General features: G+C 38.2%; 1 protein-coding gene across 1 annotated transcript; it reads right to left on the bottom strand.

Annotated features, from left to right (window-relative positions):
* Positions 1–24,590: 24,590 nt before the first annotated feature.
* Positions 24,591–55,041, bottom strand: LOC113178312 (cytochrome P450 2C55-like). Its single transcript, XM_077798487.1, has 9 exons — positions 54,859–55,041; positions 53,590–53,752; positions 53,294–53,443; positions 43,360–43,520; positions 40,298–40,474; positions 34,270–34,411; positions 29,237–29,424; positions 27,122–27,263; positions 24,591–25,091 (listed from the first exon to the last, which is right to left on the bottom strand). Exons 1-9 carry the CDS (start codon positions 55,024–55,026, stop codon positions 24,910–24,912), a joined length of 1,473 nt encoding a protein of 490 aa, XP_077654613.1. The 5' UTR covers positions 55,027–55,041; the 3' UTR covers positions 24,591–24,909.
* Between the last annotated feature and the right edge of the window lie 1,467 nt (positions 55,042–56,508).

Raw genomic sequence — 56,508 nt, 5'->3', positions numbered from 1 at the left:
AAATCAGCATATGAAGAGATGTTTATCACATGCCCATGTTTATTATGGGACTATCTGCAAAAACTAGAAAGAAATCAATTTAGATGCCCACTGACAGACGAATAGATAAGGAAAATGTGGCATAGATACACATTCTTTTTTATTAATTTTTTATTTTTATATGACAGCTGAATGCATTACAATTCTTATTAAACATATAGAGCATAATTTTTCATATTCTGGTTGTATACAAAGTATATTCACACCAATTCATGTCTTTATACATGTCCTTTGGATAATAATGTCCATGACATTCCACCATCATTTGTAACCCCACACCCTCTCCTTTCCCCTCCTACCACTATGCCCTATCTAGAGTTCATCTATTACTCCCACACCTCCTCTCCCTACCCCACTATGAATCTGTCTCCTTATATCAGAGAAAACATTCGGCATTTAGCTTTTTGGGATTGGCTAACATCACTTGGCATTATGTTCTCCAACTCCATCCATTTACCTGCAAATGCTATGATTTTAGTCTCTTTTATTGCTGAGTAATAATCCATTATGTATATATCCCACAGTTTTTTTATCCATTCATCTACTGAAGGGCATCTAGGTTGGTTCCACAGTTCAGCTATTGTGAATTATGCTGCTATAAACATTGATGTTGCTGTGTCCCTGTAGTTATCCTTTGGGGATAGAGCAAGGAGAGGGATATCTGAGTCAACCAGTGGTTCCATTCCCAATTTTCCAAGAAGTCTCCATACTGCTTTCCATATTGGCTGCACCAATTTGCAGTCCCACCAGCAGTCTATGAGTGTACCTTTGTCCCCCACATCCTCGCCAACATTTATTAATGTTTGTATTCATAATATTTGCCATTCTGACTGGAGTGAAATGAAATCTTAGATTAGTTTTGATATGCATTTCTCTAATTGCTAGCGATAATGAACATTTTTTCATATATTTGCTGACTGATTGTACATCATCTTCTGAGAAGTGTCTGTTCAGGTCCTTGGCCCTTTTATTGATTGGGTTATTTGGGTTTTTTTGGTGCTTAGTTTTTTGAGTTCTTTATATACCCTAGAGATTAGTGTTCTATCTGTGAGGAGTAAAGATTTTGGAGAAAAATTGAAAGCATTCCCTCTAAACACTGGAACAAGACAGGGATGCCCTCTTTCACCACTTCAATTTAACATAATTCTTGAAACACTGACCAGAGTAATTAGACAGATGAAAGAAATTAAAGGGATCCCCTACAGCGGACACTCCACCGAGGCAGTCAGCGGCCACCATCCAGGAAAGCTGAAGGATACACCGCCACTCTCCGACAGATTGCAACATCAAAACAGCCAGCAGCAGGACCCCAGAGATCCAGGCAGACTGATTCGCGCGGCCTGCCCCGCAGCTACAGAAGGCGTGGCACCGTAGAGAAGCCATTGATTAGCAAGCAGGGAGATTAGGGACTGCCATTAGGTGGAATCCCGCCAGCCAAGCCCACACTGATCCTTGGGCCGAGTACAGGATTTCAGAAGGGGAAGGAAGCGATACAGTCCCATCCCCCACAGCGGACACTCCACCGAGGCAGTCAGCAGCCACCATCCAGGAAAGCTGAAGGATACACCGCCACTCTCCGACAGATTGCAACATCAAAACAGGTTTGTGTCAATCAGCTCACCCCCCAGACATCAGGGAATTCGAATAAAATCTCTCCTAGGCTTTCCGGGGAAGGGAGTATCAAAGTGAGCCTGCATAAAGACTAGGGGAAAACTAGAGACACCTGACCTCCAACACCTCCTCCCAGTAGCAGCCAAAACGAAACCTGGCTAGCCAGCGCTGGGGGAGGGGCAAGCAGAAAAAATCAAAGTGATAGAGTGACGGGGATCCCAACAGCCAGCAGCAGGACCCCGGAGATCCAGGCAGACTGATTTGCGCGGCCTGCCCTCCGGCTACAGAAGGCGTGGCACCGCAGAGAAACCATTAATTAGCAAGCAGGGAGATTAGGGACTGCCATTAGGTGGAATCCCGCCAGCCAAGCCCACACTGATCCTTGGGCCGAGTACGGGATTTCAGAAGGGGAAGGAAGCGATACAGTCCCATCCCCCACAGCGGACACTCCACCCAGGCAGTCAGCAGCCACCATCCGGGAAAGCTGAAGGATACACCACCACTCTCTGAAAGATTGCAACATCAAAACAGCCAGCAGCAGGACCCCGGAGATCCAGGCAGACTGATTTGCGCGGCCTGTCCTGCGGCTACAGAAGGCGTGGCACCGCAGAGAAGCCATTGATTAGCAAGCAGGGAGATTAGGGACTGCCATTAGGTGGAATCCTGCCAGCCAAGCCCACACTGATCCTTGGGCCAAGTACGGGATTTCAGAAGGGGAAGGAAGCGGTACAGTCCCATCCCCCACAGCGGACACTCCACCGAGGCAGTCAGGGGCCACCATCTGGGAAAGCTGAAGTATACACCACCAATCTCCGACAGATTGCAACATCAAAACAGACTACAACATCAAAACAGCGGACACTCCACTGAGGCAATCAGCGGCCACCATCTTGGAAAGCTGAAGTATCCACCACCACTCTCCGACAGATTGCAACAACAAAACAGGAGAAACCAAGACTAACAGGAGAAACCAGGAGACTAGAGGCAAGACCCTGGCAAGTGGGCGGCTGGAAACCGCAGGCCCGCCGGCGACAGTTCACCCACTGCCTGCGTAACTGGGCGGTAGGAGAACGCCGCCCGCAGATGACCTATCACCTGCCAGCGACCTGTGATACTGGGCGGCTGGAGACTGCCTGCCTGCCGTGACTGGGAACTGAAACCAAACAGAGATAGTCCAGTCACACCCCCCATTAGGGCACCCCGGCAAGGAGCCTGGGGCCCGCCATAGCAGAGCAGTGTTGTCACTGGAGCTCGGACATCAGAATTTCTTCCCAGTGGAATCCACGTTAGCAGGCATATTTTAACAACACAAAGGAGAGACATCAGAGTAATACAGAACCAAAACAAAGCTATAGAAGAGAGCAGAAACACGACAATCAAATAGAGCTGGGAAGTAACGTGGACAACATGAGAAAACAAGGGAAAAAAGGAGTACAAACAACGCAGGACAACTTAATTCTACAGGAGGACATAGAAACATCAGAAGCAGGGATAGGGAAAGAACTCAAGGCATACCTAACTCAAATGGAAAGGAATATTAGAGAAGATGTGAGACAGCAAGTCCAAGAAATAAAAGTATATTTTGAAAATGAATTAAACAAACAAATTCAAATGGCAAAGAACGAGCTCTACCAGGAGATAGAGATCTTAAAAAAAAGTCAAACAATAATCCTAGAATTGCAGGAAACTATAAACCAAATTAAAAATTCAAATGAGAATATTACACATAGACTTGATCAAGTAGAAGTCAGAACATCAGATAATGAAGACAAGCTTTATCAACTTGAAAAGAGTATAGTCAACACAGAAAAGATGCTTAAAACCCACGAGCAATCTATTCAAGAGATATGGGACGTCATAAAAAAACCAAATTTGAGAGTCATCGGGATAGAAGAAGGCACAGAGATTCAAACCAAAGGAATGGACAGCATATTAAACGAAATAATTGTAGAAAACTTCCCAGAGATGAAAGATAGAATGGATTGCCAAATCCTGGAAGCCTACAGGACCCCAAACATTCAAAACCATAATAGACCAACTCCAAGACACATAATTATGAAGTTAGTCAACATACAGTACAAGGAGAGAATATTAAAAGCTACGAGAGAAAAGAGGCAGATTACATTCAGGGGTAAACCAATTAGGTTAACGACTGACTTCTCATCACAGACTTTGAAAGCGAGAAGATCCTGGAACAATATATTTCAAACACTGAAAAACAATGGATTCCAACCAAGAATACTGTATCCAGCAAAATTGAGCTTCAGATTTGACAATGAAATTAAAGTCTTTCATGATAAACAAAAGCTAAAAGAATTCGCAGCAAGAAAACCAGCACTGCAAAGTATTTTGAGCAAAATACTACAAGAAGAGGAATTGAAAAATAGTGCACAAAACCAATAGCAGGAAGTAGCTCAGTAAAGGGGGAGGAAAATAACCAAAAAGTAAAATTAGCCAAACTAAAATAAATAAATAAAGAAGCATGACTGGAAGTACAAATCATATCTCAATTGTAACCTTAAATGTTAATGGCCTAAACTCACCAATCAAGAGACATAGGCTAGTAACCTGGATCAAAAAAATAAATCCAACAATATGCTGCCTTCAGGAGACTCATATGATTGGAAAAGACATACACAGGCTAAAGGTAAAAGGTTGGGATAAATCATACCACTCACATGGCCCTCGGAAGCAAGCAGGAGTGGTGATACTCATATCGAATAAAATCAACTTCAAACCTAAGTTAATCAAGAAAGATAAAGAAGGGCACTATATACTGTTAAAAGGAACCATCCACCAACAAGACATAACAATTATCAATGTGTATGCACCAAACAATGGAGCTCCAACGTTCATAAAACAAACCCTCCTCAAGTTCAAGAGTCAAATAGACCACAACACAATAATTATGGGTGACTTCAACACACCGCTCTCACCATTAGACAGATCCTCTAGACAAAAATTGAATAAAGAAACTATAGAACTCAACAGCACAATCAACAACCTAGACTTAACCAACATATATAGAATATATCAACCATCATCAAGTGGATACACGTTCTTCTCAGCAGCACATGGATCCTACTCAAAGATAGACCATATATTATGCCATAAGGCAACTCTTAGTAAATACAAAGGTGTGCCATATCTGACCATAATGGAATGAAATTGGAAATCAATGATAAAAGAAGGAAGGAAAAACCCTACACCACATGGAAAATGAACAATATGTTATTGAATGATCAATGGGTTACAGAAGACATAAAGGAGGAGATGAAAAAATTCTTAGAGTCAAATGATAATACAGACACAACATACCGGAATCTATGGGACACAATGAAAGCAGTTTTAAGAGGGAAATTCATTTCATGGAGTTCTTTCCTCAAAAAAAGAAAAAACCAACAAATAAATGAACTCACACTACGCCTCAAAAATCTAGAAAACGAAGAGCAAAACAACAGCAAATGTAGTAGAAGACAAGAAATAATTAAAATTAGAGCAGAAATCAACGAAATTGAAACAAAAACAACCATTGAAAAAATAGATAAAACTAAAAGTTGGTTCTTTGAAAAAATAAATAAGATAGACAAGCCCTTAGCCATACTAACGAAAAGAAGAAGAGAGAGAACTCAAATTACTAACATACGGGATGAAAAAGGCAATATCACAACAGACACTACAGAAATACAGAAGATAATTAGAAAGTATTTTGAAACCCTATATTCCAATAAAATAGAAGATAAATTTCGATAAATTTCTTAAGCCATATGATTTGCCCAGATTGAGACAGGAAGACACACTAAATTTAAACAGACCAATAACAAAGGAAGAAATTGAAGAAGCCATCAAAAGACTACCAACCAAGAAAAGCCCTGGACCGGATGGGTATACAGCGGAGTTCTACAAAACCTTCAAAGAAGAATTAATACCAATACTTTTCAAGCTATTTCAAGAAATAGAAAAAGAAGGAGCTCTTCCAAATTCATTCTATGAGGCCAACATCACTCTGATCCCAAACCAGACAAAGATACTTCAAAGAAAGAAAACTACAGACCAATATCTCTAATGAACTTGGATGCAAAAATTCTCAATAAAATTCTGGCGAATAGAATACAAAAACATATCAGAAAACTTGTGCACCATGACCAAGTAGGATTCATCCCTGGGATGCAAGGATGGTTCAATATACGGAAATAAATAAATGCTATTCACCACATCAATAGACTTAAAGACAAGAACCATATGATCATCTCAATAGATGCAGAAAAAGCATTTGACAAAGTACAGCATCCCTTTATGTTCAAAACACTAGAAAAACTAGGGATAACAGGAACTTACCTCAACATTGTAAAAGCTATATATGCTAAACCTCAGGCTAGCATCATCCTAAATGGAGAAAAATTGAAGGCATTCCCTCTGAAATCTGGAACAAGACAGGGGTGCCCTCTATCACCACTTCTATTCAATTTAGTTCTCGAAGTACTAGCCAGAGCAATTAGACAGACAAAAGAAATTAAAGGCATAAAAATAGGAAAAGAAGAAGTTAAATTATCGCTATTTGCGGATGACATGATAATATACTTAACAGACCCAAAAGGGTCTACAAAGAAGCTGCTAGAGTTAATAAATGAATTCAGCAAAGTGGCAGGTTATAAAATCAGCACGCATAAATCAAAGGCATTCCTGTATATCAGCAACAAAACCTCTGAAATGGAAATAAGGAAAACCACTCCATTCACAATATCCCCAAAGAAAATAAGATACTTGGGAATCAACCAAACAAAAGAGGTGAAAGATTTATACAATGAAAACTACAGAACCCTAAAGAGAGAGATAGAAGAAGATCTCAGAAGACGGAAAAATGTACCCTGCTCATGGATAGGCAGAACTAACATCATCAAAACATCAACATACAATCAATCAACAAGTACATGAAAAAATGCTCACCATCATTAGCAATCAGAGAAATGCAAATCAAAACCACCCTAAGATACCATCTCACTCCAGTAAGATTGGCAGCCATTATGAAGTCAAACAACAATAAGTGTTGGCGAGGATGTGGGGAAAAGGGTACACTTGTACATTGTTGGTGGGACTGCAAAATGGTGAGGCCAATTTGGAAAGCAGTATGGAGATTCCTGGGAAAGCTGGGAATGGATCCACCATTTGACCCAGCTATCGCCCTTCTCGGACTATTTCCTGAGGACCTTAAAGGAGCGCACTATAGGGATACGGCCTCATCAATGATTATAGTGGCACAATTCACAATAGCTAGACTGTGGAACCAACCTAGATGCCCTTCAATAGATGAATGGATAAAAAAAATGTGGTATCTATATACAATGGAGTATTATGCAGCACTAAGAAATGACAAAATCATAGAATTTGCAGGGAAATGGATGGCATTAGAGCAGATTATGCTAAGTGAAGCTAGCCAAGCCCTAAAAAACAAATGCCAAATGTCTCCTTTGATATAAAGAGAGCAACTAAGAACAAAACAGGAAGGAAGAGCATGAGGAAAAGACTAACAGTAAACAAAGACGAATAGGGGGAGAGAAAGGGAGAGAGAAGGGAAAGGATATGCAATTGGTGGGAGACCTTCAATGATACACAAAAGTATAAGAGGTTATGATGGGCAAGGGGGAGGGGGAAAAAAGGGAGAGAATTGAACAACAGCAGAGGAGGCAGAGAGGGAAGGTGGGAAGGGAGGGGAGGGGGGATAGTAGGGGTTAGGAAAGGTAGCAGATTAAACAGTCACTAATATGCCATTAGGTAAAAATGTGAATATGTAACAGATGTGATTCTGCTATCTGTATTTGGGGTAGAAATGGGAGTTCAAAACCCAATGGAGTCAAATGTATGAAAGATGATTTATCAAGAGCTCTGTAATGTTTGGAACAATCAATAAAAAAAAGAAAAAAAGAAAGAAATTAAAGGGATACATATAGGAAAAGAAGAACTCAAATTGGCACTATTTTCTGATGAGATGATTCTACACCTAGAAGACTCAAAAAGTTCCACCAGAAAACTTTTAGAACTAGTAAATGAATTCAGCAAAGTAGCAGGTTATAATATTAACACCCATAAATCAAATGCATTTCTGTATATCAATGACAAATCCTCAGAAAGGGTAATAAGGAAAACTACCCCATTTACAATAGTGTCAAAAAAAATGAAGTACTTGGAAATCAATGAGAGAGGTAAAAGATCTATATAAGGAAAATTACAGAACCCTAAAGAAAGAAATCAATGAAGATCTTAGAAGATGGATAGATCTATCTTGCTCTTGGATAGTCAGAATTAATATTATCAAAATTACCATACCACCAAAAGCACTATACAGATTTAATGCAATTCCAATTAAAATCCCAATGACATTACTCATAGAAATAGAAAAGGCAATCATGAAATTCATCTGGAAAAATAAGAGATCTAGAATAGCTAAAACAATCCTTAGCAGGAAGAGTGAAGCAGGTGGCATTGCTATATCAGACCTTAAACTATACTATAGAGCAATAGTAACAAAAACAGCATGGTATTAGAACCAAAACAGACTGGTAGACCACTGGTACAGAATAGAGGACACAAGAGACTAACCCACAAAATTATAATTATCTTATATTAGACAAAGGCACCAAAAATATTCATTGAAGAAAAGATAGCCTCTTCAACAAATGGTGCTGGGAAAACTGGAAATCCATATGCAACAAAATGAAATTAAACCCCTATCTCTCACCATGCACAAAACTCAACTCAAAATGGATCAAGGACCTAGGAATTAAACCAGAAACCCTGAATCTAATAGAAGGAAAAGTAGGCCCTAATCTCCATCAGGTGGGATTAGGCCCCAATTTCCTTAATAAGATTCCTTTGGCAGAAGAATTAAAATCAAGAATCAATAAATGGGATGGACTCAAACTAAAAAGTTTCTTCTCAGCAAAAGAAATAATCTGTGAAGTGAATAGAGAGCCTATATAAATACACATTCTAATATTATCCAGACATAAAACAGAATGAAATAGTGTCCTTTGCAGCACAATAGACGGAAGGAGGGAAGACATTTTATTCAGTGAAATAACTGAACACAGAAAGATAAGGACTGCATGTTTTCTCATGTGTGGAAGCTAAAGAAAATTGACTGGAAAGTAGGATCATAGTTAATAGAGGCTGCCAAATGAATGGGAGAAGGGTTGATAAGAACAAACTGCATTTAATCAACACACCCTGGATGTGTGCATGGAAATATCACAATGAAACCCATTAAGATGGACCACCAATATGTTAATCAAAGAGCAAAAAGAAAAAAGACATTCACTTCTACTGTGTTCACCAACATTTCCTAATTGTGCAACAAGGTTCAGTATTTCATGATTCATCATAATCACTGACTTTCAAAGTAAACATGAATTTTGTTAATAATTATACAAATGATTGACTAAATAGGGATGAAAACAGTTCGGTTTTATAACCTGCAGAACATGGCATAATCCCATGTCACGGCAGGGCATGACTACCTGCAAGGCAAAACAAGTAGTAGTCTGTTGCTTGACTCGAAGAGCTCTGAACTCTAAAAAGAATCTGATTGACTTATTTTGGGTAAAAATCACCTCAGTTGCTTTTGCCACAGAAATCACTTTATTCCTAAGAGATGTGTATCCCTCTTCCACTCCTTCTTCCTCCTGTTGTCCTGACAATACTGTCTGGCCCTTTCTTTTGATAGATGAAAGAATACAAAACAATTTAAAGATACAAGAGTTCTCTGAAATCAAGTGTGTGAAGTTTACGTTTTTTTCTTTTTATTGATAAAAAATAAATGACAGCAGAATGCATTACAATTCTTATTACACATATTCAGCACAATTTTTCATATCGCTGGTTGTATATAAAGTGTGTTGACACCAATTCGTGTCTTCATACATGTACTTTGGATAATGATTTCCATCACATTCTACCATCTTTGCTAATCCCCTGCCCCCTCCCTTCCCCTCCCACCCCTCTGCCCTATCTAGAGTTCATCTATTCCTCCATGCTCTCCCTCCCTACCCCACTATGAGTTAGCCTCCTTATATTAGAGAAAACATTCAGCATTTGATTTTTGGGGATTGGCTAACTTCACTTAGCATTATTTTCTCCAACACCATCCATTTACCTGCAAATGCCATGATTTTATTCTCTTTTATTGCTGAGTAAAATTCCATTGTGTATAAATGCCACATTTTTTAATCCACTCATCCACTGAGGTGCAGTTCTAGCTCACATGTGAACATTACTTTTAAGGAATGAGGAACAATCAGTGACCAAGTGAGATGAAGTGGCACTAATGCAGCAGTGCAAAACCTTCTCTTAGAATCCTGTTTTTGCAGCTCCCCAGTCAGTGATTTCCTACTTCCCATGGCACAGAATTCTCATCCCAGTCCAAATACTCAGGGGGGTATCAGCAGGAAGCCCTCAAGATTCACAGTATAAAAACCTCAGCTTTGTCAGAATTGTCATTCTTTTTTTTCTAATTCTTTTTTCTTATCGGTTGTTCAAAACCTTACAAAGCTCTTGACATATCATATTTCAAACATTAGTTTCAAGTGAGTTATGAACTCCCATTTTTACCCCAAATACAGATTGCAGAATCACATCAGTTACACATTCACCTTTTTACATAATGCCATACTAGTAACTGTTGTATTCTGCTTCCTTTCCTATCCTCTACTATCCCCCTCCCCCACCCCATCTTCTCTTTCTATCCCATCTACTGTAATTCATTTCTCTCCTTGTTTTTCCTTCCAGTTCCCCTCACAACCTCTTTTATGTAGTTTTTTTTATAACAATGAGGGTCTCTTTCCATTTCCATGCAATTCCCCTTTTCTCTCTCTTTCCCTCCCATCTCGTGTCTCTGTTTAATATCAATCTTTTCTTCCTGCACTTCCTCCCTGCTCTATTCTTAGTTGCTCTCATTATATCAAAGAAGACATTTGGTATTTGTTTTTTAGGGACTGGCTGGCTTCACTAAGCATAATCTGCTCTAGTGCCATCCATTTCCCTGCAAATTCCATGATTTTGTCATTTTTTAGTGCTGCGTAATACTCCATGGTGTATAACTGCCACATTTTTTTAATCCATTCATCCATTGAAGGACATCTGGTTTGGTTCCACAGTCTAGCTATTGTGAATTGTGCTGCTGTGAACATCGATGTGGCAGTATCCTTGTAGTACGCTCTCTTAAGGTCTTCAGGGAATAGACCAAGAAGGGCAATAACTGGGTCAAATGGTGGTTCCATTCCCAGCTTTCCCAGGAATCTCCATACTGCTTTCCAAATTGGCTGAACCAATTTGCAGTCCCACCAGCAATGTACAAGAGTACCCTTTTCCCCACATCCTCTCCAGCACTTGTTATTGTTTGACTTCATAATGGCTGCCAATCTTACTGGAGTGAGATGGTATCTTAGGGTAGTTTTGATTTGCATTTCTCTGACTGCTAGAGATGGTGAGCATTTTTTCATGTATTTGTTGATTGATTGTATGTCCTCCTCTGAGAAGTGTCTGTTCAGGTCCTTGGCCCATTTGTTGATTGGGTTATTTGTTGTCTTATTGTCTAATTTTTTGAGTTCTTTGTATACTCTGGATATTAAGGCTCTGTCTGAAGTGTGAGGAGTAAAAATTTGTTCCCATGATGTAGGCTCCCGATTTACTTCTCTTATTGTTTCTCTTGCTGTGAAAAAACTTTTTAGTTTAAGTAAGTCCCATTTGTTGATTCTTGCTGTTAACTCTTGTGCATTCTTTTTAATTAACAAAATTTAACTTCTAAAGAAGTTTTTCTTAACAGCAAACCTAAATGTAAAGTTCCTACAAACACCTTGCCCACATCCACCCACAGCTCCTCCCATAATCAGCAAGCTTCAGGAGGGTGGTTCATTAGATAGAGTCAAACCAACGTGGACACTCACAGATCATAGACTACATAGGGTTGACTCTTTGTCTTGCACATTCTGTACGCTTTGACTAATGTACACTAACATGTAACCGCTAGTGTACTGTCATGCAGATTACATTCACTGTCCTAAAAATCCTCTGTGCTCTGCCTATTCATCCTTACCTAGCCTACAAGCTCTTAGCAACAAATGGTCATTTCAGTCTTACCATAATGTTGCATTTTCCAAAGTGTTACATATTGGGAATTGTACAATATGCAGCCTTTTTTTTATTCTTTCACTTATTATTCTTCAAAGAATCCTTCATGGTTTTTTCATGCTTTCATAATTCATTTCACTTTAACACCAAATAAGATTGTATTGTAGATTTACCAACATTTCTTTGTACATTAATCTATTGAAAGACTTCTTGCTGACTTCTGGTTTTTGTCAGTGATGAATCAAAATGCTATATATACACATTTGCAGATTGTTGTGAGAACCCAAGTCTTCAATTTATTTGGATAATTATCAGGGAGCACAAGTGCTGGATCACATGGTAGATGTGACTACTAAAATGTCTTTCAAAGTCTCATCACCATTATATCCTCCCATCATGTCATGGTTTGGTTAGGAGGTGTCCCACAAAATCTCCAGTTAATGCAGGGATATTCAGAGGTGGAATGATTAGACACTGACAGGTAGAACCTAATTAGTCCGTCCAGGTTTGAATGGACTGACTGGGTAATAACTGTAGGTAGGTGGAGCCTAGCTGGAGGAGGAGGGTCACTGGTGATGTGCCCTGGAAGCATGCATCTTCCCTGAGGCTCCTTCTCTCTCCCCCCACTCTCTGCTTCCTGACTCCTTCATGAGCTGAGCAGCTTTCATCCACTGGACTCTTCCTACATCATGTGCTGCCTCAGCCTGGGTTCAAAGTAATGGAGCTGGCCATCTATGGACTAAGACTTCTGAAACTGTGAGCCCCAAATAAACTTTCCCTCTTCTAATTTGTTCTTGTCAGGTGTTTTGGTCACAGTGACATAAAAGTTAACTAAAACACACCAACAGTGATTAACAGTCCCCATTAAACCATGTCCTCATCAGTGGTTTGGTTTTAGCCATTCTATGTGGAATCTCAGAGTTCATAGTTTTGTACATTACGTATAGATCTATATCTATGTTGAATCATCCTTCCTGATGGGTGTAAGATCTCCATGTAGATTCACCCTTATGCATGTGAATGTCCAGTTGTTCCAGCTACTCTTCTTCATTGATTTGTCTTTGTTTTCTTCTGTCAAAACTTGGTTGAATATAGTTATATAATACATATTCAGCCCTCTATTCTGTACATAAATTTGTCTAGTCTTATACCAATATCATACTGTCTGGGTTTCTGTGGAATCTGCACCCATCTTTCTTTCCTTTTCCCTCCCTTGCTTCCACATATGAGAGAAAACATACACCCCTTAACCTTTTGAGTTTGACTCATTCTGCTTCACATAATGGTCTCTAGTTCCATCCATTTTTCCTCAAATGACATAATTCCAGTGTACTTTATGACTGAATAAAATTCCATTTTCTTTAGCCATTCATCCATTCTGATGGACACCTAGGCTCGTTCCATAGTTTGACTATTATGGATTGTGCTGCTATAAATATGCATATATCACTATAGTATGATGACCTTTATTCTTCAGGATAAATACTGAGGTATAGCTGGGTCATATGGTGATTCCATGCCTACCCTTTTGAGGAACCTCTATAGGGATTTCCATACTGGTTGTACTAATTCACAATCTGTTGGGCTATTACAAATAGTATATGCTATTAGAATATGCTATTTGTAATAGCCCAACAGATTGTGAATTAGTACAACCACTATAGAAATGTGTGTGTGTGTGTGTGTGTGTGTATACACACTCCTATTCATGTCTTTTTGCAAGGGATTGCATTTCTGTTCAGTATACATCTATGAGAAAATGCTAACTAGATACATGTTTCCTTTCAATAAATTATGCCTATGAAATATAAATATGTTTGAATCTACTTAAAATTTTTTTTCTAACAGTGCCAGTTGCTTCACCTACTGATCAACATTTTGTGAGTTTTTTTTAAATTTTAATCACGCTGGTAGATGACAATTATTATATCTTAATGAAGTTTAATTTGTATTTCCACAAAGCCTAATGATGCTGAGCACTTTTTCAAATGCCCTTTGGCAATATCAACTCTTTTTTATTTATAAATATCCACAATTGGCTTCCTTTTTTAACCACAAGTTTATGGAAAATTTTCTGTATGCACAGAATTGTTTTACTTTGAAACATTTGAAAGTAAATTGTTTACTTACTTCCAAAGATCTGAAATAATTTTAGTATGTATTTCATTAAAAAAAGACAATTTTCTTATGTAATTATAATCAAGCCATCAGAATCATAAAATTAATACTGATGAACTGAGACCTCCTAAGCCTTATTCTCAATAAATCACAAGTATATTCTTTATGTCCACTGAAAGTTCATTTCAGAATCCAGAATCACATGGCACAATTGTGTACAGTCAACTTCAGTCTAGAACAATTCTTCAGTCTTTCCTTGACTCCCATGACCTTGATAATTTAAGAACATAGACCCAAGGTTTATAAAATGCCCCTTTGTTTGAGCTTGTCTGATGTTGCCTAATCATTCAATTCAGCTTATGCATCTCTGGCACAAAGCTTCACAGGATGACACTTTTTCTTTCCCTCCATGGGTGACAATTTTGATTAGTTTTATTACAAATGATGTTCCTTTAATTATTAAGAACAGAGAGTTTCTTGCAGTCTTCTCCACTCTAAAGTTATTCTTATTAATTATGTAATTTAGAAGAATTTTATGGGTAGATTCTTTGAAATTTCATAACAGTCTCTCACCAAATTTTCAACTTGTTCCTTTATTTATAACAACAAGGAAACATAGATTTAATGGTTCCAGTAGATTATAATCAATTCATGCCATTATATATTTCACGGTTCAAATGTAATATATGAGACTAGATTTTGCCTCTCTTTCCATGACACAACCAATTCTTGGTCACTTTCCTATTTTCTTTGTTTTTGTTTTGTTTTGTTTTGTTTTTTGACACTATAACATATTCTAGGTTCATCTTACATTTCCTCTGCTTCAACTTTTCAATCAGCCACTTTCCAAACACTACTGGATCCTTTTATTCAAAAATTTGAAATTAGAGTCAATGATTGTACTGAGTATGTTTACTGCTGTGAAGATGTCACAAGACCTAGAGCTTCTTAGGGAGCAGAGTTAGGGAATACATGCTTAAGGATACAGTAAATATCCTGTGCAGAGAGAAAACAACATGGTGGGATTTTATTCGGAGAAGAAATAGACATTGGTTATTACCAGTCAAGGAAAATTATGGCTCACAGCAAGAGGTTAAAAGTTTAAAGAGAAATGACCCCATGAGCTTAAAAAAATGAAGAGTTGGCCACTGCGAACGGGGAACGCTGAAGTGCTGAGTGTGGGGCTCTGAGCAGCGGCTTTAATCGAGATTTCATGCAGCTTGTTAGAGCACCTTTCACCATTAATCGGTAGCGGACCACCTTGCCAAGCAGCAGAAAAAACAAAGAATTTGAAAGAGAGATGTTTTTCTGCGCAGAGCCTCGGGCGCTTTGCGCCCATCTGCTGCCTCTTTCACTTCGCTCCCGGCAGAGAAGCGGAATACGTAATCAGCAGCAGATTGTAAGTACCTGAGACAAGGAAAGCTCAGTACACTCCCTCCTTTTTTTTTTTTTTTTTTTGAATATTTTCTATACAGGGAGAGTTAGTGGAGTGGGATTGTTGGCTGGGCTGTGGTTTCGGGGCCGAAAATCCGCTCCGCGGGAGCCGCCATTTGCTTTCTGCATGCTGTGAAATGGCTCTGTCTACATGGTCCAGCTGCCGCACCTAGAGACTGGAACTGGGCTGCGTGCCGAGTCCTATCCTCCGAAGGCGGGACCACCACCTCGAGCGCCGCAGCCACGGTCGCTTGTTCCCTGCTGGCCCTTTGGGCAGAGCCTGTTCTGGGGTCGTTCGGCATTCCCCTGCGAGGGGACCCGTGCTCTGGAGGTGGGGGCCGGAGAGCCCCGGCGGCAGTCGCTTGGACCCCGGGAGCCAGGCACCTAGCCGAGGTGCGACAGAGGTCCCGGCGGCACTGCTAAGGCCACGGTCAATCGCGGCGCCCGAGTGAGGCCCAGAGGTGGAGGTAATGGCAGCAGGGTTTCAGTTCTAGAAAACTGGACTGGAAACAGAAGCAGCAGTTTGTATAATCCCAAGATCTTGCTTATGCCAGGAAACTGTAAGGGTAACATGAATATCATTGAGGTGGTCTAACAAGGTGACAGGCACGGAGAGATCAAGTCTCTGACCTCTTCAATGGTGCAGACATAGGGAGCTGTAAATTCTCTAAAGCCTGCTTGCTCAGGATCACTAGGCAAAGTGGAGCTGACGTGGAGCTAGGGCGCACAGCCTGGGCCCCTCTGAAAACACACACTGAGCACGAATCAGCTGCATTCAATCTCTGGTTTGCTTGCTTCTCGTGTCTCAGCACTAATGATCCCACTGAAATAACTAGTCGGCCCACCTGAACTCACAGAGGTAAAAGCCAACTGAGCACCATAGCCGGACCCTGAGAATCATGAGGGACGTGGGACCTGCAGCGCAGAACTCCCAGCTGTTGCTTTCACCAGTGCTGACAACAGAGGTCCCTTGCACCAGCTACCAGGGGAGTTGCTACCTGAGGGCAAACAAGTTCGCTGGGGGCCCTCAGCCCCAAGCCATACAAACTTAGGGTCGGAGGGATGCAAACAGAAGGGGTGTGGCCAGACATCCATGAAAACAGAGCTCCCAGGATCAGCAGACCCAGCGTGTAGCCAGTATTGTGGTAAGCGTCACAGGTGAGCGGGGCCTGGATTGAGGAACCACAAGAGAAGGCCCTAGGCACTCAGGATTGGAGACCCACACAGTCTGGGAAGAAGAGCTGAGACACAGTGATTGGTTCCCACCTATCAAGAAGAGAAGCCTGGCCCAGTGGGCATAGCTCCACCTACTGGAAGAGAAGTTAATCGAGCTCTATGACTGCATTTATTATTATTATTATTATTTTAACGATTATTATTAGTACTTTTTTATTTTACTTTTACTTTTTGTTGTTGATGTAGTTGTTGTTCTTTAACTTGCTTATTAATGGTTTCAATTTTTTAATTCTTTTTATTCTATTATGGATACTATTATGTTTTAAACTTTAATTTCCATTTTTTATTATCACTATAATTTTTTCTTTGTTTTAAATTTTTATTTTTTATTTTTTCGTTTTTTCTTTCTTTCTTTTCACTTTTTTTCTTCGGTCTCTTCAGTTCTTTTCAATTCTCTTACTTCCCCTTTCCTGAATTCTACCTGCTTACTCTCATTCTCTTTAGTGACTTCTTCCCTTCCCTTCAAATATCTCTCCTCCCAAGCATCAAATAAATCTATAAGAGTAAACAGTAACTCAGCAGTCAAACAGAACAAGAAGTAATATGAGCATAAAAAAGCAAGGAAGAAAAGGAGTACAAACAATGAAGGAAGCCTAAATATTCAGGAGGACCTAGAGTCATCAGAAAAATGGCCATATAAAGAACTCAAGGAACACCTTAGACAGATGGAAAAGAACCTTAAAGATCACATTGAAAAGGAATTACATAAACAGATAAAAGAAGTTAAGCATCTTTATCAGGAGATAGAGATTATTTAAAAAATCAATCAATAATTCTAGAAATGAAGGAATCGATAAACCAAATTAAAAACTCAATCTAGAGTATCACCAAAAGAGTGGAGCAAGTAGAAGCCAGAACGTCAGATAATGAAGACAAAATATATCATCTTGAAAGGAGTATAGCCAACTCAGATAGGCTGATAAAAAACCACGAGAAAAACATCCAAGAGATTTGGGATAATATAAAAAAACCAAACTTACGAGTCATTGGGATAAAAGAAGGCACAGAGATTAATACCAAGGGAATGAGTAACCTGCTGAATGAAATAATTACAGAAAACTTTCCAGAAATAAAAAAGGAAACAGATATACAAATTGTAGATGCATATAGGACACCGAGCACACAAAATCACAGTAGACCAACGCCAAGACACATTGTTATGAAGATATCCAACATACAGAACAAAGAGAAAATATTAAAAGCTACAAGAGAAAAGAGGCAGGTTACATTTAGGGGTAAACCAATAAGGTTAACAACGGATTTTTCATCACAGACGCTGAAAGCGAGAAGATCCTGGAACAATGTATTTCAAACACTGAAAGACAATGGATGCCAACCAAGAATTCTGTATCCAGCAAAACTAAGCTTCAGGTATGACAATGAAATAAAAATCTTTCAGGATAAACAAAAGCTAAAAGAATTTGTAGCCAGAAAACCAGCATTGCAAAGCATCTTGAGCAAAACATTACATGAGGAAGAAATGAAAAACAATAACCAAAACCATCAGTGGGAAGTGCCTCTATAAAGTCAGAGGGCGGGGGAAGCTAATCTTGGAGAAACAAACTAAAAGAAGATAAATAATCAAATATGGCTGGAAGTATAAACCATACATCAATAGTAACTCTAAACGTTAATGGCTTAAACTCTCCAATAAAGCGACATAGGCTGGTAACATGGATTAAAAAAACAAATCCAACAATATGCTGCCTCCAGGAGACACATCTGATTGGAAAAGACATACAAAGGCTGAAGGTGAAAGGTTGGGAAAAAATATACCACGCACACGGTCCTCGTAAGCAGGCAGGATTGGCCATCCTCATATCGAATAAAATCGACTTCAAGACTAAATTAATCAAAAGGGATAAGGAAGGTCATTATATACTGTTAAAAGGAACCATTCACCAACAAGACTTAACAATTATCAATATTTATGCACCAAATAATGGTGCTGTGACGTTCATGAAAGAAATTCTCCTCAAGTTCAAGAATCAAATAGACCACAATACAATAATTATGGGTGACTTCAACACACCTCTCTCACCATTGGACAGATCTTCCAAACAAAAGTTGAATAAAGAAACTATAGAACTCAATATCACAATCAACAACCTAGACTTAACTGACATATATAGAATATATCATCCAACATCAAGTGGCTATACTTTTTTCTCAACAGCACATGGATCCTTCTCAAAAATAGACCATATATTAAGCCATAGGGCATCCCTCAGTAAATATACAGGGGTGGAGATAATACCATGCATTTTATCTGATCATAATGCAATGAAAATGGAAATCAATGATAAAAGAAGGAAGGAAAAATCCTACATCACATGGAAAATGAACAATATGTTACTGAATGAGCAATGGGTTACAGAAGACATAAAGGAGGAAATCAAAAAATTCTTAGAGATAAATGAAAATACAGACACAACATATCGGAATCTATGGGACACAATGAAAGCAGTTTTAAGAGGGAAATTCATCACCTGGAGGTCATACCTCAAAAAAAGGAAAAACCAACAAATAAATTAGCTCACACTCCATCTCAAAGACTTAGAAAAGGAAGAGCAAAACAACAGCAATTGTAGCAGAAGGCAAGAAATAATTAAAATCAGAGTGGAAATCAACCAAATTGAAACAAAAGAAACTATTGAAAAAATTAACAAAACTAAAAGTTGGTTCTTTGAAAAAATAAATAAGATTGACAGACCCCTAGCCATGCTAACGAAGAGAAGAAGAGAGAGAACTCAAATTACTAACATACGGGATGAAAAAGGCAATATTACAACAGACACAACAGAAATACAGAAGACAATTAGAAATTATTTTGAAAAACTATATTCCAATAAAATAGAGGATAGTGAAGACATCGATAAATTCCTTAAGTCATATGATTTGCCCAGACTGAGTCAGGAGGATACCCACAACTTAAACAGACCAATATCAATAGATGAAATAGAAGAAGCAATCAAAAGACTACCAACCAAGAAAAGCCCAGGACCGGATGGGTATACAGCGGAGTTTTACAAAACCTTTAAAGAAGAATTAGTACCAATACTTTTCAAGTTATTTCAGGAAACAGAAAAAGAGGGAGAACTTCCAAATTCATTCTATGAGGCCAACATCACCCTGATTCCGAAACCAGACAAAGACACTCAAAGAAAGAAAACTACAGACCAATATCTCTGATGAACATAGATGCAAAAATCCTCAATAAAATTCTGGCGAATCGGATACAAAGGCACGTCAAAAAAATTGTACACCATGATCAAGTAGGATTCATCCCTGGGATGCAAGGATGGTTCAATATACGGAAATCAATAAATGTTATTCACCACATCAATAGACTTAAAGATAAGAACCAAATGATCATCTCAAGAGATGCAGAAAAAGCATTAAACAAAGTACAGCATCCCTTTATGTTCAAAACACTAGAAAAACTAGGGATAACAGGAACTTACTTCAACATTGTAAAAGCTATTTATGCCAAGCCTCAGGCTAGCATCATTCTCAATGGAGAAAAATTGAAGGCATTCCCCCTAAAATCTGGAACAAGACAGGGATGCCCTCTATCACCACTTCTATTCAATATAGTTCTCGAAACACTGGCCAGAGCAATTAGACAGACAAAAGAAATTAAAGGCATAAAAATAGGAAAAGAAGAACTTAAATTATCACTATTTGCGGATGACATGATTCTATACCTAGAAGAACCAAAAGGGTCTACAAAAAAACTATTAGAACTAATAAATGAATTCAGCAAAGTGGCAGGATATAAAATCAACACGCATAAATCAAAGGCATTCCTGTATATCAGCGACAAAACTTCTGAAATGGAAATGAGGAAAAACACTCCATTCACAATATCCTCAAAAAAAATAAAATACTTGGGAATCAACCTAACAAAAGAGGTGAAAGATCTGTACAATTAAAACGACAAAACCCTAAAGAGAGAAGTAGAAGAAGATCTTAGAAGATGGAAAAATATACCCTGTTCATGGATAGGCAGAACTAACATCATCAAAATGGCGATATTACCAAAAGTTCTCTATAGGTTTAATGCAATCCCAATCAAAATCCCAACGGCATTTCTTGTAGAAATAGATAAAGCAATCATGAAATTCATATGGAAAAATAAAAGACCAAGAATAGCAAAAGCAATTCTAAGCAGGAAGCATGAATCAAGCGGTATAGCGATACCAGATCTCAAACTATATTACAGAGCAATAGTAACAAAAACAGCATGGTACTGGTACCAAAACAGGCGGGTGGACCAATGGTACAGAATAGAGGACACAGAGACTAATCCACAAAGCTACAACTATCTTATATTTGATAAAGGAGCTAAAAGCATGCAATGGAGGAAGAATAGCATCTTCAACAAATGGTGTTGGGAAAACTGGAAATCCATATGCAACAAAATGAAACTGAATCCCTTTCTCTCGCCATGCACAAAAGTTAACTCAAAGTGGATCAAGGAGCTAGATATCAAATCAGAGACACTGCGTCTGATAGAAGATAAAGTTGGCTCCGATCTACATATTGTGGGGTCGGGTTCCAAATTCCTTAACAGGACACCCATAGCACAAGAGTTAATAACAAGAATCAATAAATGGGACTTACTTAAACTGAAAAGTTTTTTCTCAGCAAGAGAAACAATAAGAGAGGTAAATAGGGAGCCTACATCATGGGAACAAATTTTTACTCCTCACACCTCAGATAGAGCCCTAATATCCAGAGTATACAAAGAACTCAAAAAAGTAAACAATAAAAAAACAAATAACCCAATCAACAAATGAGCAAAAGACCTGAACAGACACTTCTCAGAGGAGGACATACAATCAATCAACAAATACATGAAAAAATGCTCACCATCTCTAGCAGTCAGAGAAATGCAAATCAAAACCACCCTAAGATACCATCTCACTCCAGTAAGATTGGCAGCCATTATGAAGTCAAACAACAACAAGTGCTGGCGAGGATGTGGGGAAAAGGGTACTCTTGTACATTGCTGGTGGGACTGCAAACTAGTGCGGCCAATTTGGAAAGCAGTATGGAGATTCCTGGGAAAGCTGGGAATGGATCCACCATTTGACCCAGCTATTGCCCTTCTCGGACTATTCCCTTAAAAGAGCTTACTACAGGGATACTGCCACATCGATGTTATAGCAGCACAATTCACAATTGCTAGACTGTGGAACCAACCCAGAGGCCCTTCAATAGATGAATGGATAAAAAAAATGTGGCATTTATACACCATGGAATATTACGCAGCACTAAAAAATGACAAAATCATGGATTTTGCAGGAAAATGGATGGCACTAGAGCAGATTATGCTTAGTGAAGCTAGCCAATCCCTAAAAAACAAATACCAAATGTCTTCTTTGATATAATGAGAACAACCAAGAACAGAACAGGGAGGAAGAGCAGGAAGAAAAGATCAACATTAAACAGATACACTAGGTGGGAGGGAAAGGGAGAGAAAAGGGAAATTGCATGGTAATGGAGGGAGACCCTCATTGTTATATAAAATCACGCATAAGAGGTTGTGAGGGGAACGGGCAAATAAACAAGGAGAGAAATGAATTACAGTAGATGGGGTAGAGAGAGAAGATGGGAGGGGAGGGGAGGGAGGAGAGTAGAAGATAGGAAAGGTGGCAGAATACAACAGTTACTAATAGGGCATTATGTAAAAATGTGGATGTGTAACAGATGTGATTCTGCAATCTGTATTTGGGGTAAAAATGGGAGTTCATAAGCAACTTGAGTCTAATGTATGAAACATATGTCAAGAGCTTTGTAATGTTTTGAACAACCAATTAAAAAAAAAGAATTTATACAGTTTGAAGTCAGTTCTATATGAGATCTGAATGCTATAAAAAATTAAGTTTAAAACAAAATGTAAACCTATGATCACAATTAATATAATTAAAGATAATAGTCATTCTTTTAATTATAATGTAGTAATTGAGCCATAAACTAAGGGTACATTTTGAATAAGAATGCATATGCTTTGGATAATTGCCTACAATGTGGGGAGGAGGTAAATTCCAGTTCTTCATAAAATCTGCCTGTCTCCTGTTTTGGAAATAAAGTCTTATTGGAATGGAAAAAAAAATGAAGAGTTAAAGATCTACAGAAAAGGAGTCAAATTCTAGAAGAATTGCTCATAAGAAACATTTTCTCTTCTCTGAGGCAGATTTTGTTACTAAACTAAAACCTCATGATTATTGGTTGAGAGATTGAGATGCAGAAAGAATCTGAGGACAGCATGTGTCAGACACAAGACAAAAAAAAATCACCCAACTATGATTAAGCAAGAGCTTCCCTGTATGAGTCCTTGGACATTTGATGATCCCAATGAACCAGCAGATTCAGGGAGCATCTGTTACTGATTTCTGGGTATAGGACACTCCTCCTAAGATACAAGGGCATTTCATCCCTCTCTTGAGACCTCCCTTTGGCTGCCAATATGCCCCTCAAATTAATTCCCCAATCTATTGCCTAGGGTACAAAAGGATTGTCTTTAATTTGAATCTGCATTCCTACTATCTTAGAACCAATTGATGCAACCCAAGTCAGATCCTGAGGATAAAGGACTTTTTAAGGAACCTTACCTCTACATGTGGTCCCTCTGGACTCCTCACTCTTCACTGTAAAAGGACTTGTAGAAGCACTGAGCCAGAGGCTTGAAATCAGGATAAAAGCTGTGGGACTGGAGAAGTGTTCTCTTGCATCTTGATTATATTATAACTTTCAGGACAGTTTTATTAAATAAACATCATTAAAATATTTTCATACTACTTTACAGTCTAAATGTGTTAGTCATCTTTCTGTTACTGTGACAAATTTTCTGACCTAAGAAAACAAACTTATAAAGAGAGAAGGTTTAGTTTGACTCATAGTTTCAGAGATTTCATTCCATGAACAGTTACTTTCATTGCTTTCAGCACTGTGGTATAGCAGTACATCATGTTGGCGAGGCTTGACAGAGTAAAATCATTCATCTCCTACCCAAGGCAGGAAAGAGAAAGTTCACGTGGGTTCCCCCAATCCCCTTCCAGTGCACACTCCCAGTGACCTAAGACCTCCCACTAGGCTTCACTTCTTAAAGGTTCCTACCACCTCCCAATAAAATCACATACTTAGGAGCACATGGACCTTATGAGGGATGTTCCAGACTCAAACTATACCACTAGATTATGTAATTAGTAATTTTTTGGAATAGGAGTAGGATTTTTGAATTGTGTTAAAGTATGCATAATAAAAAATTTACCACTTTAAGACGTTAGCACACAATTTTTCAATTTGCAAAACTAAGTTTGTATAAAGAAATAATAAACTGCTGTTTTTAGCCTTCTTTTGTCCTTGATGACCACCCACATAATAACCCATAGACACTTAATATTCTATGAATTTTCCCATTCTAGATAGCTCATATTAGTAGAATAATACAGTATTTATACTTTTGTGACTGGCTTATCTAATATTGCATAATGTCTTCAAGTTTCATCTATGTCATGGGATGTATCAAATTACCTTTCTATTCATGGTGTGGAAAATATCTATTGTATGCAAAAAAAACACATTTTGCTTAGCACTCCTTCATCAGTGAACACCAGGAATGCTTCCACCCTTGGCATATGGTGAATAATGCTACTTTGAACACAGGGGTACAATAGTTTTGATACACTGCTATTCTTTCTCATGGGGATGTACCTAGAAATGCAATTATTAGGTTACATGATCATTCCATTTTAATTTGTTTAGGAACCACTCACTGTACTCTGTTTCACAGTGGCTGCATCATTTTTCATTCTCCACATATGTGCAGGCCTTCCAATCTCTATATATTCTCACCAACACTCCTGTTTCCTTGTTCTCATTCTCTCTCTCTCTCTTGTAACAACCATCCTAATGTGTGCAAGGTGATATCTCACTGTGGTTTTTTTCCAACTTTTTTTCTTTCTGCATTTTGCACAACAACAAATTTCTGAGAATGGACCCAGCAACGACAGTACTTTTTATTCAAAACATGCAGAGAATTCATGGCTCTGAATTGTCACAGACTAGTTATTGTGCTGTTTTACCATGATAACATGTTAGTAACTGAATATTAGCATCTGTTGCGGTTGATGCAAGAGTTACAGAGTACAGGAAATAGCAGATATATTTATGCAGTGACCCAGGAAACTCTCCTTAATGAAGGCTGCATGTTCCCTGGATCAGGAGGGGATGGAGATGTGAGGGAGAGCTGAGAGGAGGTATCCCTGAGAGAATGGGGGGATGATGCCTCCAAGGAAGAGAAGTGGCAGGTGTGGCACAGCAGCAGCCAGTAGCCCTTCTTCAGACAGGAATGAAGCAGAGCTGGTACAAAGGTGGCACACGGCCAAACGCATTGGCAATGGGGGTGGTGTCGATGTCCTTGGGGTCAATCACAGGTTTCAGCTTAAAATTCTGTAAAATGGTGGTCAGGAACAAAAACAGCTCCATGCGGGCTAGGCCTTCTCCCACACACATACGTTTTCCTAAAGATGACAAACACAGAGTTTTCCCTCCTTAAACATTAGGTATGGCAATGCTGTAAAAAGAATGCAACCCTGTCTCAAAATTTAAAATGGGCTGGGGATGTGGTTCAGTGGGTAAGCACCACTGGGTTCCATCCTGGTTCTTAAAAAAAAAAAAAAGTATGCCATGACTATTCGATGAATGATTACTTACATGCCTGCATCAGACACAGGACACTTGGAATGAAGGTTGGTAAGACAGATGCACAGAAAAGTGGAGACATTGGCTAGTCGCTCTACATCTCATCTTATCAGACACTCTTCATTCTCCAAATAGTACATATTACCACAATCACAGCTCTAATAACCATTCACACAATTTAACTGCACTTTTGACATTTCAAGTTTACATGAATCTTTTTCTGAAAACATACATTTCCCACCCAGACAACTGAAGGGAAGAGGACAAGAAGAATGTTCGCTTTGTACCTCTGGCACAATTCTCAGCCACAGATCCTTGTTCCCTAGCATCATTTCATGATCACCCATCTTCACCTCTCACTCCCTCATTTTAGAGGTTCCAAAGGTTCCTTGTCTGTCGTGAGACAAGGAAGGAATAGCCTGACCTGGTCCTCACATTCTTTTCCCTCTCTGATGTTCAGTCTCAACTCACATTCTCTCCTCTCAGCTCCCAGCAAGAAGCCTCTTCATCCTCCCACACCATGAAGTTTCAAGCTTCCCCTCATGGTGTCCCATTTGGCTAAGAAGCACTGCTTTTATGCTTTCATTAGGACCCATGTCCCTGTCATTTCCTCTTTACAATGCTTGTGATCTCCTCAGGCAGTAGATGCTCACCCTCTAAATTTCCTCAACACAGTCAGGCTTCCACAGCAGCGTGGATCACCTCAAATCCCGTGTTCTGTTATTCTCTACCTTGCTAAAATATGAGTCACTCAGACTTAAAAGAAGGGCTTCATCCTTGACATCTCAATATGGACAGTTCTGGGCCCATCTAAAATCGTAACAAAAAAATGAAGGTGACTCCTTATCTAGAGTTTCAACACACACAATTTAGCAGTGAGACTGAATATCCCAAATGCATGATCACGAGTAGAGGAAGAGAAAGGTTCTCTTCAATCACTGCAGACTCTTCTTCCACATTCCCAAGGTTTTGCTCAGTCTACACTTAGGGAGATATGTTCTGACCCCCCAGATCTATAGGAAACATCCTTTCCTATACTTCATTACCTCTGTAAAGTGCCCTGCTTTCTCTTTTTTCCTTGCTCCCTACTTCCTACAAGCTAGCTCAACTCTACTTCACCTTGTTAGGATGCGCCAGGGTATGAAAAGGCAGAATGCAAGCAACTTCACCCTCTGCCTCCCCAGAAACCTGAGCTTACCTCTCTCACAGGTGCTAGTCCTACTAGACAATTATCTGTTTGCTTGTCTGCTTCCTAACTCAGTAGAGAGACTCTTAAAAGCCCATTATATCCTCTAGGATATTTGCAAATGTTTGGAAGTGAGGGACACCACAGAGGAGATACTTAAGGTGTGGACTGAGATACCTTTCTCATGGCAAGGAAGGAAAGTTTTATTGAGTTTCACTTCTAAGAATGAAATGCTTAGAAGTTTCAGCTAAGTAACTTGTTTGTATATCCAGAGGCATAATTCAACCAACTTTGACTGTGAGCTTTCTCCATTTGGAAAACCGGTCAGATACCCCAAAAAGCCCCACTAATGTAGCACAATAGTGAGGATATGTCATGACCAAGGAAAGTTCATGGGCATTGAAGGGGAACTTCTAGTGATGTATAAAAAAGAAATGTACCAGTCCCAAAGGAGGCACCGCGTAATTTCCAACTGGTCTCAGAATTTATGTTTCAGAGTTGAGTGTAGTGGTGTATGCCTATAGTCCCTGATACTTCAGAGGCTAAGGTGGAGGATGGTTGGAGTTCAGGAGTTCAAAGCCAAACTGGGCAACAGCATCTCTTTAAAAAAAAAAAGTCATATTATATTCCCCTAAAATACTAGTGGAAGTAAATCTTTATTACCTGTTGAGAAAGGCATGAAGTAGTCACTCTTCTTAAAGTTGCCATTCTCATCCAGAAAGTGGCCAGGGTCAAAAGTCTCTGGGTTAGGGAATTCTTTGTCATCATGCAGGACAGATGTCAGTGATGTTATTAAGTCTGTCCCCTGAAAAGAGAAGACAGACAAAATAAGTTACAAAAATTTCAAGGATGGGAGGAAGTGATGTAGGTCACCTAATCCAATCTGTTTGATCTATAAATGTGGAAAACCAGGTCCAAAGAAAAGCAATGACATTTCCAGGAAGTCAAACCAATTAAAAACTGCATTAGCAGTTGAAGGATCAAATACTTTGCAATTTGAGTGCAAAACCTTCTGAATTTCTCTACTTAGCACCAAGCTGGGACACAAAGTTTCTCCACATGTTACTCCATTTCACTACTTCAGTATTCACACAACTGGTATGTGGATTATGATTAAAAACCAGAGCTTGTGCTCCCTCCCAAAATGTCAGTAGAATTTGGAATCTGTTTATAAGTCTTTTTTTGTCTTTGTTTTCCATAGTTTTTATTGATTTATTATAGTTGTACATAATGGTTCAATTTGTTGTTACATATTTATACATGCACACAATATAACTATGTAATTTGGTGTTTATAGGCCTTTTTCAAATGGGAGAGCTGATCTGATTTAAGATGACTTCTGAGAAGATATTAACAAGTACAATAATGCCTATTGAGTACTTATCATTGAAATGCAATGTTTTCCTTTTGATTTAAAATGGAAAGGACAACCAGAAGGGTGAGCAGTTATACTCCACTTATGTATGATGCATCAAAATGCATTCTACTGTCATGTACAACTAATTAGAATAAAGAATAAAGTGGGAAGGAACTCATCATCACAGATGAATCCTCTTTAAAACACAGCAGGATTGCAAAATTGGAAAAGTTATTATTTTGCAACAATTCAGGTAAGATCATCAACCCAGGCAGGGATCATTGATTAATGTAAAATCTACTGGGTGCGGTATTTGGGGAAAAGGATATTCTCAGCCACAGATCCTTGTTCCCTAGCATCATTTCATGATCACCCATCTTCACCTCTTACTCCCTCGTTTTAGAGGTTCCAAAGGTTCCTTGTCTGTCCTGAAACAGACATATATCCCATGGACTTTTTTTATCATCTCAACAACAGGGAGATCTGGAAGATATCCCCATAGCAAGTTTGAATCTTAGTATCACCAATAATGGTACAAACTGATATTTTTTGCCCACAGTCACAATCTGATGTAGTTAGACATATGTAATATTTAAAAATCTATTAAAAATATTTTTAAAATATTACTCACCATGCTCAACTGAGTTTCATCCTAGGGGTGCAAGGATATATATAGCACAACATATTCAACTTAATAAATGTGAAAAACCACATCAACAGAATGAAAGGCAAAAACCATAGTATCATCTCAATAGATGCAGAAAAAGCACTTGATAAAATTAACATTCCTTCGTGATAAAAAACGAACAAAGTACATATAGAAGAAATGTATACATGGACTTTATTATATTTTTTATTTATTGTATATTATATATATATTATATATGGCCTTTATTATATTATATATATAATATAATAATATATAATATAATAATAAAATCTAATTTATATATATAATTTATATATATATATATAATTTATATATATATAGACACATAATTGTATCTATGAACTGAAAGAATTAACATGTCAAGACACCAATGCTTTCTAAATTAAACTAGAAAACTAGAAGGTTTTTCTGTAAATTATGTTGACCTTTATTAACAAAATCTGAAAAAAATCTCAGAAAAGCTTTTTGGAAAATTAATAATCTGAACTTTTAACTTTCATTTGGAGATATAAATACCTAAGAGTTGCCAAAAGAAATTATCAAAGAAGTACAGCAAATTTGGAAGATGTCACCAATCAAGAAGTGTTGGAAAGCTTTATAGTTTCAAACTGTAAACAGCACAAAGTCCATCAAGTGCCACAAGTGTGAGTTTTTCACCTCTCTCATCCTGTGTTGGTAGAGGATTGGGACCATACTGTGAATTCAGGAACTTTAAGAGCACTGAGATGCAGAATAATAGAAACAATCTTACCTTGGGGATACTGTAGTTTCTGAATTTAATGTTACAGGTCGCTGCATGGGGCACATTGTTGGGTATGAGGTTAATATATCTCTGAATTTCATGCACCACGGCATCTGTGTAGGGCATGTGACTTCTGTCCTGCATACAGGGGCTCCGGTGTCTGCCAATCACATGTTCAATCTCTTCCTGGGCTTTAGCTGGTAAGACACAAGAAATAATAGAGTAAGAGAAAATGGTACATTTGTCACAATAATTCAAGTCTACATGAAGTATGAAGCATTATAAGCCCATAAAATACAGCTACACTTAAAATTGCTCTGCTGTGGATACATATAGCTCCTACAAACTAAGCACTAAGATAATTCTTTGTTTAATTTTTTATTTATTTTTTATTTATATATGATGGTGGAATGCATTACAATTCTTATTACACAGGTACAGCACAATTTTTCATATCTCTGGTTGTATACACAGTATATTCACACCAATTCATATCTTCATACCTGTACTTTGGATAATAATGATCATCACATTCCACCATCATTAATAACCCCATGCCCCTTCCCTTCCCCTCAATCCCTCTGCCCTATCTAGAGTTCGTCCATTCCTCTCATGCTCCCGCTTCCTATCCCACTATGAGTCAGCCTCCTTATATCAAAGAAAACATTCGGCATTTGGTTTTTTTTGGGGGGTGGATTGGCTAACTTCACTTAGCATTATCATTTCTAACTCCATCCATTTACCTGCGAATGCCATAATTTTATTCTCTTTTATTGCATTAATATAATTCTATACACATCTACACATTACTGTATTGGATAACCAATACATAGAAACAATGAAGTAGTTCAATATATAAATATCTTGTATATATGAATGCAAATCACTATCCTCACAAAAAGAAAAATGGAAGACAAGAATCAATTCCACATCAAATTAACAAAAGGTATTTTAAATTTTGAATTGCACTAACAGATTTCTATGTGTACATGGGTTTTTTGTGCTGTGTATATGTGTGTTTATTTTCTTTTTTTTATTGGTTGTTCACAAAATTACAAAGCTCTTGACATATCATATTTCATACATTAGAATCAAGTGGGTTATGAACTCCCATTTTACCCCAAATACATATTGCAGAATCGCATCGGTTACACATCCACATTTTTACATACTGCCATATTAGTAACTGTTGTATTCTGCTACCTTTCCTATCCTCTACTATCCCCCCTCCTCTCCCCTCCCATCTTCTCTCTCTACCACATCTACTGTAATTCATTTCCCTCCTTGTTTATTATCCCATTCCCCTCACAACCTCTTATATGTAATTTTGTATAATAATGAGGGTCTCCCTCCATTTCCATGCAATTTCCCTTTTTTCTCCCTTTCCCTCCCACCTCATGTCTCTGTTTAGTGTTAATCTTTCCTTCCGTGGGACTGCAAACAGGTGCGGCCAATTTGGAAAGCAGTATGGAGATAACTGGGAAAGCTGGGAATGGAACCACCATTTGACCCAGCTATTGCCCTTCTCGGACTATTCCCTGAGGACCTTAAAAGAGTGCACTACAGGGATACTGCCACATCGATGTTCATAGCAGCACAATTCACAATTGCTAGACTGTGGAATCAACCCAGATGCCCTTCAATAGATTAATGGATAAAAAAAAAAATGTGGCATTTATACACCATGGAGTATTACACAGCACTAAAAAATGACAAAATCATGGAATTTGCAGGGAAATGGGTAGCACTAGAGCAGATTATGCTTAGTGAAGCTATCCAATCCCTAAAAAACAAATACCAAATGTCTTCTTTGATATAATGAGAGCAACTAAGAACAGAGCAGGGAGGAAGAGCAGGAAGAAAAGATTAACGTTTATTTTCAACTTGCAATGAAAATACACTCCCCAAAGGCACTTACTTGGAAACATTCTAGAAGTTTTTTCTGTAAATTATGCTGACCTTTATTAACAATGACTTTCTATTACTTGATCATCATTTTAGAAAATATCTAAAACTTACTGGTAATGGAAATGAGGACTTACATCTCCATCATCACCTTGTGCAAAGTATACAAAGACACACACACACACACACACACACACACAAACAGGTAAAATTTCCCTGCTCTCTTTTTCCCAATGTAATAATATCATAATTATTATTTTGTCAGTATTCATTGTTTACATTAATATGACTTTAGAAATATCATTTACAAGTAAGAAGAGCATGGTGATACATATCAATAATATCAGCAGCTTGAGAGGCTGAAGCAAAAGGATTGCAAGTTCAAGACCAGTCTCAGCAACTTAGCAAGGCTCTGTCTCAAGATAAAAAATGAAAAAACCTGGCCTGGGGATGTGGCTCAGTGGTTAAGCTGCCCTGGGTTCAATCCTGGTACCAGAAAAAAAAATAGTTTTGATTTTCATTTCTCTAATTGCTAGAGATGTTGAGCATTTTTCATATATTTCTTGATTAATTGTAGGTCATCTTCTAAGAAGTGTCCTTTCAGTTCCTTGGCCCATTTATTGATTGGGTTATATGGATTTTCTTGGTGTTAAGATTTTTTAGTTCTTTATATGTCCTACAGATTAGTGCTCTATCTGATATGCATATGGTAAAAACTTGCTCCCAAAATATAGGTTCTCTATTCACCTCACTGATTGTTTCTTTTGCTAGGAAGCTTTTGAGTTTAAAGCCATCCCATTTATTGATACTTGATTTTAATTCTTGCACTAGAGGAGTCTTATTTAGGAAGTCTGGCCTAATCTGACATGATGGAGATTTAGGCCTAATTTTTCTTCTACTAAGCACAGTGCCTCTGGTTTAATTTCTAGGTCCTTGATCCGCTTTGAGTTGAGTTTTGTGTATGGTGAGAGATGGACATCATTACCCTAAGTACATGTATGAAGACACAAGTGGTGTGATTCTACTCTGTGTACAACCAAAAATATGAAAAATTATACTCTGTGTAATATGAATTGTAATGCATTCTGCTGTTATATATAACAAATTAAAATTTTAAAAACAAATAAAAAATAGAGAAAGGAAGAAATATCATTTACAAGTAAAACAATTATAATTGTGCTTCAGCTTTTGTGAAGCAAAACAGTCTTGGACTTAAAAAAAAAGTGTCTATTTTAATTCCTAACTTTTAGATGCCAATTTAGAATTACGGCAAATTTTCATGTATGTTTCAGATTTCTAGTAATAATTTTCTCATTACTAAAATCATCAAACGATCACTCACGTTTCTTTGGTTCTTGGTGTCTTCTCTAATACCTGCATTATCCACCTGACCCATTCCAGGACAGGTGCCCAGCAACAAGGACTCTCTCATTGACCTCTACTTTGTGTACAACCAGAGATATGAAAAATTGTGCTCTATATGTATAATGTAAATTGTAATGCATTCTTCTGTCATATATAAAAAGTTAAAATTTAAAAATAAACTTTAAAAAATAAAGAAAGGAAGAAAGAAAGATATTTACAAGTAAATATCTTTGACCTCTCCTGATTCCTGGAACCTATGACTTACTCTGACTTGGTTTCAGACATTTGGATAGAGCACATCCTTTAGTATCTTTCTGAGAAAGTAAAGACAAGAAGTAAAATTTTGCCAACTTATAGGCATGAAAATATTTTTTGTCTATGAATGCACAGAGGACATTTGCTATTCAGAATTCTACTATCATTCTGATTCTTAATCTTCATATATAACTTATTTATCCCTGAAAGTATTGGTAATTTCTAATTTATGCCTGGTTTTCTGAAATTCCATAATCCTGTGTCTTTGGGTGAATGTCTTCATTTTATTTATTTCTCTGGACATTTGTTGTGAATTTTTTCTAGATGGAAAAAAAATGGAGGTCTTTCCATTGGCACTACTCATTCTCTAGAGTTTAGACCTGGCTGCTGAAGCATGAATAAGATGGAGAAGGAGGTAAGGTTCTCAGAATTTGAGTGAACTGTTACTTAACCTTCCTCCAGCCCTGCACTCCATTCTTTCCCAGTGTCTGTGTTCCTGAGTGCTGGGCCCTTAGACTCAGTTATTCTAGAGAGTGATCATCTTTCCTCTAGGAGAAGTTATCTGATAAATGGTGAGGTGGAGGGAACCTGGGCAGGGAGACCTTCTGTTTCTGATTTGTCCTCCCTCTATTTCTTTGACACTTGGTTCTGAAATATACTGAGCCTTATGGAAGTTGTAGGGACCCAAATTGACCTGTTCATCCATGTTAAATCTTCCTATTATGACATTCAGGGTACAATTTCAATCATTCTGCCTAATTAGTCACCTCCTGTTCCTGTGTTCTGTTTCCTTCCAAAGTTTTATAAAGATTTACTGCTAATTTCTACACTCTTCAACTTACATAGAAGCAATTCTCATTTGTGATTAATTTATTATCATCTCAATGGAACTCTGACCCAGGGAAAAATATATGTTTATTAACAGAATCTGCTTAGAGGTAAAATTTTTTTAAAAAAATTAAAGTTGCTTGTAAAAGAGAAAGCTATTAATACTCAGAAAAAAATTCTCTTCTTGGCAAGTATTTATCTAGACTCAGACTTCTAGAATAATAAAATGCATTAGGCACATATTTTGCCTAAATAACATCTCTTTCTTATAAATAGGAGCTATTAAAATACTTCTCAGAATCTGGAAAATTTCTCAAGCCATCTACCAAATTTCCAGACTATTTACTATGCTTCAACAAATAGTTTCCATCTTCCCTGACCCCATATCAGAACACCACTGTTTCAGAATAAAGATCTTTAAGAACACATCTATTATTCAAAGTGGTCCGTTCTCTAGAAAACCAATATACAAGGATGCCTGTGCCTGCTGAAAATTCCCTCCCATGACATCCAAACTCTTCATCCAGAGTATTTTTTCACTAAAATACAAACACTTTTCTCTCATTCATTTTCTTCTATTTTCCAATTTTGTCTCATTGTTATTCCCTTGTGACATTAGTAAAAATTATATCTCATAGCCCACACGTTTTGGTAATTAAGTTTCTCTAAGAGGAAAACTGTGCTCATACCTGTAATTTCTTGGTGCTTCAGCAGGAGCAGGAGTCCATATCTCAGGGTGGTACTTGTTGTTTCTGTTCCAGCTACAAACATGTCAGTTACAGTAGCCAACAAGCTTTCAATAGTAAACTCAGACTGTTGATTTTGCTTCTCCTAGGAATATTTGATTATTTAATTATTAAATAGCTACCATCATATTGAATTACAATAAATCCAAAATAACACAGGTTATTCCAAAAATAAGCATATTTAGAAATAGAAAGTATATTGTGCATACAACTGAATAGTATAGCAGAGAATGTGAATTAGTTGACCCAAATTTCATTTTTTATAACCCTTATTTCTTGTTTGCCTTAAAATTCCATTGCCCAGATTTTATTGCAGATATGTTGGTCATAATACATATTTGATGTCAAAGACATAAGAGAAGGAATCTGCTGGTATGATTTTCTCTTTCCTTCTTACTAAAACACATATGTGACAATGGAGTGGGTACAGGCAATACTTGGGAACATGAGTATTTCAGCTTCAATGCAAAGGCTCATACAACAAGTATGGTGATGAATAATGGCAGGCACATAAGTTCTTGATGATTCAGGGCTATTGTATTGGCTCTGGACAACAATAGATACTCTCTGTATATGAGATATGCATAGTATTTTTTAATCCATTGTTAATTTTTTCTTTGTTATTTACACACAGAATCTTAACTGATACAAAAAGATAAATCAGAGCCAAATTTTGTAGAATATTATGAGTCATAATCAAGAGTTTGCAGTTTTTAGTTGGGCGCAGGGGCACATGCCTATAATCCCAGCAATTTGGAAGGCTGAAGCAAGAGGATGGTGAGTTCAAAGACAGCCTCAGCAATGCAGTGAGACCCTAAGTAACTTAGCAAGATCCTGTCTCAAAAATAAAATATAAAAAGGGCTAGGGGGTGGGGCTGGGGTTGTGGCTCAGTGGTAGCACACTTGCTTAGCACATGTGAAGCATTGGGTTTGATCCTCAGCACCACATTAAAAAAAAATAAATAAATACAGTTCTTATGTCCATCTACAACTGAAAATATTTTTTAAAGTGACTAGGAATGTGGTTCAGTGGCTAAGCACCCCTGGGTTCAATCCCTGGTACAAAAAAAAAGTGAAAGATTACAGTTTTTAGAGCACAACATGAGCCACAAAGCTGAATAAGAGACTTGCCCCTCCCTCCACCCCTGAATGCACCGCTACACAAATCAATTCCCTCTCAGAGAAAGAAATCAGTTGAGAAAGTCTTACACAGTTGTCATCAGAGAAAACATCCACACAAAATGAGATGTAAAAGCCACAAGATTTTGGGGCAGTGACCCCACCCTAAGGACTAAAACCACACAATCTTGAAGGAATCACCACCACTCAGATTTTCCCTAAGGAGAGGAGGGATTGGACCACAGTTATTACACCCTAACTCAAAAATTCCCCATGGTTTGTCTCTTCACCAACTCTGGGAATAAAGGCGGAGCATGCATCCATGTTTGAGGGTATTTTTTACATTTTTACATGCATTTTATATTTTTTTCTTTTATTAGTGCATTATAGTTATACATAATAGTTGGGTTGGTTTGACAAAATCATACATGCATGGAGTTTAATTTACTGTGTTTCAGACCTCAGTCTCCCCACATTTTTCTCCCCTCCTACCTCATTCTTCTTTCTCTACTCATCTTCCTTTAATTTGTTTATTTATCTATTTTTATCGGTGCTTTATAGATACACATACAGGAAATTCACTGCAGTATACTTACACATAGGCACAGCATGATTTTTGCTCAATTCATTCTGCATTGTCTCCCATTCCTGTTCCTCTTCCCTCCCTTCTTTACTCCACCATATGGAGTTTTTTGAGGAATCTGCACACTGCTTTCCAGACTGGCTATACTGATTTTCAGTCCCACCAACAATGTAAGAATGGACCTTTTTCCCCACATTCTTACCTGCATATATCATGTTTGTGTCCTGGGTAATTGCAATTCTGACTGGAGTGAAATGAAGTCTGAATGTTATTTGATTTGATTGCTAGAGATGATGAACATATTTTCATATATTTGTTGGCCATTTGTATTTCTTATTTTGAGAAATGTCTTTGCCCACTTCTTGGTTTGGTTATTTGTTTTTCTGGGTTTTGTTGTTCTGTTTTATTTTTGGTTTTGGTTTTGTTTTGGTGTTATGCTTTTGAGCTCTTTACTTAGTCTGGATATTAATCACCTATCAGAGGAATAACAAGTAAAAGTTTTCTCCTATTTCATAGGCTCTCTCTTTATGTTCTTAATCATTTCCTTTGCTTATGCCCAAGGTTTTTAACTTGATGACATCCCACTTACTGATTGTTGGTTTTATTTCTTGAGTTTTAGGGGTCTTGTTGAGGAAGTCAGTGCCTCCACTAATATGCACCCACGTTTCTCTAGACTACGAAATTTTGGCTATTTGACAAAAGCCTGCAAGCATCCTCACGGGCTTCACTATCCATGGCAGAGAAGGAAATAAAATACAAAGGCCATGGTTTCTCCCTGAAAAGAATTTACTAGCATACTCCACCAACTGCTTCTGCTCCCCCATAAGCTACTAATTATTAGGAAGTTTACTAGGCCAACAAACAAATCCCTGGCAGCATGAGCATGAGTTTGGCACTTCCTAAGCTTTCTCCAAAGGCACCCAAAGTGATAATTTCAGTGTACCTATTCAACTTGAAAGAAGCTTGTTTCTACACTGAGTGCCAAAATCTGTACAGCCCTGCATCATTAACCACCTAGCTTGGGGAGTTGATGGGACTTGCAAAATCCTTAGATTGGGCTGGGGATGTGGCTCAAGCGGTAGCGAGCTCTCCTGGCAGGCGTGCAGCCCAGGTTCGATCCTCAGCACCACATACAAAAACAAAGAAGATGTTGTGTCCGCCGATAACTAAAAAATAAATATTAAAATTCTCTCTCTCTCTCCCTCTCTCTCTCTCTCACTCTCTCTTTAAAAAAAAAAATCCTTAGATCCCAGAAGGTGGACAAACAACAGGAACAATTCCAGAAGCTATCTTCACAAGATCAGAGAGAGTAGTTGGAATGTGAGTTCAGGTATCTCAGGTATCGACCACAGAAACTCTCCATGGCATGGTGGATAGAAAGAAAGTAGGAGATTCACACACATTCTCAGATTCATTGTGAGGATACAGGGAATTGGAAGACTTTTCTATCATCCCAAACTTTTCAACTATATGTAGAGAGGGTGAATTCTTCCTTAACTATCTTGTGGTACTGACAGGACATGGCAAATCCTATAATCTCAAAGGGCTGAAAAAACAGACACAGCAGTTCAAACAAATACAAATATTTGAGAGTCACAGTTTATCTACAGCTAAACTAGTGAGATCCTTCTCCTACTAGAAGATAGTCTTAAAGACCAGGAGAGGCAGTTGTTTTATATAATGTGCAGAAACCATCAGAGAAGGTCAAGAAAAATTGAGAAATAGGGACATATGGCCTGCATAAGATAAACCTTCAAAATCCAACCTTAGCAAAATGGAGATGTCATTTGCCTGACAAGAGAATTCAAAATAATTGTCATAAAATGCTTACTGAGGGAGAACAATGAAAGAAGAAACTGACAAAGGGGAATAAAAGGAAGGGAGCGGGGATAGGAATAGGAAAGACAGTAGAAAAAATCTAAAATAATTTTTCAATATATACATATGAAAACGCCTAAGTAAACCCCACCATCTTGCCCAACCATAAGAATGGGTTCCTAATTAGAATAAGATATATCCCATGCTTGTATAATTTTATCAAAATGGATTCTGCTGTCATGTGTAACTAAGAAGAACAATTAAAAATAAATAAATAAAAAGAACAAACTGAGAATTTCAACAAATTACAGAAAATATATTTCTCAACAACTATAGAAAATATAAAACAGTGCCAAAAAGAAATTATAGTGATGGAGAATGCTATAACTGAACTGAAAAATTCAACAGAGGAATTCGACAGCAAAATAGATCAAGCAGAAGAAAGGATCAGTAAATTCAAATGTAGGTTGCTGCCAATCTGAGAAGAAGAAAAAAAAGGAATGAAAAAGAGTGAAGACAGCTTAAGGACATCAAGAACACAATCAAGTGGAACAACATAAGTAATATTGTCATGCCAGAACAGAGATTGAAAGAAGCAAAAAACCTACCAAAATATATAACAATTTCCCAAGCCTGGAAAAAGAATTAGAAATCCAGGTTTGGGAAGTTCAGGGGACACCAAATAAGATGAATCCAAAGAAAACCACACAACACACATAATAGTCAAATTGCCAAAAGTTTAATGCAGAGGATTTTCCAGGCAGCAAGGTAAAGATGACTTATAACATAGAAGGGAATTATAATGACATTCTCAGTGAATTAATTATTTTCAGCAAAAATCTTATAGGACAAAGATTGATATATGTATATATATTCAAAATTCTGGGGTGAGGGACATGCTTATCAATGGATACTTACCCTGAAATTCTAAATATAAAAATATATATGACAAGCCTACAGCAAACATCATATTCACCACTGCAAAGTTGGAGGCATTGCCTCTAAGATCAAGAAAGCAAAACAGTAACAAAAGGAATGAGAAATGGGCAAGCTCTTCAATAAATGTTAACGTGGAAACTGGATATCCACGTACCCGTACCCAAGAATAAAATTTGACCATTACCTCAATCCTTGTATGAGACTTGGCTCAAAATTCATTAAAGACTTCATTGTGAGACATGGTACTAAAAAACTACCAGAGGGAAAAACCTCCATGTCACTGGTCTGGGAGGTGATTTCTCAGATGTAACCACAACACCACAGGCAATGAGAGCTAAAATAGTAAATGTGATTTCCTCAAACTAAAAGTGTCTGCACCTCAAAGGAAACAATTATCACAGTGAAGAGACAATCTACAGATCAGCAGAAAGTATTTGCAAATGAGGAGGGGCTAATATCCTAAATATATAAGGAACTCAAATTACTCAATAGCAAGAAAATAAATAACACTATTTACAAATGAACAAAAGATATGAATAAACTCTTCTCAAAAGAAGACTTAAAAATGGCCAAAAGATATATGAAAAAAATATTCAACATCACAAATCATAAGGGAAATGCTCACTCCACTTAGAATGGCAAAAAAAAGGTCAAATTACTTCAGAGTAATAATAGAGCTGGTGAAGATGTGGAGAAAATAGAACCCTTGCACACTGTTGATGTACATGAAAATTACCAAACAGCATCACAGTTCTCACCACTGCAGCTTTCCATACAGAACCTATCATTTGCCTCTCATCTGCTCCTCTACCTAAAACTCATTTCTGTAGAGCTGTAGAATATGACAAAAGTGAAGACTTGATTTTGTTTCATGATCTTCAAACTGACAAAGTCCAAAGAGGTGAAAAAAAATCTCATAGCTGGCTCATACATATACCTGATCAAATCCCACTCCATGCCAATGTTCAGGTTTTCAGAGTACTTGAAAGAAATTTCTACCTCCTTATCTACCCAAATTCATTTCTGGTTACCTCAGACTTCTTTCCTCCATCTGCACCACCACACACATTTGAACCTTTCCTCTGAAATCCCCTCCCCTATTTCTCTCAGCAAATACTGGAAGATCTATATCAAACCTCAAGACAAGCAAGAAGACCACATAGGTTAAGTTCTTTCTGCTTATTCTCCCACATTCTGTGTGATAGGTTGTGTCTACTTTTATTTTATGGCTTGGTATTCTGTATTTTCTAATGGGTTCATATTTCCATTTCACCAGAGGCATATGATCTGTTTTTCCCCAGTTTATTAGTGCCTAAAAACAGTGTCCATGTATTCTAACTGAATTTAAGAATTCAATTTTAAATCTTCCAAGAGGTTTAGTCCAGATCCATGCATGCACTAGGCACTTAAATGTTTACCAAATGTTTCTTGCCTGATCAATTATATTCCCTATAAGTAAAGAAATTATTAATGAAAGAAGCACAGAGTATAAGCAAACAAATAACATTTTACCTGTTTCATTTTGATCAGGAAGCAATCAATGAAGTCCCGGGGATTGTCTATGTCCAAGGATTCTTGGTGATCTTTTACTTGTTCCAAAACATAACTTTTTATGTAAGCAAAATTTTTAAATACTTTGTTATGACTCCCTGGGAGAAAATCCATGAGAGCAGGGAAAGCACTGCAGACCTTAAAGATTAAAGTAGTATTTATTAGGCCAGGAGTAGTGGTGCACCTACAGTTCCAGCTACAAAGGAGGCTGGGCCCATGAGCTGGAGACCAGACTGGGCAACATAGTGAGACCACTTAGAAAAAATAAAATTAAATTTAAAAAAAAATTACTGAAGTCACATACACCATATGCCAATCATGGTTAAAAAGTGTGATGACATGGCATTTGCAGGTAAATGGATGAAGTTAAAGAATATCATGCTAAGTGAAATAACCCAATCCCCAAAAACCAAAGGTTGAATGTTTTCTCTGATATGAGGATGCTGATCTATAATGGGGGAGGGGGGTCAGGGGGAAGCCTGAGAGGAATAAAGGAACTTTAGTAGGGCAAAGGGGAGGGAAGGGAAAGGAGAGGGCTTGAGGGTAGAAAAGATGGCGGAATGAGATGGACATCATTAACCTAATTACATGTATGAAGACACAAATGGTGTGCCTCTACTTTGTGTACAACCAGAGACATGAAAAATTGTGCTCTGTATGTGTATTGAAATGCATTCTGCTGTCATGTATAACAAATAAATAAGCAATTAAAAAAGAAAAAGAAAAAAAGTATGGTGAATTAAAGCATGATCTCCAATATGTGATTGCACATATAAAGGAATCCTCCATGCTGTCAGGGAGATGGGAATAAACTGACCATATCATCAAACATGAGAAGAATGTCCCATCCTGGTACATTTTTTTACATTAGGGCATCTTTATGTCAGTTCTCTCATTTTTACTCACAACCTTGAAACACAGAATGCCATGAATTGTTATGATTCATATGTTGCACATGAGCACAGAGGTTAAGGACGTTTGGACAACCTGATACAGAGCACACAGCCACTCCCTGCTATTTCTTCCACCAGCAATAAGCCTCAGGAACAGAATTACGATTTTGTAACTGGGAGGGGTGCAAAGATACCATGAAATCCAGCACTACATTTTATAGACAAGCACTTGTACACAAGAATGGTTAAATGACTCCTATAAAATCATGTAATTATCTTTTAGGCAGAGTTTAGGGCACAGCAGCTCAACACCGGGTAATAGTGTGATGTTTGCTTATGGTTCATTCACACCAAAAGCCAATCATTCTGGGATCTTGACCCTGGTCACTTTCTCAACTAGGATCCCAGCTGAAGCCTCAAACACACTCACTACTCAGAGGATCCTGGCAGCAGCTGTGTCCCCAACATTCTCCATCCTTGATATTCTAAATTACAATATTGCTGCCAAGTAATGTCATGAAGAGCTCCTTAGTGTTGACTGGCAGACCAGCCTGTGGGTCATGGAAACTTTTCAACAAGAGCCTGGATGTCCACTGTGTGCCTGGGCATGCTTCGGGGAAGTCACCAAAGTGCTGCCTAGAAACAGAGATTTGGTGGGAAAACCACTAGCCACTGGGCTTGAATTCTACCCCAAGATTCAGGCATTTGTTGTCTTTGTAAAAATGAAGGGCTGTCTACCTTTTTGAGAGTTTCATACCATGATACTAAGATCTGGATAGGACTGTGGTGTCTAAACATTTACTTCACAGTAGGTACAGTAGAGAGCCCATCCCCCACCAAAAAAATTCAAAATATCTTGGAAAAGCTGGCAGAATCAACTTTGTCAGAACTCTGGAAGACAGAAGTTTACAACAAAGGGAAAGATGAGTTTAAAAAAATAAAATAAAATAACTAAAACTCACTGGAAAGCTTTGTGGCATTACTTCTGCTCCTCCCACATCCCTCCCTGGCTTGGCAGTAGCCTTAAGGAGGGCAGCCCTGTTCCCAGTGAGGGACCCTGGTTCTTGGTTCCAGAGGAACAGAGACTGTGTTTCTCTGCTGTAACCTATCGAGGACTACCTGAAAGACAGAAGTAAAGCCTGTGTATCTGCTTCATCTGAGTCAGAACTCACTGGAGCAGAAAAGCAATGGCAATATCAAAAACCTCATAATGAAAAAAAAAACTCATAATGTCCTACAGAAGGAAAAAAATTTTTTTTTAACTTAGAATGTCACGAAGCAACCCTAAACCAGCCAGGGCAAAAGAGTACAGTTAAGGCACAACAGCCTAGGAAGGAAAGCTGGGAGGAGGGTATCTTTGAAAAATTACAACATTCAAAAGCACCCACACATTCTGATAAATTCAAACAAATTACAAACAGGCCCAGGGCAGAATTTGGGCTAAGAAACGACCCTAAGTTTTTACCTCTGCTGAATTCTAGGCTGCCTACGAGCAAGTTGGCTGGCATAGAGTCAATCTGGAGAAAGTTCCTCCCTCCCTCCCTCCCACCCTCCATTTATTTTGGCCCTCCTTCTTTTTTTCTTCTTTCCTTCGGTTCATCTTCTCTCTCTCTGTGACTCTCTCTCTCTCCTCCCCCTGTCCTCCATTTTCTTTCTCTCTCTTTTTGGCTCCTCACCTTCAAGGACATTTCTGTTAAAACTATGGGTACATAAGCTAAAGGAGCAGAGATTTCAGAGACCACACGTGACAAAGATTACAGACTTTTAAAAAATGGCTTAGAAAAGTCACACAGTTTAGAATTTGTGTTTATTTCATTAGTTTTTCTTTTGATATACCATGTATTACTTTTGCCATGTTGTTGAAAACAACATTCTACAGAAAGGAGAGAGAGAGAGAGAGAGAGAGAGAGAGAGAGAGAGAGAGAGAGAGACTATCAAACAAAAAAAGAAACAAAGAAAAGAAAACCAAAAAACCAGGAAGGAGGATGAATCTGCTTTCCAAACAATAATCTACAAACTGAGATATGAGAGAAATGTTTGAATAGTGAACACAATGGACACTGATGTAGAACTTTGGACTTGTCAGAGAAATAAACACAAATGGTTAAGAAAAGATGATCTTGGTCTCACCTGCATCCATGGGGAATTCAAAATCTTGAAGTTTTCATTAAATTTTCCCATCAAGTTAAGAAAATTCTTATCTTTGTAATCAAAACGATTCTGGAAAATAATGGAGCAGATCACATTGCAAGGAGCGCAGCCCAGGATGAAGGTAGGATCACTGGGTGAGCCTGAAGAATTGGAAACAATTTTGAAAGATATTAAAATATACATATAAAAGTCTGTGTCTTTAAAGTCACAAACAAGGGTAACTTTAGAATCTCTAAAACAATTCTGACACAGAACTCTCACATGCTTAAAATCAACACATTATTTTTCCTTTGAACCTAAATTGACTATTCTATCATAACTATCTTAATAATTGTTATACAAATACTCTTTTAATATTCACGCCTCAAGTAAACATCACTCTTTGTGCACATGATTCTGATCCAAGGTCCCTGTTATTTTGGAAGGCAAAGGGAAAAAGCTTTTGAGTGGCCACTATATATACAATGAAATATTACTCAGCAATAAAAGAGAATAAAATCATGGCATTTGCAGGTAAATGGATGGGGTTAGAGAAGATAATGCTAAGTAAAGTTAGCCAATCCCAAGAAACCAAATGTCAAATGTTTTCTCTGATATAAGGAGGCTGATTCAAAATGGGATAGGGAGAGGGAGTGTGGGAGGAATAGATGAACTCTAGATAGGGCAGGGTTCTTGGAAGGGAAGGGAGGGGGCATTGGGTTATAATGATGGTGGAATGTGATGATCATTATTATCCAATGTGCATGTATAAAGATACAAATGGGTGTGAATATACTTTGTATACAACCAGAGATATAAAAAATTGTGCTCTATATGTGTAATAAGAATTGTAATACATTCCGCCATCATATATAAATTTAAAAAAAGAATTTAAAAAAAAACAGTAAGGTCTAGAGTCATAGCTAGTCATAGTTGTAGAGTGCTTACCTAGCATGTGTGAGGCACTGGGTTTGATTCGCAGCACCGCATATAAATAAATAAACAAATAAAGGTCCATAAACAACTAAATAAATTAATTAAAATATGAACAAATCTTTAAAAATAAAACACCTAGTAAGGACTTGGGATATGGCTCAATGTTAGAGGACTTGCCTATCATGGGAGAGGCCTTGGATTCAATCCTCAGTACAGGGGGTAGAGAGAAAACCCTTAATAATTTGAATTAGTGCAGAAGCACATTGTCACGATGAGCAAAAGGTACGACTTATGCAGTCCAGGGGGAGAAATAAAGAATATCCATATGCTTCTGCCCTTTTCAATGCTTTATTCACTCAAATCACTCAATACAATTTCACTCTATAAGTTCTTACTCAAGAAAACAATAATCCTTAATGCTAGGCACTGCAATAGACATAATCAATTCACAGCAAACAATTCTAGATTAATTAATTCTAAGCACTGCAAACACACTTAACCATGACAGGCTAATGACAGACATTCCCTCTGCATGCTAAGTTCAAGTGTCAGATCAAAAGTCTCAAGCCTTTTAAGCTCTAAATCCAGCAGATACACACTCACTCAGACCACAGTGATCAGGTCCAGAACCAAGGCAGGTTTCTGGGGTGGAGCTGATGGCTGGTTTAGGAGGTGGTCCCAGGGAGAAGTTGCAGCTCTCACCAGGGTCAAGATGTGGCTGTAGAGTTTGAGAGTGGTGAGAACAATGCAGAGGTTCAAGCAGATGAAATGAGTTGGGATGTCAGTCCAGTCCTCATCTCTCCAGCTTTCGTCCATCAGTATCGAATGGCTGAATATTTGTTCATTTGCTCTATTATTTATACTAAATTTGGAGGCTTTTGACCCCCCCCCTTCAATCCTTATCAGTTACCACCAGATTTCTCAGTGACATCATTTATCCTGGGGTTAACACATCTGGTCTGGTGGTCTCCCCCCTGATCTTCTCACCTTTTCCTCTTACCAGGCCAGGACAGCCTGCCAGGGGCTTCACTCTGTTTATCATGGGAAGGGGAAGTAACTTGTTTGAGGTCATACTGGAGGGCTCTGTGGTTGTGCCTGGTGAGACTGCAGGTTTCAAACTGGAGTTTATAATATGGAGTTGCTTAGGCTCAAGACTAAGGCCATCCTCACACACATCCACCTGGGAAGCTTGTAAAAAGTTAAACATTGACATAGGAAGGAATAAAATAGCAACCTGGAAACTTTTATATGGAATGAATAGTTTCAGAAACTATAGGAACTATATGTAGAACCAGCACAGAAGCTGACTAAATTAGAGATAATAACTACAGGAAATGCAGGCATTTGCAGGTAAATACAAATGTAAAAAGGCAAAAGCTATCCATGTTATATGAAAAGAAAACCTAACAAAAATTAGCACATACTCTTGGGGCTGGGGTTGTAGCTCAGTGGTAGAGCGCTTGCCTGGCATGTGTGAGGCACTGGGATTGATTCTCAGCACCACATATAAATGAATAAATAGAATAAAGGTTCATCAACAAATAAAATAAATACTTTTTTAAAAAATTAGCACATACTCTAAGAGAGATCTATTAGCTTAAGATAAGTGAAATAAGAAATCTTCATTTCAAATTTAAATCACAGGTTGGACAAACACAAAAGATTACACCAATAAATGAAGTCCTTTTATTTCTTCATTTCAATACTGAAAGAGAAAATTAAAAAAAAAAAAGAATCTCCTACTCTAGGAAATAGTGTCCGTTATCACAAAGTCCACCTTTACTGCATTCCTGTGGAAATAAGAGTTATTGCTCTATATAGTTATCACAGAATACTGAATGTGTAAGGATGGCCTTAACCTAAGACGGGCCTTAACCCAAGTAACTCCATTTTAAAATAAAACTGCAGTCCCCACCAAGTAAGCCTACAGAGCCCTCTAATATTGTCATCAGGCAGAGCCTGATAAAAGCAAGTCACTTTCCACAACCATGATTAAAACTCAGAGTGAAGTCACTGTCATTTGCCTTTGTCCTGATAAAGTCAGAGGCAAGAGATCAGGCCTCAACTCACTGGTACAGTTGTCCTGACCCCAGAATCAAAAGACCTCACTGAGAAACCCAGTAGCGGCTGATAGGGATCAAAAGTGTGAGTAGAAGCCCCCAAATCTAGCATAAGTGATAGAGCAAATGAACAGACATTCAGCCAGCTGACACTGATGCCCACATGCCAGAGAGCCTGATGAGGACCTGGACTAACATCCCAACTCTTCTCATCATCTTCCTGATCCTCTGCATCATCCTCACTGCTCTGAAACTCTACAGCCATATCTTGACCCTGGTGTGAACAGCAACTTCTCCTTATGATGGTCTCCTCAGCGGCCATCAGCGTCACCCCAGGAGAATCCTCCATTGGTTCCTGACCTGATCACCATGGTCTGAGTGAGTGTGCATCTGCTGGACTTAAGGTCTAGGCTTGAGACTTTAGATCTCGCACTTGAGCTTAGCACGCAGAGGGGATGTCTGTAATGAGTCTGTCATGATCAAGTGTGTTTGCAGTGCTTAGAATTAACTTAGAATTGTTTTCTTTGAATTAATTATGTCTATTGCAGTGCCCAGCATTAAGGATTGTCATTTTCTTTTAAAAAAAATATTTTTTTAGTTGTAGTTGAGCACAATACCTTTATTCTGTTTATTTATTTTATATTTATGTGATGCTGAAGATCGAACCCAGCATCTCACATGCACTAGGTGAGCACTCTACTGCTGAGCCACAACCCCAGCCCCAGGAGTGTCATTTTCTTGATTAATAACCTATAGAGTTGAATTGTATTGAGTGATTTGAGTGAATAAAGCATTGAAAAGGAGCAGAAATGTATGAACATTCTTTATTTCTCCCCCTCAACTGCAAAGTCACACCTTTGCCCATTGTGACAGTATGTTATTATGAATTTTAAATTTAAACATCATTTAGGTCTAGTCCCATAATTTTACAGAAAAGAAAATGGGAAAATTTTCTTTTTTGAATGGGCAATATTTAAATAAAATTTCTGTAACAAAATTAACAAAAGAAACCTTTATATGTAAAAGCCATCAAATATGCATTATAGATATAATTAAGGGGAATTTGAATGAAAAGTGTTATGAAGAAATAATAGGGGATTAAATAATAGAAAACTGTTTAGTTAACAACTCTTATTTCTGGCTCCTTTTCAGGTGAAAACCTAGGGCATTAAGCTTTCAAGAAAAAAATTCTTATTTTACTTTGGAAGATAAGGAATAATTTGCAATTTCTCTGTGTGTGTGTGTTTGCTTCACACACAAAAAAAATCTGATTTTCAATCTTTCCCTTCATTTAGAAAAACACTTAGTATATTTTAGGGTAATTTCAAGCTGTAAATCAATATGTCATAGATGAGTAGAGTTTGCACTGGGGGTAAGTAATTACCATAAAAACCTCTAATCCCAAACTAAATAGTTTTAAGATGTTCCTGGGATCCTGTTTTTGCTTGGATGTGCTGAAAACAAAAAAGCAGGAGATGATAACCATTGAAAAGACTGGTAGATATTACAGTCCCCAAATAAAAAATGCCAGTCCCCACAGGGCCAAGCTCAGTCAGGAGGCAGAAGAAGCAAGGGGAAGTCATGGAGCAAAAACCTCATTGGAGTTTGCCACAGAAGGAATGAGTGAAGTAGGGTACGTACACTGTGTATCTCATTGGATAATCCAAATAATTTCAGTGGGCTCGGGACTATAGAGAGCATCACTAGTTTATTCCATAGCTGGCCCTGGGATGATTAAGGGCAAGGAGAATGCAGCTTCTCTGAGAGTGATAGAGGACCCCTATACAGCTTCTCTCATGCAGAAATCACCAGTGCTGTGTCCCCTTGCAGGACTCTGGACGTCAGCATTCAAGGAGGACTCTAGCTCCTGACAACCAACTCCCAAAGTACTAGCCCATACAGGGCTCGAAAGCACCTTAGCACCGCTGCAGAACTCCCAGATGCCGCTCCACTCCACTCCCATGCAGGACACTTAGATGCTATCTACCCTCAGGAACTCCAGCCTCCACTCCCCTGTGGACCTCCATCTACCAACAAGGGGATTCCTGGTTCGCCTCCATCTCCGCAGCTACTGCCATAGTCCCATCCCCTACATGGTAATCTTTATGCATCTGGGGACATCTCACAGGCTCTGAAGGCAGCCAAAGCCACAGTACTGAATGTTACAGAGCTCACTTCTGAACACATAACACAATGCCATCGCCCACTCTACACACCAAACCCAAAACCCCGCACTGGAAGCAGACCGTCTCCATCTTGGCTTACCTTTCTCATCATATTTGGTGGAGGAAGTTCCCAGATGGGAACTCCAGCTGGCCAGGTGCCTGGTTTCCAACTCCCCCCTTTTCCCCACCACAGTAACTGCCCAACACAAAACAGCTCTCAGTGATACAGGTGCACAGTGTGACCCTGGCGCAGCCCATGGAAGCCCTGGTGAGAGAGGTCCCTCAATTGGGAACTACTAAGGGAGAGGGAGATGGGGCTAAAGTTTAGAGATTAACAGAGAGATCAGGAACTGGGAAATCTTCAGGCAAGATAGGGAGATAGGACCCAATGCTCAAGTCATATGAGCAGACCCAAAAAGAGAACCTTGAGGTGTAGTCTCCCTGTAGGGACTGGCGGGACCCACTCCTCACTTCCAGGCACCCTACAACAGGAACAGTCTTCCCACCCTGGTTACCTTCACCATTCTGAGGGAAGAGATATCAGCTAACAGCAGACAACACCACCTATTGGATGAGAAGGGAAGCAGGAAAGATACTGATCTCTAAGACTATCAACAATCCTGGCTTCTTCCTTGGAGACTTTTTTCATTTTTCTCTTTTTCTTCTCCCCCTCTATCCTCCTGGCCTCACATCCCCAACACATGTGAAACCAAGTACTTCGCATGATTTAGGATTTTGAGGACTGGGGCATTTGAATAATACACTATAGGTGTATTGTATAGGCCTTTTTTTCTTTTCTTTTTCTTTTCCCCTCCAATTGTTAATATTTTAACATCCTTTTTTTCTGAATACATATGTGTGTTTGTTTTATGTACTCTACTGACTTCCCACTTACTTGTCTACCCAAAATTACTTCCTTTCTATTCTCTTGCTACTAATCCTCTTCATTAGATTTCTCTTTCACACTTCCTAAGATATATTAACTCTATATCCTCACATACTCCCTCCTCAGCATATTGTCCTATGTCTCACCCCCAGTTCATTGTCCATCATCAGAAACTGTAAAACCTTTTACAAACCTACTGATTATATTATAGATAATAATATAATTCAACATTTCTGTACATTGTGATCAAACTGTAAACATCTTAATAGCAACGAATTGTTCATAGGTGGTATACTGTTGATAGTGGAATCTGTTAATGTTGTCCTTCCCCATAAAGGAGAGGTATTCGAACCATACAGGAGCACTATGAGCCTATAGGGTTAAAACAATAACACTCTAGGTCCACAGAACTAGAAGGGAAGACACATAAGCAACATGAAAAGACAAGGGAAGAAAGTGCCCCAAACAAATCAAGAAAATACATCATTAGCATCCATGGCCAGCACAGCAGATGAAATTACAGAGAAGGAGTTCAGGATGTACATAATTAAAATGTTCTGTGCATTTAAGGATGATAAAAGAGAGCAAATACAGGTAGCAAAATATCATTTTGACAAGGAGCTACATGAATAAATACAGAAAGCAAAAGATACTTCAACAGGGAGACAGAGGTTCCAGAAAAAAAAAAAAGAAACAGAAATCCTTGACATGAAAGGAACAATAAACCAATTGAAAGCTTCGCCAACAGAGTAGATCACTTGGAAGATAGGACATCAGACAATGAAGACAAAATATATAATCTTGAAAAGAGTGTAGACCACACAGTAAAACTGGTAAGAAACTATGAGCAGAACATTCAAGAAATATGGGATAACATAAAAAGACCAAATTTAGGAGTTATTGGGAAAGAGGAAGACATAGAGTTCCAAACCAAAAGAATGAACAATCTATTCAATGAAATAATTTCAGAAAACTTTCCAAACATGAAGAATGAATTGAAAAACCAAACTTAATAAGCCTACAGGATGCCAAATGTACAAAATCACAACAGATCCACACCAAGGCACATTCTAAAGAAAATGCCCAACATACAGAATAAGGACAGAATTTTAAAAGCCACAGGAGAACAAAATCAGATTACATATAGGGAGAAAACAATTTACGATAACAGCATATTTTTCAACATAGACCCTGAAAGCTAGAAGATCCTGAAAAAACAGATATCAAGCTCTGAAAGAAAATGGATGCCAACCAATAATCTTGTATCCAGAAAAATTAAGCTTTAGATTTGATGACAAAATAAAAACCTTCCATGATAAATGAAAGTTAAAAGAATTTGTAGCTTGGGCTGAGGATGTGGCTCAAGAGGTAGCATGCTTGCCTGGCATGAGTGCAGCCCGGATTTGATCCTCAGCACCACATACAAAAACAAAGATGTCGTGTCCACCAAGAACTAAAAAATAAATATTAAAATTCTCTTTCTCTCTCTCTCCCTCTCTCTCTCTCTCTCTCTCTCTCCTCTCTCTCTCTCTCTCTCTCTCTCTCTCTCTCTCTCTCTCTCTCTCTTTCTCTCTCTTTAAAAAAAAGAATTTGTAGCTAGAAAACTGGCACTACAAAACATCCTTGGCAAAATATTCCTGAAGAGTAAATGAAAAACAATAATGAAAATCAGCAGCAGAGAGGTAGTACCCCAAACCATGTCTCAATAATAACCCTGAATGTTAATGACCTAAAATCACCAATCAAAAGACATTGGCTGGCAGAAAACAAAAACAAAAGCAACAATATGCTGCCTCCAGAAGACTCATCTGATAGGAAAGACATCCACAGACTGAAGGTGAAAGATTGGGAAAACTCATACCACTTACATGGACTGTGGAAGCAAGCAGGGGTTTCCATCCTCATATCAAATAAAGTAGACTTCATGATAAATTTAGTTAAAAGGGATGAAGAAAGACATTTCATTCTGCTCAAGGGAACCATACACCAACAAGACATAACAATTATAAATACATATGCACCAAACGATTGAGCATCTTTGTTCATCAAACAAATTCTTCTCAAGTGCAAGAGTCAAATTGACGACAAGACAATAATCTTGGGTGACTTTAACACACCTCTCTCACCATTGGATAAATCGTTCAAACAAAAGTTGAATAAAGAAACTACAGATCTCAATAATACAATCAATAACTTTGACTTAGCTGATATATATAGAATATTTCATACTTCATCAAGTGAATACACATCATCAAGTGAAAACACTTTCTTCTCAGCACATGTGAGAAGAAAGTGTATTTAGACCATTTTAGACAATGGTCTAAAATAGACCATATATGCCACAAAGCAACTCTTAACAAATACAAAAAAGTAGAAATACTACCCTGCATTTTATTAAATCATAATGGAATGAAATTAGAAACCAATGACAAAATAAAAATTACTCCAACTCCTGAAGACTAGACAATATGCTACTGAATGAACAATGGGTTGCAAAATACATTGAGGAGGAGATTAAAAACAACAATAAGTGTTGGTGAGAATATCAGGGAAAAGGCACACTCATATATTGCTGGTGTCAATGCAAAATGGTGCAGCCAATATAGAAAGCAGTATGCAGATTCCTTGGAAAACTGGGAATGGAACCACCTTTTGACCCAGCTATCCCTTTCCTTGGTCTGTACCCAAAGGACTTAAAAAACAGCATACTACAGGGACACAGCCACTTCAATGTTTATAGCAGCACAATTCACAATAGCTGAACTCTGGAGCCAACCTAGATGCCCTTCAGTAGATGAATGGATAAAAAATGTGGCATTTATACACAATGGAATATTACTCAGCAATAAGAGAAAATAAAATCATGGCATTTGCAGGTAAATGGATGACGTTGGTGAAGAAAATGCTAAGTGAGCCAATCCCAAAAAACAAATGCCAAATGTTTTCTCTGATATAAGGAGGCTGATTCATAGTGGGGCAGGGACAGGGAACATGGAAGAAATAGATGAATTCTAGATAGGGCAGAGGGGTGGGAGGGAAAGGAAAGGGACAGGGGATTAGCAAGGATGGTGGAATGTGATGGACATCATTATCCAAAGTACATGTATGAAGACATGAATTGGTGTGAATATACTTTGTATACAACCAGAGATATGAAAAATTGTGCTCTATATGTATAATATGAATTGCACTACATTTCATTGTCATATATAATAAATTAAATTTTTTTAAATTAAATATTTTGTAGCAGCCAAAAAAAATAGTTCATTGTTTACAGTGAACACAATAGATGAGTCTTGCACTAAGAGATGCCTAGGCAAATAAATCACAGAAAAGCACCACTCCTGTCAGAAATTGCAGGCATGGGTCATAAAACAAACACAGACATTTCAGTGAGGCTGATGGAACAAATATGAAACAATTAAGTGACAGCACATGTCACTTTCTTATGCTCCATAAAGATGTGATGAGGTCATTCCCACCATGTCTACTTGACAAGTGCTCCCTGATAAAATGCTCTAGGAATAGTTGATCCACAATTACATGACAGGAAAAATGTTAGTCTTTAACGACTTTTTTTTTTGTAATGAATCTCATAACTTTCTGTCTTCATGATATATGGATTTGAAAACAAATAAATAAGCTGGGGAAAATGTAGGATTCAATGAGCATTTTACCCACACTTCATTCACAGTCATCATGAACAAAAACCAAGCATAGACACGAAAGCCCTATTGGCTCTCTGCTTCACACCCTTGCCTCCTCCCCATGAGAGATAGCAATCACCACTCAAGGATGAAATATTCCAGCCACCCCTGCAATGTTTGGAAGGACCTCATAAGAGAAGAGAGCAGTGTGTTGAGGTGAATAACATAAGAGGCACCCACCACTGTTCTTCCTCAACTCCTCCACAAGGCAACGGGCTTCCTCTTGAACCCGGTCCTCAATGCTCCTCTTTCCCATCCCAAAATTCCTCAGGGTCATGAGAGAGAAGCGTCGGAGCTCCTTCCATTTTGTTCCATTGCTGAAAATGACTCCTAACAGAATGAAATAGAGAGAGAAATCCAAAGCAAAGAAGAGAAAACTGACACAGTGTAGCCAAGATCTGTCTGAAGAGCTCAAATCTCATCCCCAGGACCACTGCCTAAAACACACTTGCACACTCATGCACATTCACACTCACCAAGTTCATTATTAATTCTTTCAATTACTGGGAAAGTGCCTCTTCCAGAAAACGCCTCTCCTAGATCATCCAGGGCTTCCTTCACAGCTTCATATCCATGCACCACCACCATGGGCTTCCTGCCCAAATACAGTGTAAACACAGGGCCATAGACTTTTGACAGCTGGAAACAGGAGAGAAATGCAAATATTAGCAAGTCATAATTTCAAAATGTGCATGATTCCAACTAACATTATTATGTTGTTGCTATTTTTATTCTGCCAAACACTACTTTTAATCTTGCTGAATTTTATACATAAATAAGATGGTGGTTGTTGATTGTTACAGCCACCACATACATACAGAATGACTCATTTGCCAGGAAATTGTCAGGGAAATTATTATGTGAACCGTCACAATTAGTACCTTGAGACAGATTTATTTACTGTTTTACAGGTAAAGAGACTGAGGTTCAAAGACTTTCATATTCATTTTTTTCCCATATCTAATAAACAGAATATCCAAATTTGTCAACTTCTGGTACCTGAGCAATTTGTATCAGTCACCAATGCCTAGAATAGCTGCTGTCGGATACTGCTTGAGAGTCACCTGATTTCCATTTTTAAACATACCTCCAGATGATTCTAATGCACAGACCAGTTTGAGATCCACCAATATTACTAACTCGGGAAGAGAGGGGGCACAACAGAGAAATATCAGGACATGAAGCATTCCATAGAAGGACAATTCCTTCCATGCTGGATATTCATAGGTCACAGACAGGAACTCTCTGCAGTGCCCAAAAGCATTCTGATGCCACTCAGCTGGCTCTCATAAATTCTTTCTTTTATTCACATATTTTTTATAGACCCGTGGGCATTTCCTTGACAACAGACAAATTTGCTTCTGTGGAGAAGTTTATCATGGCTAATCTAAACAAAATATACAACAGGTGCAGTAAATGATTTCTTGAATAAAATCTCTAATCTCAAAACATTTGTGCTCCCACTTACCTTCAGGCAAAAAGTCACAGCAAATGACTATGAATCAAAGAAGCTTAGTACTTTATCATTTTGAATCTACCACACAATTTAATTATTTCTCTCCTAGCAAAATGCATTATTATCATTTCACTTTATCTGACAGTGACAAATCAAAACTAATAATCCACAGGGAGTATTTGTCTTATAAAAATATCTTTTAACAATTTGCCTCCAGTGGTATATTTTATTTAAAAGAGTGAATTATTCATCCTTTGCAAGCCACTGAAGGATCATAAAGCATACTTACATTGGTTAAGGATTTGCTGATGTTCTTAACATCTACCTGCAGGATATTTCCAATAATTGGGAGAGGAGTAGGACCAGGAGGGAGCTTCCCCCTCCCAGAGCTCTGTCTCCATACTGAGAGGAGAAACAGACAGGAGAGACCAAGGACCAGGGCCACGACTAGGTCCATTGAACCTTCTCTTCTAACTGAAACAACTGTGAGCCTGCAATCCACAGCTTTTATAACACTCCCTGCTAACTTGTGACTCTTTGACACATAAGTGGCCCATGAGCTGATTGTCCTTTAATCTCTCTTCTGAGTGGACTTCGACCCATTGAAAAAACATGAAAATAAGGTGTTCCCTACACTTGCTCTCCTTCCCACAGCCCCACCCTGGAGACTCTGGCATACATAGTCTGGGGTGAATCCTAGGTACTATTTTTAATGTTTTTAAAACACCCCCCATTGCTTCCAATGTGCAACCAGAATTGAGAACCAATGAGAAAAAATTTTTGATGAAAAAATTGTTCAACCTTCTCAATTCTTAGACTGACAACCAGTTGGAAATTTCAGACATTTAGGTCAATCCATGTGTTTTATCCCTTGCATGTAAAATAATGACTACCCAGTCATGACTCTCAAACTCTTCATACCATTACTGAAAATAACTCTTTTTAAATATTTTATTCTGCTGTACTAACATTACAGTTGCTTAAACATGTAAGAGCTATTATAAGTCTTGAATGACTGAACATGTATCAAGTAACTAGCTAATATACACTTCTTTTACTAATAAGTGCTTTATAGAGGAATTGAAGACAGGTTATTATTTTTTTTTTACTTTTCAAATAAGGAAAGCAGAATCTGAGAGAACAAGAGACCCTCTGTGTCACACAGCTCAGAGGTGGCAACAGAACTGGGATTGGAATGAGCTCTTCCAATGTCAGTTGTGGTGGGCTATGGCTTCCCCACAGCTGCCTGGAGAACAATTTTAGCAAAACAAAAAAGCCAAAAACTCTAGTTATTGTGAATATAAACCACCCACAAGCTGTTCACAAAATAAGAACCATACACTCTCTGGTGAGGAAATCAGATACGGTTTCTCTCCTCTCCATCACTACAGAAGGAAAACTCGCTTAGTGCAATGGAGGGAAGAACCAATCTCAGAAAATTTTGGAGGAGAAAAGAAGGAAGATGATAGAACAAACAATAAGCATGTGCTTTGGTGGTGGGTGGGGGAGACAGAGACCATCTTTCAATAGTACACACAGCACAGAAGGACCCCATTGTGCAAACCTGAACAGAAGATGACATTCAGTGGTCATGAGGGCCTAAATATCGGTGAAATAATGTATACCACTAGATCACTAATGGCAATGCTTGTACAAAAAAAAATTACAGACAGAAGAACATGGAGGTAGGGAAGTCTTTAAATGCACAGCACAGAATGTCCCCATCATGTGGACCTGAGTAAGATAAGACATTTAGGGGTCACCTGCATTTAAAATTGACTGGAATGACATATATTATTAGACAGGTAATGAAAAAGCTTATGCAGAGGCTTGATTTCTAACAATATCATCACATTCATCCTAAATTGACTAGTGCAGTTATGTCTAAGCACATTTAATTTTTAAAAAAAAATTAAATCTGTGAAGAATGAATTACATA

This window comes from Urocitellus parryii, chromosome 5, assembly GCF_045843805.1.
Source record: "Urocitellus parryii isolate mUroPar1 chromosome 5, mUroPar1.hap1, whole genome shotgun sequence".
NCBI lineage: Eukaryota > Metazoa > Chordata > Mammalia > Rodentia > Sciuridae > Urocitellus > Urocitellus parryii.
The sequence above is the reverse complement of the archived record's forward strand: the minus strand, read 5'-3'. Positions and strand labels throughout refer to the sequence as shown.

Excerpts from the sequence above, each read along its gene's own strand:
- LOC113178312 (XM_077798487.1), bottom strand. The coding sequence starts at position 55,026 with ATGGACCTAGTCGTGGCCCTGGTCCTTGGTCTCTCCTGTCTGTTTCTC. Across the intron at positions 43,521-53,293 it reads GGAGTTGAGGAAGAACAGTG|GCTCACCCAGTGATCCTACC; the intron begins GTGGGTGCCTCT and ends CCAATTCTTCAG. Across the intron at positions 27,264-29,236 it reads GAAACTACAGTATCCCCAAG|GGGACAGACTTAATAACATC; the intron begins GTAAGATTGTTT and ends TTCTCTTTTCAG.